A 72,089-nucleotide genomic window follows, 5' to 3' on the forward strand; every position below is an offset into this window, starting at 1 on the left:
CCTGGGAGTGAGAACTTCACCCTGCTGTGCATTTGAGGATGGGGTGAGAGTGAAACAAAGGAGCAGCGAGCGGGTTTTCTGTTCCAGCGTGTACCGAGGAGATGATCATAAACACAAACAGACAGGATGTGCAGCTGCATCAAAGGGTTAACTGTCTGGCTCTGAGTGCGTGTTGGGGGGTGTCAGTGAGTGCAGCTCCATAATGTCACTCAGTCTGTGAGTGTGAACATGTTTGAAGGAGGAGAGAGCGAAGGAGGGCAGAGCAGGAGAGGAGTGGAGGAGGGGAGTCTGCTAGACAGAAAAAGAGGGAGGGGGAGAGAAAGGGAGAGAGCGAGGGGGGAGGAGAGACGAGCCGAGTGTGCACAATCTTCATTCAAACTGACAGAGGCTGTGGGTGTCCTGGTTTGCACTTCGCTCTCTCTCTCCACCTCGCATCCCCCCTCCTCTCTCCCTCTCTCGCTCTCTCTCTCTTCTCTCCAGACAGTCTGCAGTTTCCAGCAGCAGGAAGAAGACACCGGAGCGCCACCGGAGAGGGAGAAAGACAGGGAAAGAGTGATAAACGGCGGAAGAAAAGGAGGAAGTGGGAAGGAGTGAGGGAGTAAAAGATGAGGAAAGATGAGAGAGAGTGTAAGGGAAAGAAAGAGGCAGAGGAATGCAGAGAAAGAGGCACAGAGACACTACTAATCCTGCAGAAGAGGATGCTGGGTAAGTGAGTTATTTGTTACATTTCTGCAGCTTGGTTGTTGTGCATGCAGCAGGCTCTGATCCTCACATTTACTTTCCATTGTCACGCCGTGGGAGAGGCGGCTGCTGGCTGGCAGACATGAATGCGATGTGACAGTGTGTCAGCGGATGTTTGCCCACACTGATGTGCATGCATGATGCAACGGCGGGGAGGAACGCCCAGGGAGGAGGCAGCCGGGGGGAGAGAGAGAGGAGCAGCATGGACGTGGATGTAGTAAAGGACGGGGAGGCTGCATGCTAAGAGAGCATATTCAGCACAATGAGCATTTTCATTCATGATTTCTCAAGTGATTGGATGTGAGAAAGAAGGATGTGCATGATTTTTAGTTTGTGCACTGGTCTGGCCTCGGGACCCACAACCTCCTAAATGACCCAAATATCTTCAAATTTCAACACTTATCTTTATTCAGTAGAAAATGTTGCAGGTTGGATGATAAATGGAACAAAACATGAGCGAACAAAGAGAAAGGATCAAATAAATACTTTGATATGCATGCACATGTTTTATTTGCAAAGCATGCAAAATTTTGCAATTTCTCAAGGAACTGCCTCATTATCATGGGGAAACTTGATCAATATGTCTAGAAAATGAGATGAGTCCAAATCTTGAGGAAATGACCTCAATTTGCTTGTTATCACTGTAAAATGGCACAGAATTAGATACATGCATGCATGTCCACTTAGGGCTTCCATACATCATATATTTCAGCAGGCACACATTCATGAACAATTAAAACCGGTCCATGACCCACTTTTGGGTCCTAACCTGCAAGTTGAGAACCAGTGTAGTGAGGAACAGGAAGGCTGCATGCTAATGGAGCAGTGAGGATTTTCATTCATGATTTCTCATGTGATCAGATGTGAAAAAGAAGGATGTGGATGATTTTATTTTTTGCATTTGCCCTTTAAGTTAGCAGCTTTTAACTGGTTGAGCCTAAGGAGCCACATCCTCCACCTTAATGGCTCAAATATCTTCAGGTTTCAAGATCTCGAACGTATTTAAATGATAATATTGCAGGTTGGATGACTGAACAAAGAAAAGACAAAAATTACATGTTTATAAAGCATGTCAGACATGTGTGCATCTATTTTTACTCCATTTCTTGAGAGTGCACGGTATATTAGATATTTCTTGAAGGAGCTACCTTATTGTCATGGGTCTTTGGCTTATCATGCCATGAGCAGAAGACTAAAAAGTCAAAACTGTGAGAAAGCGACGTCGCTTTTCTTGCTAGGATGAGACAATGTAATAAAATTAAGTAAAGCAAATATTTACATCCCACTGAAAGCAGCTCCATCACCCACTTTTAGGTCCCGTCCTACCACTTGAGAACCGGTGTAGTGAAGAACAGGAAGGCTGCAAATGAATGTATCAGTGAGGATTTTCAGTCATGATGTCTCATGTGAGAAATAAGGATGTGCATGATTTTCTTTGCAGCATTTGCCCTTTAAGCAGCCTGTGTGTGTGTGTTTGTGTGTGAAGATAAGCATGTTGCCTTTGTGTATGTGCAGTGCTGTGTGTGTTTGGTCTGTCCCAGTGGAAGTGAATGACAATTAGATTAAAGTATTGATCCAGTCTGGACCAGGTAGCTAGACCTAGACTTGGTCATACACCCGGTGGCTGGTGGGAGGGGGGATGGGTTTGGGGTGGGGGGTCATCACTATTCTTATTAACAGTGACATCCACACACAAGCAAGCCAAGCAGACATGAACACAAATACTAATGAGCATTCATAATGTTAGTGATAACTAGAAATCTTTTAAATCAGTACACCCTTTAAAAAAATCAGATCTTTAGGTTGTGTGCGCACATAAAAATCAAGTGCAAACAGACTTGAACTTGCTTTTCAAAAAGGTTTTGCATGCAGATGACATTTTGTAGTTTCCATGCCAGGCCAGTAGTTGGTGGTGTGACTTTGCGATGAAACAACACATGATGAAGTGTAACATGGCCTGACAGCATCGGGAATCATGTAATAACACTATTGCATCAGCAAGCTCCTCAGGCATGGAGAATGACTGGAACAGTAATGAGCATGTGCAACAAAGTCTGTTTTCATGTAACTATGTATATCCTGCCAGTTTGCATGACTAAGTAGACAGTGCCAGTTTGTAAATTTGGCCTGTTTTTGAATCTGCTTTCCAAACTTTACAGGCACGCTGTTGTCACTTCACATGCATGCTAAAGATCTGCAAACGTTGTGCAGACGTTGGTGCACAGCGGTACATGACAGTATCATCTGCATAAAACTGAAAGGTAGAAATTAAAACATTGAGTTGAAGGCTGACAATAAAAGACAGGAAACAGTACTGGGCCTAGGATCAGACCTTGAGGTACTCCCTTATGAATTGTTAACATGGCAAAGGTAAAACTGTCTTACTGAACAGCCGAAACGGCGCTGTCTTGCAAATGAACAGTCGACAAAAGGGACTGTTTTTGGGTGAAATCACTGTGGCGCAAACACGGCCTTAAATACTTATTTTCTGCACTGGTGTTAATTTTGACAGCTGTTTTAAATTCTACTTTTAAGATTAAATGTGTTAGTTTTAGCTAAAAGTTCTAGTGCCAACCCAGATACATTAAAGTCCAGTTCTAGTCCATAGAATGTGATCACATTTAAGATTTGGTACCAGTCATACTAGTGTGGGAAACCTGGAACCCCTCATTTCTACAGAAGAGAGCCAGAAGAGCTACAGATGAGTTGTGTTTTGGTAGATTTACCAACAGTTTAGAAATAACGTGGATTTTAAAAACCAAAAACTACATTCTATTCAAGTCTGGTGTTAGTCTCTGATGAAAGCTTAACTTTTTTCTCATCATCAAAGATCTGTTTTAGCTCATCTTTGTCTGGACTTTCAACATGGAAGCTAACATTTGTAAACACTGATCTGCAGGTATGAATATGGACTAAAACCCTAATAAGCATGTGCAAAAAGTCTGTATTAAAACTATGGACTTACAGTTTATCCAACAGTGACAATAAAGATTGGGTTTCAGAACTTTCCAGGAATGCCACTGTTGTGTAAGGCTGCGTGTCCATAGCTGGCCTTTTTTGCACCTATTGTTGCTACCTTACAAAAGTAAAGGCTGCTTTCCTTTGAAGCAAGTTTTTAAAATAGCTCTATGTGCTTCATATCTCCACATTTCAAGGAAAAATCACATAGAAGACATTCAGGCAATGTAAAGGAAACCTGTCCTGACAGCAGCTGCACACCTGAAAACCACCCTTGATAAAGGACGCAGATAGACCAGTCAGATCGGTTACTCTTCTGCTATTGTCAGAAGTCCTGTCCCTTCTCGCAGCACTTTAACCACAGTGCTGCGGGCGCTTTTCTGCCCAGAATTCAAACTAAGCGCTGCCAGAGCTAAAAAAGCTGGTTATGGACACTGAGCCTTAAACCTTCCTTTTGGCTGAGATTGTTATTGTGTAAGCACGGTCTAAATCAAACATGTGCCAAAGCAGTAACATCAGCATGAAAATGAGAAGAATTTAAAGACTAAAGGAATTCAGATCAGAGTAATAGTGGGCCCAGCATTGAGGCCTGGGGTACCCCCTTGTGAATCTATAGTATGAAAGAGAATAAACCTTCTGACTGACCAGCCTAGGTTCATCTTTAGGCATTAACATGGCACCGTCTTCTAAATGAAAGCTAACAAAAGTGAGTGTTTGTGGATGAAATCATTATGCTGATTTCTGCACACACTCACAAACACACTAGTGAACCAAGCACAGGTCACTTCAGAACACACTCATTTAATCACACACACATGAATATCTTTATAAGCTGCCTAATTGATGAGAGCATGCCTCTAATTCCTTTTAAAAATGTAAGAAATGCACTACTGCACGCGCTCAAAACCCCTGAACGCCTACTAACCTCACTCACCTCACTCTCACAGAAGCACACACATGAATATCAATGAGTGAAGTTATTGATGAAGAAAGGATCACTTCTCCAGGACTCCAGTCTAAAAAATGAACTTTATAAAGAAAAGACAACACAAAGCTGCACCAGCGAACTCGTCTCGGGTCATCCTGAAACACTCTCACTCACAGAACGGCAGAAATGGCGGTGCCTCCCTTGAACTCATTCACCGGGGGGTCACGGGTTCAAGTCCTAAGGTGGGGGAGGGGGAGAAAATCAGAGCGAGGGAGGAAGGGAGGACCACCACTCACTTATCCACCAAGCCTTTAACCACCCCCCACCCCCCATTGACCACCACCCCCTCTCAATCTGTCTCAGCCTCTGACACGCAAACACAGAAGAAGAAATGCAAACAGAATGCAGCCTCGACTCGACGCTGCACGCCGCGGTGTTGATGCAGACGTCAGTGGCATGTTTTACTCTGCATACCTCCGTTTGTCTGTGTGGCTCAGCTGTGTTAAATGTTTATTTTGGCTGCTGTTAGCTGAGCGCTGAGTTCAAACGTCTCTGTGTGTGGTCACAGTTAGGACGGATGCACTTGATGATTTTAGGATGACTGAGCCACAACTTTATCAGGGCGTGGGGCTTATTCAAGGCCTGTTGTAATGGATTATTCATCCAAATAATCTCTAAGTGTGTGATGTCAGTAAGATTTTGATCACTAATTTTCCAATGATCAAAAGTAGAGCAGCTTTTGGAGTTATGGCCACATCACATGTCTCATTAAGACATGCTACAATAGCGTGCCACAGGGATGTTGTATTTTTTTAAGCCAGCAAGTTAGGATCTGTTCTTTAAATGTCCAGGTTTGTCTTTGGGCATGTAAACATCATAGTTCTGATTTTAGAAACCGGGATAAGCCCTTATCCTGATTGGGAGACACCCGATTTTGCTCCTCTGAGAACTCGATGCTGATATATTTGGAAATTAGGATGCAGTGGAATGTTGACCTATCATCTGTGCCTTGTCAGTCTCAGTATGCATCGTTACAGCAAATCACATCACTTCCTTCCTGATGAAGCTGGTGTCTCACAGTGGTGAGGGCATGAGAGGGTGTCTGAGAGTGATGGTCTGCAGCCAGACCCCTCTAGTTTTTTCTACGAGACGTGTGCATCTCTAAGCCAAAACAGTAAGGAAAACAATCAAATCAGAGTCTTATTTACTTTGTTTTAGCAGGTATGCCAGCATCTGTAGAATATGTCACAGGGAAGATAAAGATGATATGGCAACACTTCTGGTTTGTGCTTTTCAACGTAAAAGCCCAGTCTGGCATTTCTGTGGAGAAACCCCCTTGTTTTTTGTTTTTTTTCCAGCTCAGTTGTGAATCTAGTCACTTGTAGAGAAGTTTGTTAAAACTGATGAAGACAGAGCTGAGAATGCAGGCAAACATGCAGCACACGTATGAAAGCATGCTGCAGACAAGTGCTGCAGCTGCCATGCTGCAAACTTACATCCAGTCTGACACAGAGGTTAATGCACACAACTAATTTAAATGTTTGAGTAGCTTTAGCTCAGACACATAGTGGGTAAAAAGCAGATTAGGAGATGCATCCGAGCTGATAGAACCTGCCTTTTAAAGATGTGTAAAAGCTTCAAAATGAACAGGGTGGAGATGTCCACGTGTATTTTGTCATGGAAAACAAAATAGCATTTAGCCTGTGTTTAACACAGACCTTATTCTAGTTATATTACCTGAAAATACATTAATAAATCCCACAGACTTCAGGATGGTGCAACAGGAAGTGCAGAAATTCTAATTGATTCTTAGATTTTTCAGGACTCCATCATGATGACATTAGTGATTTACACCTGTAGAGTCTGGTTGTTCTATTTTTGTGGCCTTAGCATTAAAACGGCTGATAGTGATTTTTTTTAGTTAGATAATGTGGTGTTGTCTTGAGGAGACCTTTTTTTTACAGCAGGATAAAATGACCTGGCAGAAACTTTCTTCTGAGTCATTTAGTCTGGATTCACATCAGGGACCCAGGCCTTGATCCGAGCATGACTGACCCCAAAATCCAGCCTATGAGACTTGGGCAAAGAGCACAAGTCCGCTTCAACAGATCCTCTATGGTATGATTTGAATGGACTAGAGCACTGGAGTGCAGTGTGATTATAGTTCAGTTTGAGGTTTAAGCCTGGTAGCAGGAGTTTTAACACTCCACAGGACCGATAGATGGCTGAGGACTAAAGTCACGTTTGATCATGCGTGTTTCTGTGAGATCTCTGGTGAGAAACTGTCACCACAGACAGCAGGTCTGACGCTCTGGCCGAATCGTCTGGTTTGTCTTTTCAGAGGATTAAAATGTTAAATATCAACTAAAAGCATCCTTCTGTCTGTGGTCCCATGTTTTTAGAATTGGTAAAATCATCTAAATGTTACTAACTGTAATACTAAGATCACCCCCAACCCCAATAAATTTAGATTTTCTTCCTTCTAGCCAACAAGAAGCCTTTCTTCTGATAGATTTATACATTTCTCTGATATCAGCCTTTTCCCTAACATTTCAGTCTTATTCCTGTTAGCATGCCAGCATCCATGTTGTCGTCCCGGTGTTAGAGCGGTGTATTTCTGTGTGCAGCCACTCTGGTTGGAGCTGAACACAAACAGACAGCAGAACAGTCGTGTGGGCAAATGTGTCAGATTTTATTTAAACAGCAGAGGAAGCTCCGACTATTTTTAGCCGTTTCCTCACGTGCCCTTAAGCAAGGCACCAACAACCTGTCTGCATGATCACAGCTGGGCGCTCTTACACTCTCCTGACCCTGCAAGATTTACCTCCCCGTCCTCCAATGTCTGTTTGAAACGTCCTCCTGACTCCTGCAGAAGCATCTTCATCTTTTTAGGTTAATGAGGGGTTTGACGGCGCCAACTAGAGGCAAGAATACAGCAGGAGACACTTTTACTAATGAGAGAAAAGTAAAGAAAAGAGAAATGGTAGTTTGTGTTGCAGAAATGTATTTCAGCTAGGGTGGACATTTCCACAGCGCCAAAAAGGAGGACACTTTGCAGCACTTAGTGAAGCAAGAGTAATCACAACAAATAGGACTGTATAGAGCAGCGTTACTCAACCCTCCTCAACCAAAGAGCCAAACTGTCGAAAAATACCTTTGTAAGAGCCACAAAGTGGGGAAAAGTGGCAAAACAGCTTGAAATATCAGTAAGTTAAAGGTGGCAAAAATGGTCAAAAAGGAACAAAATGGGTGAAAATGGGGAGGAAAAGGGTCAGAAAATAGCAAAAATGGGTGAGAAGTGACAAAAAATGAGTGCCATGTTTTTGCCAAAAGTGGCAAAAACATGGCAAAAATGAGTGAAAAGTGATTAAAATGGGCAAAAAGCAGTCCAGAGTGGCAGAAATGGGGAAAAGTGGTAAAAAGAAGTGGCCAAAATGGGCAAAAACTAGGAAAAAAATGTTATTTTGTGACTAAAGGTAAATTAAGGGGGTGAAAAAACTGAAAAAGGGCAAAAATGGGATAAAAGTGATAAAAAGAAGAGGCTAAAATGGGCAAAAACTAGGGAAAAAAAGGTATTTAATGACAAAAGGTAAATAGTGTGAAAAAACTGGAAAGGGCAAAAATGGGATAAAAGTGGTGAAAAAAACGGGTAAAAAGTTGCAAAAAAGTAGGAAAAAAGTTGTATTTAATGGCAAAAGGTAGCTTAAATGGGTGAAAAGTGGCAAAAAATGGTGAAAAAGGGCAAAACAGTTTTCCTTTTTTACAGGAATAATATTTAAAATTAAGACATAAAAGAGCCAAATGTGGCTCCGGGGCCGTTGACTATCACTGATATAGTGTATTCCTACAATACAGTTTTGTCCATGATACTGATCGTATCATGATAGTGGATCTGAGATGCTCTGTTCATTGAAGGACAATTTGATCCAGGACCGGCCCTGACCAAAGTCAGGCCCTAAGCAGACTCTGATATGAGGCCCCCCAACACTGTCGCCACTAACGCCCCAACATTCTCACTTAACAATACTACAATTATCTTAAAATAACTAAAATAACTAAAGGATATAGTACTACAATAATGATAAATACAAAATCTTTGCAATTTAGCCCGAGTTAGTCGCATGTAAAAGACACAGTTCTTAGTAAAATTATCATTGACTTTAATGATCATATTCCTTGTTATAATAATACGGATATTTTTAATTTCCATCCGTCTAAAAAAGTCACTGTGGGTTAATTATTTTCATCATAATAATAATTATTTTATTGGGGTCTTCTCCTCAAAATTAAACTAATATAAACCAGCTGATCTTGCCCCCTCAAACACACACCTGCACACCCCACTTCCCTCACACACCGCAGCTCATCCGTTTTGCTTTTTCTCTTCCTCTCTATGAGCTTTTGTAAGTTTCTGCTTCAGTGTAATCATCTTTTGTTAAATCACCTTAAAATATATGTTGTCTTTATTTGTTTTTACCCATGATCTGATTTTAAAACAGCTCATCTGCGCAAGGAAGTTTGACAACATCAAATTAATTCCTGATCAGAACCGGTGCAGGAACTTCACAGAGTTTTATCATAAATTCACAAACTAAACAACGGTAGAAGTTGACGATTGACAAGAGAGGTTGCAGAATAACGGTTGAATTTACGGGAAAGATGTGATAAACATTTCTGTGCAGCATCAGGAGAGAGAGGGACACTGCATGCACTTCATTCATCACAGATGGCACCGATCCTCCAAAATAGATATTCTTAGGGTTAATTTACTAATGTGTGACGGCCAGATAAAGTTTATGTTTGGTTAACGTTGTAAATACATTACCTGGATTATATTTAACATACTAACACTGGACTGGTATGCAGAGAAAGAGAGCAATGGACAATATGCTGTGTTACGTTCAGTTGCGACTCCAAAAGGAGGACAAATAAACGTCCGGCTTGAGGCTGCGCCAGATGCTGGACAAGGCATTTTAATTCTGGACTGTCTGGCTATGGCCACCCTAATTTCAGCTAGAGATGCTCTCATGCACAGATCAGACAGGTTTGATATTTATGAAACTAGATGGAGGAGGCTCTGACGTAAAATTATCACAGTGACACTAATTCACACTATCTAAACAAATAACTGGTTGTGAACACAATAATTACAGGGTTGGAGGATGGATCGGTCCTGAATTCAGGTTTAAAACGGTCCTGTGTGCTTTAGGGATGTTCCTAGGTAAATAGTTTCCTTTCTGGTTAAATGTAAATCATGATTTTAGTTACTTTGGTAACCAAAATCATGATTTCAAACCTCTTTGCAGGTTAATGTCCACATTCCTGAGCTGAATATGGTCTCTAAATACTTCGGTTGTATGTAAGTATAATCTGACACAGCCTCAAGACAAGCGGCTCTCAAATACTCAAGCCTCAGGACCCTCCATCAACTCCTCAGTGAGAAACTGCCACCAAAATTTCTTATGTTTTTGGACTAACCTGATTTATTTAATGTAAATCAAAGAGGCAGAAAACTAAAAAGAGTTTAATTGACCTTTTGGTGTGATCTCATTTCCAGGCACACAGTGAAAAGGACCTGCGACTCACCAGTTAGGAGAGAACCGCTGCTCTGGACAACTTTACCCCCATCTAACAGATCAGAATCGGGCTAAACCACGCAGCTCCTTCTAGGGATGCATGCAGTTAGTTGACTTAACGCAGTTTTACTCAACCCTGCTCAACAAAAGAGCCAAATTGTTGAAAAAAAAGATTGCAAGAGCCACAATCTAAGAAGTGAAAAGTGGCAAAAATGGCTGCAGAGGCAATAAAAATAAGTTAAAGGTGGCAAAGATGGTCAAAATGCAGCAAAAAATTGATGAAAATCAGGAGAAAATTGTCAGAAAGTAGCAAAAATGTGTGAGAAGTGACAAAAATGAGGTACAGGTGGCAAAAAATGGTCAAAAAGTGGCAAAAACATGTCAAAAACTGAGTGAAAAGTGACTAAAATGGACAAAAAGCAGTCAAGAGTGGCAGGATTGGGCAAAAAAAAGGAAACAAGTGGTATGTAAAGGAAAATGGTAGCTAAAATGGGCAAAATGTGAAAAAATGGTGAAAAAGGGCAAAAATGGGCAAAAAAGTGGCAAAAAAAAGAGGCAAAAATCTGGGAAAAGGAAACAAGTAGTATTTAATGGGAAAAGGTAGCTTAACTGGACAAAAAGTTGGAAAAAATGGTTAAAAAAGGACAAAAATGGGTAAAAAGAATCAAAAAGAGGTTGCAAAATGGCCAAAAAAATTGGGAAAAATGGGTGTTTAATGGCAAAAAACAGCTTAAATGGGTGGAAATCGGCAAAAATGGTGAAAATGGCAAAAAATTTCCCCTTTTTTGGGTTTTCTGGGGGAATAATATTTAAAATTAAGACATAAAAAAGCCACAAATAATCACAAAAGAGCCACATGTGGCTCCAGAGCCACACATTAAGTATCACTGACTTAACATTTTAGCCATTTTCAGTGGGATGCAGATTTGTGCTAGGTAAAAAAAAAACAATTGTGTCAAAAAAATCTTTAATTTTCTTTTATTTTGAAGGGCATTTCTCCATCTCTTAGTGTTTGTCTCATGTTTTGTTCCATCTCAAGCCCAAACTGATTCATTTTTCATTAGAAATGCCCTGTTATGATTGAAAACTGGAAGAAACCTGGGTCATGATTTATTGATATCGATTCATTGATCAGTGGAGGTGGATCCTGACTGTTGTCCAGTTGAGGATCACTATTCTAGAGATTTTTACAGGCGTGTATATTTACAAGAGCACTTATGATGCAGCCCCATGCAAATGTGAACACACAGGGAAACAGGAACTTTATCTGTGGCCTTCATGTTTGAGGATGTGCACAGGGGATGTGAGCTGCAGCCTTGTACATTACTGCAGTTAAAAGCAGGTACATCTCTGTGTGCTAAATATCGTCTTTAGTGAATATTGAATCCGTCTGTGAGGCGGGTCGCTGTGTGCGTGTGTGGTCATAACTGAAACGCTGCTGCAGCAGCTTGATTGTGTGATGAAGGAGGAGGAAGATGAGGGGGTTGAGAAGGCGGGGGGGGGGGAGTCAAGGGTGAGTGGAGAGAATAGGCCGGGGGGAGGGGGGGTCTGTCTGGGTGAGAGGAGTGTTGATCGATTCCAGGCTTCCAGACAGGCTGAATAGTAAAGGTCAAAGGTCAGCGGCTCTTGTTTCCTATGAAAGAGACGCTCTGTGTGTGTTGTCGTGCTCATGTGCAGACAAATATGCAGCATGCGTGTCAGCTCGACGTCGTGGTCAAACTGTGTTTTTTAAAATCTCTAGTCATGCAAACAAATGCATGTGAAGGGATCTGCGTGTGCGGACTAAAGTCTGCAGTTAGGTCGAGCTTAAATTCATTACTGTTTCAAAAACTGTTTTTATCCAACTTAAAGCTGGTTTAAGCTGCTCTGGTCATGCCTTTAAGGAACAGAGAGCCAAAAAGAGCCCTGAAAAATGTCTCATTTTGAATATTTTGACTCATACTGCAAATATATGAATTTTATTTAAGGGAACAATCATTTTAAGACCATTCTTATTTATGCCTAAGATTGCTCTTGAATGTATGAACGATGTAGATTAAACATCTTTGCTGCAAAAAAAGTATTTAAGTGAGATTTTCACGCATTTCAGGTGAAAGAGGAGCAGGAAGAAGGCCCATGGTAACTAGCTAAAGGGGATATATCAGCTATACTGCATGGGAGGTGGACATGCTCAAAATCAATTCTCTGTCAGAGTTTCCTGAGGACAGTAATCCAGTTAAATATCCTAACTGAGCTTTAACCGTAGCTCGACTTAGGCTGGCTGCACACTAGGGATGTGCATGAGCAAAACAGTTAGAGTCACATTCTTTGGTAGTTTGCACCAGAATTACTGGAAAAAATGCTGCAGCACAGCCACCTGCCAAGAGTAGTACAGAAACTGTTTATGACTGCACACTTATGGGCTCCAGTTGTACAATTTTTTTTTTTTAATTTTAATTTGCTTTATTGGCGTGAATAGATCAGTTACTACCAAAGCAGTGAAAAAAAAATTAAAATGCATTAAATATTTACACATAATATACATTTTTATATTAAATAATTCCACAAATAATCAATGTATAATGAAATAAATCTGAGAATAAAAAAAGAAAAAGAAAAAATAAATAAAATTCAGTGTGTTATCTCTAATACCTGCTTCGTGTGTCCTCTAACAAAAATTTTTAAGCACATTAAGTGTTCATTTTGGTGAATTAAAGTTAGCTAGCAGAAGTTTATTTATTCCAGAGGTAGCCCAACTATTTCTGCAGGGTCCCCTTTGGCAGATGAAAATATTTTCAGGCCCCCACCCTTTATAAACCTCTGTCACACAGATAGAATGAGACAGGTGAAACTGAGGGTCAGTTTCAGGAGTCATGGCTGTGGATTCATTCTCAGTCCTAAATTTACCTGGAAGTCGTCTCACAAAATTTGCCTTGCTTTACTCGCTGTGTAAAGCAGCACTGTTAGAATTTAACCCCCTGGCATCAGTTCAGGGCTCCCTCCCCCAGGAAACACAGCTTTGGACTAAAGGCATGGTAAAACATCTAAATTAAAAATGCCTTTCACTGGTTAGTCAAAAGAAGTAAAACATCACATTTACTACAATATTCTGGTTATTTGTTTTGGATGCAATGCTCTTTTCTTTACGGTGAACTTTGTGACCAAACTTCAGATTGACAAACTAGTTTAGGCGTGGGGTTTAGGGTGAACTTTACATCACGTGTTTGGTCCAAAAGGCCACTGCTGCCTTGTTTGAATTCAGCTTATACTGTGGCTATTTTTATTCTCATGATTTAAAAAACCTAAATGACCATATTTATCTGGAAGTTTATGTTTGCATGTTTTTTAAATCCTGCATGTTTTAAACATGCTGTAACGTTTCTATAAATGTGCCACCATGTTTGAGTGAATCACTTCCTGTTTTAAAGGGGACATATTATGCTAAAATAACTTTTTCAAGCTTTTCTAACAAAACTATGTGCCCCTGGACTGTCCACAATCCCCTCAAGTACCAGAAAAATTCCACTCCCCTTTAAGAAAATGTGTGCTAAAACAAGCCGTTCTCAGATTGTCCCCTCATGATGTCATGTGGGGAGTTAGCCCCGCCCTCAGCTTTGGTTGGCCCTCCCTGCTTAGAAAAAAGTTCCGTCCTCTCCTCTCCTCTTCTCAGCTGGCAGCTGAGAGGAAGAACAGGAGAGCAACATCTATTTCCTGAGAGGGGCGTGGTCAGGGGCAGAGTCAGACAGTTCAAAAATCTATTACTGGAGTGTTTTATCATCAACAAACTTCACAGGCGTGTTTGAGGACCTCTGAGACCAATAAAAACTTGTCTTGTTTAAATATGTCCCCTTTGAATGGCGTGTATTTGCAAGCACAGGTCACAGACAAAATTCTGCATTTGCATGAAAAATCATTGAAATCTTTTTTGTGTTTAGTCTAGTCTATAAAATAGGTGGTTTGAAGCATACAAATCAAAACGAAAAATTCATATATTTATCTTTGCATTGCAGCAAATATAAAGGACAAAATAAAATCAATGAAACGGTGTGGGGAGAAATGAATCAGATCTTTGATGCTGATGTTAAAGCCTATGTCTTTAATGAAGCCCGTAATTGTGTAAAATAAACCTTTTTTTCTGGTTATTATCCACAATAATCCTAATAACACTCATGCACTTTGTATTCCCTGTAGAAGGTTTAGCATGTGTTGATATAAGATAAAACTGATGATGCATATTTGATAAATTTCTAAATGTAGTGACCAATTTTCTCTCTTTTCTGCTCCTGTGTTTCAGCTGCAGGGATGTGAGGAGTCATGGCATCAGCAGTCAGTCCTGAAGATCTTCAAGGATAGTGTGATGTGTGAAACCGGTAATACAAAGATTTACGTGCATCTTTGCCTGCGCGTGATCACTAAAATAAATCAAGATGGCACTGGCCATGATGCCGTAGATCAAAATGAGCATTTTTAAAATGTCTTTATGATTAAATCAGGGTTGGGCACCTGGGGGCCCAGGGGTCACATTCAGCCATCTCTTTACTTAGTGCACCCCAATTTTGATTTGAAATAATGATACACTGAGAAAGCATGAAGGAAGTGTACATTAAAACAACAACAACAACAAAAAACTGTGACAAACAGGAATAAAACACAGCAATCTTCCTGATAATCTTTGATCTTTGGAACATGTTTGCAAGAAATTAGAGGATAACTGCAGCAAATTTAGAGGAAATGATAATAGAAAGGCGTTTGTCCCGTTTTAAAACTCCTATAAAGCACTGCTAAATGCATTTGGGAAAAATGCTCATGGTAAGTCCTTTGTTAATTTTAGAAAAAAAGGGGCCTTCATGCTTCCGTAACATGTTTATCCCATTAAGTTAAGGAATACTCCTTTCCTTTTGAATTTAGAAATATAAATTTGAATTTAATAAATTATGGTGAAAGCTACTTTTTTAAAATTTCTCTTTCTTGTTTTATTAGATTACAAATAGTAACAGTAATATCATTAGGACTTTTATATAATATTTGACAGTCTGGTCCTTTAACAGTTAAAAAAACCTACTGTGGCCCTCCCAGATTTGCCCATCCTCTGGTTTTATTGAGTTCAGTATTTGTTCTGAGGTCAGATTCCTCCATTTTTTTGATCAGCAGTCGTTATTAGATCTCATATCATGTAATGAATGTTAAATAAATCAGATAAAGCTTCCTACCACTGTACTGTTTGGTCAGTTTGCTGCCCTCTGATTGGTCGGTGAGAGTGCGTGCACCTGCAGAGCTGCTGTCTCCTCGTGTTTCCATCGTCCTCTGTCAGCGCTGTCATGGCTGTCCGCTCCTCTTGGCGCTGGAGGACAGGCTGTTTGTTCGCCCGCTGTCACAGCGAGTTTTTCAAATGTTCGGGAACATTCAACGCTGTCGGTGAGTTTGTGAGTCAGAGAAACCATCGAGTGTTGAGTGTACCCTTACACATGAGCTCACATCAGGCTGGAACACACATCGCTGCGGGTGGATGCTCCACAAACTGGACATGGACGGCACACAGCATCCATAGATTTAGGTTCAGTGCTCTAAGAAACACATGTACCAGTTACAGGACTGAATATTATGTTAGGAGTTTTATCTGACATGTCAAAAACATCTGCTGGAAAATCTAAGACAAGAAAAAGAACCAGCTAAGAAATATTTTACAAGCATTCAAAGTCACTCCTCTCGTGTCCAAATAGGGTCACTTCCTTTTACCAAATGAACCGCCATCACCTCAGAGCTTCTTCTCCTACATCTAGAACATTCATAATCAGTGCTGACAGCATTAGCACACTAACAAAGATGTGAATAAGCTCCTGAATTTACACATTATATTTCTAAAATTGCATCAAAATTGTGCTTTATGCCACTTTAGACTTTCCATAGTTGAGCTGCCTAAGCTTTGAAAAACTGTCAACATCCATCTGCACCCCTTGATATCAAACATTTACCTTTTTCAAACCTCACTTATTTGACTTTTACTCATATTAAGTTCTTTTCTGTGGTTAAGCAGTTGTCATTACCAAAAGTTCGTTATTTTCTTTCAAAGTAAAGCTAGTTTTTTGAATATAAACAATAAGAAAAGTAACCTGAGCTCCAAAGTAAAAGCATAACAAAGAAAAGTTTGTTCAGGAAACCGGGAGTCATTGGACGTCATTGAGTCATTTTGTACATACACTCCTATGTTATCATGTATTAAAGCCCAACCATACTCAGGCGGAACGGACTCCCTGAAAGTCTGCGCTGACTCAAAGCGGACGTCTGCGAGGCCTGTGTGCGCAAAGCTCAAATTTTACAACCATGTGGACTCCGCTCCGCGTACTGGTGTCACACAAAACACTGCTCGGCATGTATTTTTCACATTGACCAGCATTAAATGTGACACCGACCTGCATTTTGTTCCTCTGTGCAGCGTTGACGGGTGAGCGGTGACTCCCAGAGTGGAGAAGGAATGGGGCTAGGCATCCAACTAGATCATCAAAGTTTTCAGGTGTCATTTGGAAGTATTGAAAATGTTTTTCCATGTCAATACTTTGCATGTCCTTCACCAACATGGCATACTCCCCTTCCTCGTCTCTTGTGGCATTTAATGGCCGTACATACCGCCGTCTCTTAATTTTATTGCATTGCAAAGCCAGCAGGCTTCGTCAGTGTAGGACACCAAGACAGAAAAATGTAAACAACGGGCAAGGATTGTGGGAAATGTAGGATTTCACGGAAATTTCACAGGGAACTACTACGCGGCAGTGCGCTCGACTACATTATTATTAAAATAAACAGTAGATGTAACAGAAACCTGTTTGTCTGCCTGTGACTTTTTCTAAAGTCCAGTTACCTGTCTGTTAATCCATCTTTATCTACAGCCTCTCACATGAATCCCCCCACATACAGCCACCTACCTGTCCAGGTGTCCGGTTCACATTCATCGCTGTCGGTGGGTTTATGATTCTGTCAACTCGCTGATCGATGAATGACAACCGTGCCCGTGCCTGAGAACGTCTCCTGCATCCCCCGCCGTGATCCGTCACAAGTGTTTGCATGTTCACAGGTGAAGGCCGACTGTCAAACATTTTTCTTATGCATGACTGTAAAAAGAAATGTAAAAAAAAAAAGGTTTTAAGTAAAGATTCTTGAATGAAACTTAAAAATGTGGTCTTTGCCTTACTTGTGGGGTCCAAATTTTAGGAATTACTTCTTAAATAAAATGTGTTGTCCTCTAAAATATAATGGTTGATAAATCTTACCTAAAGCAAGAGAAATAAACATTTAAAGCACACAGGATTCTGTTAAAAGAAACTCTCAGTGTTTAGCCTCATGACTAAAAGACTTCTTTTAGTGTAGCTGAATGTCATTATTAGCTAAAAATACATGAGGTGAGAAACTACAAAATCAACCACTTATTTGGAAAAAGGCCCCTTCCTCACCTCTTCTACTACCCTCACCATTTCTAAGGCATATAAGCAAAAAAAGTCTTATTCAAAAAATAATTTTCCAAAGCATGGAAACACAGTTTAATGACAATAAAGTACACTAAAAACTCTAAAGATTAAACACAGATACGTTATGAATGTGCAAATATTTGCATTTTTGCATTAAAAGTTGAAGAAACACTAAAATTGTAATATTAAATATCAAAGAGAATATTCACTATTTGCTTTAAGACTTTTGATTCAAACAACAAAGCATTGCATGCTTTGAATTTCTGGTTCTATTCTTGTATTTCTTCTTTGTTCATGTGCAGCAAACAGAGAAAATTATAAATGCTCTAGAGAAAAATGAGAGCAAAACTAAGGGAAAACAGTCACGAAAAAACCCAAACGAAGAGATGTAAAGAGACAGGAGAGGAGGAGGAGGAGGGAAGGAGACGCACATTAGAAGAACATGAAGATCAGAGATGACATGCAGCAACATGACTGTGTGTTAGTGTGAGCGTGTCGCCTGGAGGCGCCGTAACAAGGTCACTCAGTGAGCCGTCTGCACCAACAGCGTGGTAAACCGCAAAAACATCAGAGAACGAAGCGAGGAGCAGACAGGTGAGGCATCACACCTGAGGAACTGGTGCTGAGGAGGAAGTCTTACTCAGTCAGTGATTATTTTGGATCAACAGAGAATCCAGGTAGTTTTACCATGAAGGCTCACCTCTGCTCCCCACACGTACGAAAACTCAACCGTCACTACCTACATACTCTTGCTCAGGAATAAGACAGCATATTAGGGCCACACTACAGAATATTAGGGTTAATATTTTGGGGCAGTTTTTTAAAGTTTAAAAAGTCAAACTGAAATGTGGAAATTTTGAGATTTTAAGGTCTAAAATCACTGACTGAGAGGAAGGAAATTATACAAGATGATTTTTTTCTTTTGCACAAGTACTGCCGGTAAGAGCCTCATGAACACTTGTAAGACTTCACCAAGCTGCCTGTGCTGTGTTCCTGGTGCACGGCGCTTTCCTCTGACCAGTGGCGAGCGACCTTGTACACTGCAAGTGTTTATGGAGCAATGCTGAACGTAGCACAGCCCTGAGCAGCCGGAAACTCGATATCAGTGGTGTAGTGGCGTGTGCAGAAGTGGAAATACTCTTAATTTTAAAGGAGGTATACTCCATGGTGGAGGCCATATAAGGCTTTAATACATATTAATATGGAGGCGAGTCAACCATTAATTCCTGTTGGAACGTCTGCGGTATCTAACAAGCCTGCTAAACTTCTCCCAGAATAATCCACCTGTGTGTTCAAACATCTGAACTTTGCAGTAAGTTCCAAGTGTTCCATGGAGCTAACAGGCTATGGGTCTAATCAGCTTCATATGAAATACAGAATGCTTCATGAGTCAGTATGACGGCTGTCAGGTTGTTTCTGAGGTTTGAAATACTCTGTATTTATACGTTAATTAGAAAAGAAACTGGTCTGTTAACATACCATCAAACATTTACATAGCCAAATGAGCTAGCTTAGCTTGTTTTGACATTCATACGTATTTTAAATGAAAGCTCTCATAAAAAATGGCATGCTCCTGGCACATTTACATGTAATATTAGTCCTATTTGGTCTCGGTAATTCTCCAAACACATTAGAATCTACTGAATGATGAAAAATGTCAAAATGATCGTCTCCCTAAGGCTACAGGTAGTTTCTATCAGTCTTCTGTTCATCTGTAAAGAAATGGGGTCAAATTTTTGATACCATGGACGAACATCTTGGTGTAGCTCATGGATAAACAGACATCTACATCTCAGAAAGTCTAAAGCAGTGATACTCAATGTGTGGCTCTTTCATGTCTTAATTTTAAATATTATTCCCCCAGAAAACCTTAAAAAGGGATTTTTTTTTGTCCTTTTTATTCATTTTTTTTTGCCACTTTTCACTCATTAAAGCTACCTTTTGCCATTAAATACTCCTTGTATCCTTTTTTTTTTTTCCATCTTTGCCTTTTTCACCTATTTAAGCTACTTTTTGCTGTTACCACTTTTTTCTTACTTTTTTTGCCTATTTTGTCACTTCTTCTTGCCACTTTTCCCTATTTTTGCCACTTTTTGCCCATTTAAGCTACCTTTTGCCATTAAATACCCCTTTTCCCCTATTTTTCTGCCCATTTTTTGCCCATTTAAGCCACCTTTTGCCATTATATACCACTTGTTTCCCATTTTTACCCTTTTTTGCCACTCTTGACTGCTTTTGCCTATTTGCATCACTTTTCACTCTTTTTTTTTGCCATGTTTTTGCCAATTTTGGGCCATTTTTTCCCACCTGCAACTCATTTCTGTCACCACTCACCCATTTTTTGCTAGTTTCTGACCCTTTTCCCCTTTTTTCTCCCTTTTTGCCCCTTTTTACCCATTTTTGCTGCTTTTTGACCATTTTTGCCACCTTTAACTTATTGTTATTGCTTCTTCAAGCTGTTTCGCCACTTTTCACCACTTATATTGTGGCTCTTGTAAATGTGTTTTTCAACAATTTGGCTCTTTTGTTGAGCAGGGTTGAGTAACACTGGTCTAAAGGAATAAAAATATAAAGTTCTTTATTTCCTATTGACCAATCAGAACTCAGCCTGCATATCGAACATCACCCCACGTGTAATCCTAAATCCTCTGCTGGACATCCATAAATCTAAAGAATATGAAAATAAGGATCTCTTCTCCTCTCATCAGGACGTTCAGGAGAAAAATCTATTGTTGGACTCCATCAGAGATACATGACACCTCGCTATTGCTCTGAGGTCAGCTTTAGGCCTGACTCACTTCCTGTCGGAGGCAGATGGACGCAGAGATCTCGACCTTTGCCCTCCTCGAGCTTTCAGATGTTTATCTGTAGGACGTCTCTCAGCGCTGACATCACAGGACAGGAAGTGACAGACAGAGAGTGAGATGGCGAGGAGCTCTGTGATGAAGATGAAGCCGTGAGGAGCCGAGAGAAATCCTGCAGGGAATGTCGGAACGTGTCCGAGCTCTCAGAGATGAGATGAAGTTTAAGGACGTCTGTTCAGGTGTCAGAGTGAAAGAGACAGACGGCAGGAGGGTTACACATGGACCGCGACACGTCTGTTAGTTTTAGGTTCATTTTTAACATGGATGTAAAATTAAGAATGATTACAAAAACCATTAACTTCTCATCAGCATTTTTTAACTCTCCTGGATGTGTTGGACATGTAGCCTGTTCAGGTGTGAGAGAAGACAGATCCAAATTCTGCTCTTACATGGATGTCAACAAATGCTTGCTTTCTTCCTTTTTATACAGAAAACTCACATTATTTTATTTATATCCTTTTATTTAAATGCCACAAGAAACGAGAGGACAGAGGTGGCTGCATAGAGGAACTCTTGCCCTTGCGTACGTGACTGAAAACTGGAGTCCACCATTTCTGGACACGTCACGGCTCCTGAACCAGAAGATTTTAGAAAAAAAAATTAATCATAACGTGCCACAAAAATAAAAATACATTTATTTGTATTGCACGTTTTAAAACCATGGGTTTACACAGTGGGTTGACACGTGCATAAGCAAACAGAAGAGCACAGACAAAGAACAACATCAACAGAACACCACAGAAGAAGAACCCAGACATAAACACAGACCAACATATTTAACCTGAACATTAAAACCCAGGAACCTGAACCACATAAGCTGAGACCAAGAGGACCAAAGATTTATGTTAGCGTTTTAAAGAGAAACAATGACAAATTTAAACAATAAAAATCAGTAAAAATACTATGAGGAATAATACCAGACACATTTTAAACACGTACGATTTTTAATAAACAGGAAGAAAGAACTAGAAACATGGAGCACCAGAAACAAAAAGGAAGGAATTCAATAAAAGAAATAAAAGCATTAGAAGAGAGACAGAGAAAAGGCAAGAGCATAAATAAACTTTAACCAGAGAAATGAAATAAGGAGATAAAAACTTTTGGTATAACTACCATCAGAGGAGGTTGGGTTTTTTTGGTCCTTTCCTGTGAGCATGACTACATTTGGAGCTACCGTTACTTACAGCAGTGGTTCTCCACATGGGGATTGCAAGACAATAAGAAGGGGTCGCCAGATGCCTCCCAAAAAATAAAAATATTCTTAAAGGTCCCATTTGCAAAATACACTTTATTCCAGGCTTTTCTAACAAAAGTATGTACCTCTTGCCTGTTCACAACCCCCCCCAAAAATCAATGTGTGCTGAAACAAGTAGTTCTCAGATTTACCCCTCATGATGTCATGTGGGGAGTTAGCCCCGCCCCCAGGTTCGGTTTGCCCTCTCTGCTTGGAAGAGAGTTCCGACCTCCTCTCCTGATCCCACATCCATTAAGCCACATCCATTTTCTCAGAGGGGCGGAGTCAGACAGCTCATTAACAATTAAAGCCACAGACACAGAAACAGCTCGTTCTGAGCAGGGCTGAAACAGGAGGGGTTTTTGGGACCTCTGAGACCATATAAACTTGTCTTAGAAGGGTAAAATTTGTGACCGCTAAATAATTTCAAACGGCATATTCTACCAATGTTTATAAAATATGTGCATAAAATTAGTTGGGTGTAAAATAAATACATGGTCATTTGGTGAGACTTATGCTGAAATCAAAGTTAAATAATCCGTAAAATGTTTGTCTGCACACGACTGTTCTAGAACGTGCACATCTGTGTTCTTCTACGCTTCAACCACCTTCAGGTACCATAGGGTGCTCCATCTCTGCCTCTTTATTTTAGGAGTTGTAATGTTTGAGAACCGCTGACTTACAGCCGTCAGTGAAAAGCAGCACTGAGGAGAAACTACGAACATCAATGAAAGAAAACATACTAAGCCGTGATTACTCTGCATGAACAGTTTATTGTTTCTGAGACAACAGGAAGTGAGTACATAAGTGCAGATTGCTAAAAAAAAAATGTAGTTCCATCTCCAACGAAGACTTAAGAGTAAATAACAAAAACCTTTGGACAAGTGAAAAGAGTGAGAGAAGTCATCAAAACACAAAAAGACTGCCACACACAGTCGTCTGCACACAGAACTCAAAGATTCACTGCTTTACTTCATGTTAGTACTAAAACTGTCCTGAGTGCGTTTACATGCACACTAATGAACCAATCCTCTGATGTTACCTCTTTACTCTAGCAGTCACTGTAAGAGCATAATCCAATATTCTTTCTTCAGATCAGATTATGGAAAGTCAGATTAATACACCTCACTTTTTACCCAGTAATCTGAACATTTAAGTGCATGTAAACAGTTTAATCTGGTTAATCTGATAAGGATTGGATTTTGTAGTAATTTCAGAACTCGCACAACCTTATGAATGAGTAATCGAGTACTTGATAATGAAATTCAATGTAAAAAAATAATAATAATAATCATAGACCTGCAGGTGGCTCACTGTTTTCTGTGATTTTTAACATCATGTATTTGTAGAAATAAATCTGGATATTGACAGTCACGTAAACAAGATTTTAACTGAAAACAGATTTTTAAAGTGCATGTAAATGCATCAAATCACATGATTATTATTACCAGATTATTCGCAGTTATTGGTTTATGAGCATCCATGTAAACAGGCTCACTGACTGCAGATAAATCTACATGCACCCCCCACCGCCACTTTCTCTTACTTCCTTTTGTGCAGAAATCAACAGTGCAGTACATTCAAAAGTGCAATATGTTTCCTACTTTGCAGTAGTTATTTTCTACCTGTATAATATATATAACTCTACCCAGGACACATATACGTGTAAATATCTATTTATTTTCTTTTTGACACTAATGAAAACACTAACTGAAAACAGGAGAGGAGCATTTTACGTCCAAAATATATGTATGAAAAACACCACAAACAAGTCATTAGGTGTGACTGTTGTTTTAACACTTTTTTTCACAATATAAAAATGTAAAAATGGATAAATTAGGTCACGTTTTGAGAAGTTTTGGTTGGTAAAATATTACAAAAAATGTATAAAGTGTTTTATTCTCTTGAGATTAAATTATCTTTTGTTATTGAAATAAATACAAAAATTATTCAAATTTTCTTATGTCATCCAAATGGACATTTTGATCTCTGCCAGGACTTTTCTATACAAAAAACTGCACCAAACAGTCATTTAAGGTTAGTTTTTCATCAAAGTACTCATATTTTTCTCTGATAAATAAGAGTTTGAAAAGGGGGAGAACAGTGGATGTAAGGGGCCCCGTTCCTATGTTTGCCTTGGGCCCCAAAATGTTTATATGCACCACTGTATATGATGGTTTATTAGGGCCCTTTATAATACATAAAATGATGAGGATCTCTTTATTTAGGAGAAAAATCGTGCATTTCCCAGAGCTCAAAGTGAGAATTTTTAAATTTTAAAGTCAAAAATCAATGATTGTGTGAAAGAAAATCACACATGGTGGAGCCGTTTGCTGTTGCGTGCACAAGTTCTTCAGATTAGAGTCTGATCAAATGATCAACTTTACTGGGACTGATCAATAAGAATTTTAACATTTCAGACTTTTTAAACCATAACAATATCAGGAGGTTTCTCTAAAAATGTGACTACTTCCTGAAACTAATGGATCCTCTTTATTCTTTGGAGCAGCAGTGATAACATTTACCTGCACTGAAACCTACTCAGCAATAAGATTATCTCCCTGCGTTTGTCCGTATTCGGCTAAATCAGACAAACACATGTAGTGATGCTGCGGTCAGCTGCTCCTGAACTTTACCAGTTATCTGGCACCTTTGGCTGAGATGTGGCACAACAGGCTGTATAAGGACCGGATCATAACCCCAGATGTTTTACCATGAATAAAACTGGAGGGAATTTATCTGAGACTTGTGTATTTGAATCACTGGGCCCAGGTTATAGCACTGACTACTGGGCCACGTTTGGTAGCTAACTTGTAGATGAAGCATGGAGAAACATATGAGGGCCAAATCATAACCAGTTAGAGAACAGGGACACTTCAGTCCATGTGAACTCCCAGCATACCTCTGTCTCATCTTTTAAGCCACATTGTTCCAGACGTGTTTGTACATTTTAAAATAAATCATTTCTAATTGTTTCACAATACTAATAATGACAATAGTTTTGATTCTACTCTGCTCTATCACTGCTGTAAGAATGAACGGTGAAAGAAGCCACACTACAATGGGCGAAGACCACCCTCTAGTGTGTGATTTGTGGTACTACACCCAAAGATCCAGAAGTCTGAATTCCAGCAGATGTCATTAATGCATTTTAAATAAAACATCCCCATGAGTGCGAGCTAAACTTCCCAGAGGTGTTGAATTTGATTATTTACACACAATTAACAGAAACTTGTAAACACATGTCTGATGGATCTTCTAGTGATTAAATGGCTTGAAGGTTTTGAAGTTGAGAGGACTGACGGTTGCATTTCTGTCAGAGGGGAAAAAAAAGAGAGGACTTTTACTGTAAAGATAGCATAAAGTTCACGTCATTTTATCTCCTAAGTGTTGACCACCTCCTGACCTCCTCATACGTCTGCGGAGAACGGCCTTGTTGATCTCCATCAGCAGCGCTTGTTTGTTGATCTTCACGTTCCGTCCTGCTGTCTCCAACAGGAAGTTCATTCTCTCCTGATTCAAGGGGGGCTGGAAGGTGGAGAACTCCTCCATCTTTGCCTTCACCTCTGCAGCATCTGGAGCAGAAAAAAGAGAGAAGATGACCAGAAGAATATTTGATGATGTAAGTGTGGTTTAATCAAATTGTTTCTCAGACCTTTGCAGTTGTCTCGGTTGAAGAACGGCAGGTAAACGATGGTGGGCGCCGTCCCTTTCCCGTCAAACACGTAGAGGCTCCTCGGAAATTCTTTGTCGTCCTCCAAAAGTTTATCATCGAGCTTTGGGAAAGGCTTCTTCACCTCGGCTGCATAGTCTCTGGCTAAAGTCAAAGACTGGGCAGAAAACAGGTGAAGAATATTTATCATTATTTAATCATCACTGATAGGAAATGTTTGTGTTCTTCTAAGTTTGAATTATTGAACTGCTGTCCAGATTTTCTTGAATTCTGGTCATGTATCATTGTAGCTGAAGCATTTGATTTTCCTACATTTGTGCACTTTTTTAATGATGTCTGAAGAAAACCTCCAGAGGAGTTCATAAAAACCTGATTATTATTATCATGACAAATTTCATGGGTTTTCATTTTAATTCTGATTTTTTTCTCCAGGTTTTCAGTTCAGTTTTTGCTGCTTCAACCCAATCTTTTTTTAGCAAGTAAACAGACTTTCTATATTAAAAATAGAAAAATAGGAGGCATTTTCTAATTACATAGACAGTTTCCAGTCTCATTGCCACATATGTCGATCTGTATTTAAAACACAATTGTTAAAGCCTCACCGTGAAGGGCACATCGGATCCATAGTCCACAACGACGAGGACGTCCATGTCTCTCTTTCCTCCAAGGAAGGGTGGGTACGCCACGTTCATGTAGATGCCTGCATCGATCAGCTGCAGGTGTTCCTTCTGACTGATGCACGGCGGCACGGCAGCTCCATTACAGCAAAGACAGCAGCTGTTAGTCATGTTTCTACACTAAACCTGAAACAGAACTCTGGGATTCACTTACCCATGCTGTCATAGAGGAAGTTTTCAGTCGTCCCCCACTCCCACCTCAAGATCAGAGGAATGACTTTACCAACCAGCAAGGTGACTGAAAAACAAACACACCCAGGTAAAGAGAGACTGATGACCAGGAGGGATTTACGGAGCTCCTTAGACCGGAGACCAAGGCCTCCCACTGGGTTCTGATGTTGGAATCATTCATTCATGCCTTTAACCCCTTTGCAACACAATAACTGTACATTTTTCTACTTCTTTATGCCACTTTAACCATTTATTAGATGTTTGTTGCTCTTTAATCCATTTTGTCATTTTTTGTCCATTTTTGCTATTGTTTCCCACTTTACGCCCATTTTTGACATGTCTGTTTAGCACTTACATCCCACTTTTTGATTTTTTTTTTCTATATTCTGTCCCTTTTTTGTCACTTTTGGCCATTTTTGGTATTGTTTAACCACTTTATTTTTCATATTTGACACATCTTTCTGGCATTTCTATCCCATTTTGTTTCTATCTTCAAATTTTTGTCTCTTTTTTTACCACATTCTCCCCATTTTCATCATTTTTTTTTCCACTTTAAACCAATTTTTTGCCATTTCTTGCACATTTTAATGCTCCTTTTTTGTCAATTTTTGCCATTGTTTGCCACTTTATTTCCATTGTGGACACGTCTTTTTGGTACCTCTATTTTTTGCTGATTTTTGACCATATTTTTTAACCACTTTTTTGCTGTTTTCTTCCCATTTTTACAATTTTCGGCCACTTTAAACTCATATTGCCATTGTTTGCCACTTTGTTATCATTTTGACATTTTTTTGTCATTTGCATCCATTTTTGCTGATTTTAACCCATTTTTTTAAAAGCTTCCTTTATTTTTTTTACCCTTTTTTATTTATTTTTTTGGTCCATTTTTGTTCTTGTTTACCAATTTTTGTGCATCTTTGACCATTATTCTAGGAACTTCTATCCCATTTTTGCTGATTTTTGCCCATTTGTGTCTCATTTTTGCCACTTTCTGCCCATTTTACCCACATTTTGTCTATTTTATGCCACTTTTTGTCCATTTTTGCGATTATTTGTCCATTTTTGTCTGTTTTTTTGACACTTTTAAACTATAGTCTAAAAACTACAGCTCAAGTAAAATGGGAACATTGTGATGCTTTGATAATAGTGATTATTATTCAGGTTAAATATTAAATATGGTTATCAAAGCTTAACTTTACAGTTGATCATAATTCTGCTGACCTCCATGGGTCCCCTATTTAGTCGGGCCTCAGAAAGCCTTCCCCTTGTGACCCCCCTTATGCCTTGCTTGCGACACAATAGAAAATTTTAAATCTTTTATATCCAAATAACCATCAAGGTTGTAGTGATTTAAATACTGTCCCTGTGCTGCAGGACTATCTTACAGGACACAGATTTAAAGTGTAAATTAATATTTCCATTTTGAAATATGAAAAAAAACATTTTGAATAGATGGTGAAATGCCCGGTGCTCCAGTGGTCAATGGTAGCTGCTATTGTCTTAAGCTATTTGCATGAAAACCTGAGTTCTGCAGATTTGACTCTATGAATATACTCGATTTTAATTATTTGAAAACCCACCAGTACATTTTGTCTCCTTACTGAAAACTAAATCTGCATTTCATTGGAGGTTTTATTTGTAGTTTTTCTATTTGTAGCCTGTTATCGGTTCCTCGTGGAAAGGTCATTGACCAACATTTTTCTTCATCTTTTGCACTGACAAATTTAACATCATTATAAAGCAGCTCAGATAAGTGGAGGTGAAAAAGCGTGTCACTGGTCATGAAGTTTCTCTAAACACAGAAGTACAGACGAAGATTAAACACAGCGACTCCAGTACTGACCGTAATCTTTGATCATTCCATCTTCCAGACAGTGGGTCAGCTTCAGTAAAGGCTCCACCATCATCTCAATCAGCTGCTGCCACATCTGCTCACGATGCTCTTCATTTGTTCCAAACCATGCCAGCGGGTTTAAGTTCAAGTGTTCTGGAGAACAATTCAAGAGTGACTGCTGAGAGAACATTCTTCTACAGAAGGTCTTTCCTTTGTGCTGTATTTTTAGGGTGAATGATCTCCATCACTGCTGCTCTTACCCTTCATAATCTTCTGCATCTTGTTCACCTCATACAGAACAGCAGGGTCATCTGAGTACCTTTTAATAACCTCCGTTATGGTAAACAGGCTGCTATATCCTCTCATGTAGTAGCCCATCGCCTGCCAGATGCTGTCAGTCTTCTGACCAACTGCAGCACAGAAATGTGAATAAAAACACCTCCACACACACAACAGGAAGCAACTGAGTATTCTCTAACACCATTACCTCCGGTCCAGAGCAAAGCCACATCCAGGAGGTTGTATTCATCAGTAATTGTTGCTCCAATCGAATCTGAACACAAAAACACATTTTTAAAGGTTCTCTACATTTGTAATGATTTCCAAGTTTGTCCATAGACAGATTTTTTTTTTACCACTCAGCCAGTCAGGTAAAAGCTTCAGAAGCTCCATTTCATCTGCTAGAACACTGCCTAGTATTCCTACAGATGGGATAAACAAGGAGAGATGTCTGATTTCTGCTGAACAGTGAAATTTATCTCAACCAAGAGGACTAATGAGAGCATATGAACATAGATTCAGGCTGTAAACATCCATCAAATGACTTAACATCCATCCATCCATCCATCCCTTAACATCCATCCATCCACCCATCCATCCATCCATCCATCCATCCATCATCTATCCATGCATCCATCAACTTAACATCCATCCATGCACCCATCCATCCATGCCTCCATCATCTTAACATCTATCCATGCATCCATCAACTTAACAACCATCCATGCATCCATCCATCAATGCAACCATCCATCCATGCATCCATCAACTTAACATCCATCCATGCACCCATCTATCCATGCATCCATCAACTTAACATCCATCCATGCATCCATCAACTTAACATCCATCCATGCATCCATCAACTTAACATCCATCCATGCATCCATTAATCCATCAACTCAGCATCAATCCATCCATCCATGCATCCACTTAACATCCATCATCCATGCATCAATCCATTCACTTAACATCCATCCATCCATCCATCCATCCATCATCCATGCATCCATTCATTAAGTTACATCCATCCAGCCAGCAATCCATGCATGCATCTGTTAACCCATCCATCAAGTATCCATCCATCTGTTTATCCATATAATAAATTTACATCCATCCATCCATCCATCCATCCAGGCATCCCTTAACTTAACATCCATCCATCCATCCATCCTTAAATAATCCTAATAAGTGATATTTCTCACCCTGTAGTCTGACCATGTCCATCCCTGTCCCCCGACCATCAGGTATTTCATGAATTCTGCTGCCCAGCATAGATGAATTAATGAACTGACCGAGGTCAGTGAAACCAGACTCATGAGGAGTCAGCTCGAACCATCTACCTGAGACGGAGAGAAGACGGAGATATAAAACCAATGAAAACACTTCACAGCTGATGCTTTTTAAGAATAAAGAGTCATAGCTGTACTGATGATGAGTTCAGAGCTCATCTCCAGCTCTGGTCTTTAGGACTTCATTGTGTGTGATGCTGTGTATTTTTTTCAGATTTGTGTGTTTGTTACCTTTTGTAGGTCCATGTAAAAGGCAGTTTTTGTCCACAGCACTGAAGATGGGATAAGGATTCAGGACGTTGGTGTCGAGCTCAGAGAGTTTCTGAGGGTCCAACTGCCCCCCCAAAAAACAACCAAAACGCCAAATCAGTCAAAGATCTGATTGAATCCCTGCTTTGGAGCATTATGTTCATCCTGACCAGGAGCCAGCGGTAGCTTTTACCCTCAGGAAGAAGACGTATGGTCCCTCAAAGTGAGCAGAATCTATTTAAACATTCATTTATGCCCAAGTCCATTTGATGTTTGCATAATAGGTCACGTTCTACTAATTTTGTTGTGCAGTATGTCAGTGTGTGACTGCTGCCCGATGGTGCAAACAGTTTGATGGCATTGCTGCTATTACAGGATGTATAGTTACGGGTTTTTTTAAGTGCTTTATTAATGCATTTTGATTGGGTCCGGGACAATATTCTCTACAGGATCATTAAAGTCTATCTTATCTTGTATAACAAAATGAAGGTGTTTTTCTGTACCTGTCTCATCAAGACAGTGGATGTGGCGAGTCCCCACATATCAGACAGAGAGAAGTGCTCCTCCTTCACTCGCTCCCTCAGCCATGCCAGAGCATCAAGCGGATTGACCAAGGGACCAGACAGCCTGGACACTTGTCTGTCCATGTCTTCACTCCACATTGGCTCAGCATACAGCATCGCCATGGACCTGACCGACAGAGGGGTTAACTGTGTCTGAATGGTGAATTGGCTTCAGCTTGTATGGTTCTTTTCTAGTCGTCTGAAAGTTCTCTCAAGACCACAGGTCAGTTTTTGCGTTTACCATGTAGATCCAGAGACTCCTCCCAGGTAGAGCATGGCATCCAGCAGACCGTCTCTGTCCAGCTGACGGAGAGTCCCCATCACACTCACGGCGGCTCTCTGACCTCCACCTGAAGGCAGCAGGGCGATGTGAGGAACCGTGGACTTTAGAGGAACAGAAACACAAGATAGTCCAGGGGAAAGTTTTAAAATTATACTGGCAGAAAAAAGATGCATCTACAAACTTAAATACGGTGGCCCTGAAGGTCAAACCCACAAATATTTCACTGTACACAAAAACACATCTTACTACAAGGTAAAAACATTTTAATTAACTTATTTTATTATTTTCACAAAATGCTTGACTCATTTCATGAAATGTTGGTTAAAATTCATGAATTTTTAAAATTGTATTTCATCAAATATTTTAGCATTTTGAAATGTGCCTCAAAATCTTTGTGTTATAGAATGTTTCTAATATATTTCTCATACACTTTTTTGTAATTTGGGAAGTTTTTTGGAGTTTGAATTATTTTTTTTAATGTTTTTTACAAAATGTTTTATTTTTTCTGAAATGTTTTTTGCATTTCACATTTTTTTTTGTCTCTTTTTAAAATTCCTAGATTCCCTTTTTCTTCCATTTTCACAGGATGTTTTTTCATTGTGTGCTTTCATTTGATCTTGTATTTCATAATAAATTTTACTTAAAATATTTTTGTCTTTCATGAATTGGTTTAAATGTTTCAGAAATATTTCACAATTTTTTTAATACATATATTGTTTATTCACATTTCATTAAATATTTTTGTATTATATGAGGTTTTTTCTTTTGCTTGTGGTTGTTGGTTTATGTATCTGGAAAGATGTTTTTGCAGTTTACCTTCAGGGCCACCGTACGAAAGCAAGCGCATGTAACCAGAAGCAAAAGTCTGCATTGCAAAACAGTGACAAAAAAACACAAGATGCTTCAAAACTTCTCAATAGTGTTAATGTTTATGGCCCATTTTTACCACAAACTCACTAAATTCCACTGAGAAACTGAACCTGTCAGTTATGCTGTATAGCCTAGCCTACAACCAGAGGCCAACACCACTACTACTGCTACGTACCTATATGGCCCAACTTCAAAAACAGTGAAATATCCCTTTAAGAGGAAGACAGATAAAGAAAGTTGTGACGTGTGTATTTCATACCAGTGAACATTTGACTCCCAGATTGTTGAGTGCCTTTAGAGCGACCTTCTTCCTGTTCTGGATGAACTCTTTCTCCTCAGCAGAGAGCGACTCAGACTGACGTACGTAAGCCTGAAACACACAAGAGAGAAATATTTACATTTAATATGTGAAACATATGTCAATATAGCCCTAACCCTTAACACAATATTTCCAAAAATGACTGAACTTCAGTAGTTAATTGTGATTAATCTTATTTAACTCGTATGTTTAGAATTCAGTTATTTTGAATGTTGATGCCCGCAGTGACTGTGGATCAGTAGTTCTCACGGTGCTGATTAGTGAGCTAAATGAAGCTAAAGAGATGGTCCTGATGATGTTTCATTGGTATTATTTCATTCAGACACTTTTTTCCCCCAAAGAGATGCACATCTGAGAGTTACTAAAACACAGAAGGATGTAGACAGGAACAAACCACCTTAGAAAGAGTCTCAAGGCTGATCAGACAGCTGCAGCCATGCACTTGCAAAATGTAGTGCTGCATGTCCAGAGACTGTAGACAGAACTGGACAAACCCAGTGTGATGTCAGCTGTCTGCTTACAATAGGCGGACTCACTCTGCTCCTCCATATTGAAATGGGCTCTATGCACGAACTGCTTCCGCATTTGGCATTAGACGGCTCCCACACTTCCAGTCGGGAGAAGAGAATGGTGTTTGATGGCAAATTCGTTGCAGTTTACTCGCTGTTTGCATGAGTTGCCTAAGCTGACTGTCAATGAGAGTTAAATTTAGCTGTAAATGTACATTGCAGCACGCAGCAACGATGCCCAGAAGTACTTTTAACCTGTTTTTGAAACGTCATTTTAGCATGTTTGGATTCCAAGTGATGATGGTAGAGTAGACACAAACAACAATCGAAACAAAAAAGAAAACGAAACGGACAAATTAAGGAAGTATAGGACAGTTTAGACTCCGTTTTGGCTTAGCACGTATCATTGGGCGGAAGTTTTGAAGCGGCTTTATTTTCCACTGGAAATACGCCACCCCCTGGCGTGCATAGAGCCTATTACGGTCTCAACCGAACTTTGAATCAACCTAATGGCCCACCCACAAAGCTCCACTTCCTGTCAGCTAGCTAGCTAGCATTCTGGTTGACAGGAACGTAGCTTCTGCCCGTTGAGCTATCAGTCAATCAAATGAGACGCACCAATCGGTGCACAGTTTTTCCTAAATTAAGGCTGTTTTCGAATTCTCCAACTATACTAGCAGCGTGTACTGATTTGCCCAAAATGTAGTATGCAGTATGCGAACAAATGCAAAAGTTGCAGTATGCCAAAAATACCCGGACGACGTACTGATTCGGGAAAATTTCACAGTATGCATCGAACCAGTCTACTTCGCCTACTGTAACCCATAATGCAAAGTGCCAGGTCAGAGTTCGTAATAGCGGAGAGGGGCGGAACTTTCACCGGAGTGGCTGACGGTTACAAAAAGTGCCATTACCTTTAACCTTTACCTCTTAAACATGTACTATAGCGAAATAAGTTGCAATAGGGTCACTGTTGTTTTTGTTTTGCCATTACGACTTGTAACGGCCGGAAAGGTGCTGTCAAGTGTGTCCTTTCACTGCACTATACATGCTGAAAACAACGGCTATAAAAATCCCGAAGAATCAAATAAAATATTGACCAGTGTATGACATACTTCTGTATACCAGAAACCAGCTAAACCAGGCCAAGCATACTACACAATAACGTCTGACTGGCAGTCATACTGCATACTACTGTTGAACGCAGTACGCAGTGTGCAATACATACTGCATACTGCATTTGGCAGGAGTACGCAGTAGGCCAATTCGAAAACAGCCATAATCTAAACCTAACCCAGCACACACACACCCATCTGGAAAACCACTCATAGACAGTGTTTGGGAAAGGGCAGAGCCTTGGAAAACAACTCAGAGGGTGACTGGATGAATGTTCTATCTGTCACATCTTTACAGGCCAATCAGTGCAACAAAACCCCTACCGAGGAGTTAACTCCATAGAGAACTGCATAACGTGAACAATGTCGACTGCAGACATGTCAGTACATGACTTTTGTCGTTTTTGAAAAGAAAACAACTCGCTGCTGTTCTTTGTTCTTCTTTTAACAAAAAAATGTCAAGTTCTGACAAAACAGGCATTTTAGCAGAATCCACGCTTATGTCTACCGCCATAATTGCACTGGCTTCTTCTCGCTGCTTGTTTACGTCACGACTCCGCCATACCCAAAAGTACTTTTTTTTTTTTGGCCACATTTTAACCTCTTTTCACCACGTTTCCTGCCAATTTTGTCCCTTTGTGCTCTCTTTTATTAATTTTTGCCACTTTTTAACCCATTTTCATTACTTTTTGCACCTTTTGCTACTTTTGACCCCTTTTGATACTTTTTGCCCCCTTTATCCTACCTTACCATTATTGTTTGCCACATTTTAACCTCTTTCACCACTTTTCCTGCCAATTTTTGGTCCCTTTGTGCCACTCCACAACCAATTTGCACACGTATCAGCCACTCTCTAACCCCTTTTCACCACTTAATCTGGCCATTTTTTCAACATTTCTGCCAGTCTTAACTAATTCAAAAGAAAATATTTACTAATTATGGCTGAAAAGTGGATTTCTGTAAATCAGATCAAATGTTAAGTCATTCTAAAACTATTTCAATATTAATTATATTTGGGGCGATTTAACAGCTGCACATTTAAAGCCAAAAGACACTCTTAAAACCACAACATCTTCTTTTCCTCTTTTTCTGAATTTAATGATCTTCTTGGGGCCAGACAGGAAGCTTTAGAGGGCCTGACATGGCCCTCGGGCTGCCAGTTGATTATCAGTGGTCTATGGTAAGGGTTTGCTCTGAAGCTGGACGGTGATTTTCTGATTTCCTGACAGCACCAGGCCTCCTAATAAAGATTACTGACATTTTTCAAAGCTTAACTTTAAACTTGACCTACCCCGCCACCCTGAAACATTACATTCATCTCTCACCTCCGTGGAAAATGCTGAATTATTCCTTCCCCTCTCGTCTCTCACTGCCTCTCGGCTCTGAAGAGTTTTGTTCTTTCTCTTGTCCACAGTTTGTCCCAGCGTTCCCAGCATCACCGAGCACGCACCGAGCAGAAGGTAAACCCCACACATGTCTCCACGCAGCATGGTTAAAGGCGTACGGTTCATTCTGGAGGCCTAATCTCTGCTCATGTCTGTTTTATATCCAGCTATCTGACTTAGTCGACTCACTCTGAGCTCTAACAGAAGATCGAACAGTCACGGAACAATGAAAACACGTCTCCCCTGAGTACAGCAGCTCAGTGTCCTCCATATCAGTGTGACGGCGCTGTAATCTGAACAGAGAAGAACAAGGGCTAAAAAAACATCCTGAAAAGAAGGGAGGAACCTTAGTCTCTATGGAGGAATCATGAGAGCACATATCACATAACGTCTCTACCTGCTGGTGTCCTTGTTTAATCTTCATATGAAGAATCAACAAGCAATGAGTCAACATGGGCAGGAACCGCAGGGAGGTTATCAGTAAACTCAAAGACATCTAGATGTCTCTGCTAGAGGACGCTACAGCTGGACAGAAGAAGAGCTGGAATGGTTTTTGACCTTTGACCTTGTACCTCTATCTGCTTATCCCAAGTAGCAACCTCCAGGTGAGGAGTGACCCTCACTCCTGGGATGACTACAAGCCAGCATGTTGTACCTGCAGAATTGTAAACCCAACCTTACTATTGCAAACTCATGCCAAACCTGGTCTGGAGAAGACCAGAAAAGATCATCCTTGAGTCTGGACTGACATCTGTGCAAAGTTTGAAGAAAACCCCTGAAAGCGTTCTTCAGTAATCCTGTCATAAGAACGGCCCAGTAGAACAGAACCAGCACAATGGTTTAATCCCAATCCCACCTTCGCCCTTCAACCATACCCTTATATTTTGTCCCAGGAATCCTGAATCAAATCAAATCAAATCAAATCAACTTTATCTGTATAGCACATTTCATCGGGCGTAAACTCAATGTGCTTTACAGAAGATTAAAAACAAACAAAAAAAGCAATCAGCAATTTAAGCAACAACCCCCCCCCACATACATATGTACAGTGCAAGTCATGTGTACACAGGCAAAATGCTGATATGTTGTACTTTATCTAACAGTCAAAGGCATAAGAAAAAAACAGTGTTTTTAGACCACTCTTAAAAGAACTTAAAGTGTCTACCGACCTCAGGTCAATTGGCAGCTTATTCCACAGAACAGCACCATAGTGGCTAAATGCACCTTCACCTGATTTGCATTTAACTTTAGGCACATTTAGAAGGCCCATACCCGAAGATCTGAGCGACCTGGTTGGGTGATAGTGAGTGAGCATGTCAGAAATGTACTGGGGTGCCAAACCATTCAGTGATTTATAAACAAGAAGTAGCACTTTAAAATCGATTCTATGTTGGACGGGAAACCAGTGAAGATTTTTCAGAATGGGTGTGATGTGTTCTATTTTCTTTGTTCTTGTTAGAATGCAGGCTGCAGCGTTTTGGATGAGCTGAAGGCGATGTATTGTCTTTTTTGGAAGTCCAGCATAGACAGAGTTACAGTAATCTAATCTGTTGGATTTGAATGCATGGACCAGTTTTTCTGAATCAGACTGAGACATGAATGACTGAAGTTTGGAAATGTTTTTTAAATGGTAGAAGGCTGTTTTGGTGATGGCAGTTATATGTTGTTGAAAGTTCAAGTCTGCATCAATGATAACTCCAAGATTCCTGACGTGCTCACTGCACTTACAAGGAAATGAAGATGAAACCGAAGTGAATTCTTGTCTCCGTTTTTGTGGACCAACTAGCAGGATTTCTGTTTTGTCTGTGTTAAGGTGGAGAAAATTCTGTGACATCCAGTGGTTTATTTCATCGATACATCTGACCAGGTGATTTATGGGATTGAGATTGCCCAGGGAGAGTGAAACATAAAGCTGTGTATCATTGGCCTATGAATGGTAGGAGACATTTTGTTTCTGAATGAGTGAACCAGGTGGGAGCATGTACAGGCTGAACAACATACAACTAGACATCATACAGATTGTTATGGGTGAGGTAATTGTGAAGTTGATTATAGACGACTTTTTCTATGATTTACTAACAAAGGGGAGGTTGGAGATGGGCCTGTAGTTGCTGATTATTGATGGGTCAAGCTTGTTATTTTTAAGTAAAGGAGTGATAATGGCATGCTGGAGAGAAATGGGGAAATCACCAGACTGAAGAGATGCATTGATAATATAGAGCAGATCCTGTAACATTACATGAGAGACACACTTAAATAATTTTGTAGGAATGGGGTTGAGAAAACAAGTAGAGGACTTGAGGTGTTTGATAACTTCTTCGAGGTCATTAATGTTCACAGGTTTAAAATTACACATGTTGGTGCGGGAATTATCTCATGTCTGGGAATTATGAATGTCATAATTCAATGTTTAGATCGTTATGGTCTTTTGGGTTTGAACAATCATTTTTGAACAATGGTAGAAATCTTTACTAGGCGACTTCAGTGACTATCGATGACGTATACAGAACCTTAAAATCATCCCTGTTCGTAGGGGAAGGTTTCGAGGAGCAAAGGTTGCAGATGTGATGGCAGGTCTTAGCTCAAGCCCACCATCAGGGTCACAGATCGAAAGAACATCACTCGCCACTTCGACTGAAGGAGAAGCTGGCAAATAAAATAACTGCAATAACAAGGTTTCTAAAGAGTGCTGTTTTTCACACCTAGAAAAATACGACCTCAACAGAACGATGAACTAAGAGACTTCAAAGACTTCCAGCGATCTGCACAGAGCTGGAACTAGCTCTGAAAATCAAACTAGACGCTGCTCTGTGAGGGCTTGTTAACTCACTGGCAAACCTTTCACATGTGAATCAGGTGGTTGTGCTCTCGCTACACTGCGGTGAGGGAGTGGTGCGATTACCTCTCACCTATAGCAGCGCGGTCACCTGTGCCAAGTTTATAAGTTGTGAATTTATGAGGAAAAAACAAAAAAAAAATAATGTTTTAAAAGTCTTAAATTTACATGGGTACATTAAGAATTTTTGACTTGGACAAATTGAAAATTTATGAGAAAAAATCTCTGCATTTCAGTTAAAATTTAGAATTTACTAGAAAAAACTCAAAGTTTTTCGATCATAAATGTTGTAAATTAATGAGAAAAAATTCCGGTAATTCAAGTTTATAAATGATGAATTTATGAGAAAAATTCTCTGAATTTCAGATTTTTAAAATTTTGGATTTACAAGAAAAAACTCAGTTTTCCCATCTTAAATGTTGTAAATTAGTGGGGGAAAAATTGTCAAAATTTCAAGTTTATAAATATTAAATTTATGAGAAAAATTCTCTGAATTTCAGAGTTTTTAAAGTTTTGAATTTACAAGATAAAACTGAAAGTTTTCCCATCTTAAATGTTGTAAATTAGTGGGAAAAAATATCAAAATTTCAAGTTTATAAAAATTTAATCTACTGTATGAGAAAAATTCTCTGAATTTCAGAGGTTTAAAAAATTTTGAATTTACAAGAAAAACCTTTTAAGTCTATAAATCATACATTTATGAGAAAGATTCTCTGAATTTTTTAGTTTTAAAAGTCTTTAACTGAAAAGGACAAAAACCTCTTGTTTTATGAGTTCATGATTTTCTAAAAATTAAAAGTTTTTTAAAAGTCTAGAATTTTGTTAATGTATGAACAAAATAGTCCAAAAATATGCTGATTTTTTAAATTTAAAAAATCAGAATTTTCACACGTAAAGAACTGTAAATTAACGGGAACTAGACCTTCAGCTTTTTTGGATCATAACTTTACAGAATATCCATTTCCGTGAGAGAAAATCCTCCCAGATGACGTGGTAGCAATAATTCATGAGGTACAAGACGAATGTTTTATTTACCTGGAGGCTGAGATTACAGAACTTTGACTCCTTTCACCCAGATTTCATATCATCAAAAACATTCCTAAGGACTGGAAACTCTGTAATTTAGAGCGCTGATTTTAAAACTTCTCCAGCACACCTAAAATAAGGCCAACTCCACATTTACACCCAGAAGGCCTCTTTCAGTCCTGTGTTACAGGACCTGTAGTCTTTATTGAGTAGAACTGAAGTTCCCACAGCGGGACAAAAACAACATTTTTTAAATGTCTGTCTCATTTTGGTCACTGAGAAAACTATAGCCTTTTTAAAAATCAGGATTTCTACGACTCACCACAAACAGAGAAGCCAGCAACATCAGAACAGGAGAAACATGAACCATTTTTGTAGAAAAGTTTTAGTATCCGTAAGAAAAAAAAAAGGAGCTAGTGACAAACGTAGAAATTGACAGACGAGCTTTCTGACAGAGCAGGAGAGCTGCACTCACACCCTGCAGGTGATGGGGCAGTGATTATCATCGATAGTTCTTCCTGCTTATACCTCTCATACTTCTGCCTCTGTAGACTAGAATAAGTCTTAGTCACTGCTGTCTCTCTGTTTCTCTTATTTTCATGTTGAATTATTATATTGAACTGCAGAAACGAGCAATATTTAACAGCTCTGCACTTTTATTACAAGTACAACACTTGTTATTCCCCTAGTTTATGGTTAAATCCAAAGACGGTGATGTGAAACTGATGTTTATGAAATGTACAAATAAGACTTACAGAACTTTGTTAATGTGTTTTACATTTTTATGAATAAATCTGTCAAAAGTAAGTATAAATGTCTGATTGAGTGCCTTTTGTTTGTGTTTCTTTGTTTTTCCTCCGCCTTCATCCTTTTAGGTCATTAATGATCTAAAACCTTTGTACATCATCTTAAAGATCCCCATCTCAGAAAACCAGTGCTTCCAGTCCGACAGGCTGAGGAGGACGCCACCGTCAGCTGTTCAATCAAGAAGCAGAATGAACAGCAAAGACAGCTGAGACTGCTCTGATCCTGCAGCCACAGGCTCACAGAGCTTCTGCACACCTAGTAGTCTACCTGTGACGACTGAGACAGCTGAGCCCTGACTGTGCTTGGCCAGATTTGTCTCCACGAACAAATAAAACAACAGAAACAAGATGGTAACAAGCCAGAAATCAAAACGTTCTTGTTCTTGGTAGCACTGAGAAAAGAGAAGAAACTAAACCACTGTAGCCATGCAGCTGACTGAAAACTAAAACCCCGGGTGGACGGAGGAAAAACTCACTTTTAGATAAGACACAAAGATGACTAGACTGGTGTTAACTTTAAAAAAACATCTGAGAGACAGAGAGCAGGGTGAATAAAAGGACCGCTGTTACAGCAGTGGAGCAAAATAAAAAGCTTTGGTTCTTATAAAGCACTATCATAAATGTGTGAACAACCCTGCGGACTGTAGTCTGACTGACGCTGGCCCTGCGAGGTGATCCACGCTTCATGGGAATAAAAGAAAGAGATGTTTTAACTGTAGGCAGGCTCGTTGATCCGGTTGTGTAAAGTGTGCGTCATTGTAGTCATAATTGCACTGATTCAAAAGTCTTACCAACACAAGGACAAGTAACCCCTCTTTACAGCCTCTCTTCAATCTTTTTATCCCTGACCAGTGACCGCCACCGGTCTGATTAATGACCTAATGACCTGGTTACCTGGTTATTCACAGGTGGGCAAGGTGTGGTGTTTATTCCACAGAATTCAGGAGTGTCTCTGAGTCATGGAGCTAAAGAGAGAACATCTTTGTGATGTAAGTTTCTGATTTGATTGTTGACTGCTGTCACTTTAAGCAGCCACGCCTAGTGTCTGAATTCACTTTAATGGTCCATTCACACCCTGCATTACAGATTACCACTAGATTTCTGATGTTCAGCATAGATGATATCACATGGTATAAATGGGGTCTAAGATTGGCCAGTGATTGAGCACAATAGAGCATGTGTTTTGTCTCATTCTGCAAATGTGGGATTTGTGCCCATTGTTCACCATTGCCCCCTCACAGCAACACAGTCTGTTTGGTTTCTCATGTTTTTATAAATTCATACAAATATTGGGCTTTCTTGGCTAGGTATTGTGTTGTAAATGACACCATTAATCTTTGTTTTGTCGGTCCCTTCATAATAATCAGCACTGCACAGAGCACTGGCTGGACCCTTGATAAACCCAGAGATAGACCCTGATAAACCCAGAGATAGACCTTAATAAACCCAGAGAATGGACCCTGATGAACCCAGAGATAGACCCTGATAAACCCAGAGAATGGACCCTGATAAACCCAGAGAATGGCCCCTGATAAACCCAGAGAATGGCCCCTGATAAACCCAGAGAATGGCCCCTGATAAATCCAGAGAATGGCCCCTGATAAACCCAGAGAATGGCCCCTGATAAACCCAGAGAATGGCCCCTGATAAACCCAGAGAATAGCCCCTGATAAACCCAGAGAATGGCCCCTGATAAACCCAGAGAATGGCCCCTGATAAATCCAGAGAATGGACCCTGATAAACCCAGAGAATGGCCCCTGATAAACCCAGAGAATGGCCCCTGATAAACCCAGAGAATGGCCCTGATAAACCCAGAGAATGGCCCCTGATAAACCCAGAGAATGGCCCTGATAAACCCAGAGAATGGCCCTGATAAACCCAGAGAATGGCCCTGATAAACCCAGAGAATGGCCCTGATAAACCCAGAGAATGGCCCTGATAAACCCAGAGAATGGCCCTGATAAACCCAGAGAATGGCCCTGATAAACCCAGAGAATGGACCCTGATTAAACCAGAGAATGGCCCCTGATAAACCCAGAGAATGGCCCCTGATAAACCCAGAGAATGGCCCCTGATAAACCCAGAGAATGGCCCCTGATAAACCCAGAGAATGGCCCCTGATAAACCCAGAGAATGGACCCTGATAACCCCAGAGAATGGACCCTGATAAACCCTGAGAATAGACCCTGATAAACCCAGAGAATGGACCCTGATAAACCCAGAGAATGGCCCCTGATAAACCCAGAGAATGGCCCCTGATAAACCCAGAGAATAGCCCCTGATAAACCCAGAGAATGGCCCCTGATAAATCCAGAGAATGGACCCTGATAAACCCAGAGAATGGACCCTGACAAATCCAGAGAATGGCCCCTGATAAATCCAGAGAATGGACCCTGATAAATCCAGAGAATGAACCCTGATAAACCCTGAGAATAGACCCTGATAAACCCTGAGAATAGACCCTGATAAACCCAGAGAATGGCCACTGATAAACCAAGAGAATGGACCCTGATAAACCCAGAGAATGGACCCTGACAAATCCAGAGAATGGCCCCTGATAAACCCAGAGGATGGACCCTGATAAATCCAGAGAATGGACCCTGATAAATCCAGAGAATAGCCCCTGATAAACCCAGAGAATGGCCACTGATAAACCAAGAGAATGGCCCCTGATAAACCCAGAGAATGGACCCTGATAAACCCAGAGAATGGACCCTGATAAACCCAGAGAATGGACCCTGATAAATCCAGAGAATGGACCCTGATAAACCCAGAGAATGGACCCTGATAAACCCAGAGAATGGACCCTGATAAACCCAGAGAATGGACCCTGATAAACCCAGAGAATGGACCCTGATAAACCCAGAGAATGGACCCTGACAAATCCAGAGAATGGCCCCTGATAAACCCAGAGAATGGCCCCTGATAAACCCAGAGGATGGACCCTGATAAATCCAGAGAATGGACCCTGATAAATCCAGAGAATAGCCCCTGATAAACCCAGAGAATAGCCCCTGATAAACCCAGAGAATGGCCCCTGATAAAGCCAGAGAATGGACCCTGATAAACCCAGAGAATGGCCCCTGATAAACCCAGAGGATGGACCCTGATAAATCCAGAGAATGGACCCTGATAAATCCAGAGAATAGCCCCTGATAAACCCAGAGAATAGCCCCTGATAAACCCAGAGAATGGCCCCTGATAAAGCCAGAGAATGGACCCTGATAAATCCAGAGAATGGACCCTGATAAATCCAGAGAATAGCCCCTGATAAACCCAGAGAATAGCCCCTGATAAACCCAGAGAATGGCCCCTGATAAAGCCAGAGAATGGACCCTGATAAACCCAGAGAATAGCCCCTGATAAACCCAGAGAATGGCCCCTGATAAAGCCAGAGAATGGACCCTGATAAACCCAGAGAATGGACCCTGATAAACCCAGAGAATGGACCCTGATAAATCCAGAGAATGGACCCTTGCTGTCTCCCGATCTATCAGACATGTTTTTCACCTAAAAAATGGGTCACTGATGACCTTACATTAACTTAGGGAGCCTTAGCTGTGATTTGGCATAGTCACAGGATGAAAACTGGTTCTACTGGAAACTTTAAACCTCTGTGAGCAGTAGGATATTTATTATTCACACACTACACAAACAGAACAGAAGGGCAGACAGCTGAACCATATCATGCATCTCATTTAACCTGCAGGGTTACATACTTCACAGATCATGCCAGCATAAAGAATCCAGCTAGTTACAAAACAGGAAGGCTGTAGAGTACAGTACACTGATGGCCTGCACATGGAACGTCTATATATATCCGTATTATTATTTTGCTCTCCTAAATGCTCTGATAGGTGGAACCTTGTCCATTTTTATCATTTCTTAGATTTATTTTTGGGTGTTTATGCCTTTTTTTTAAAAGAGAGACAGGACAGAGTTAAATAGAGTTGGAAACCAAGAAAGAAAAGGTCAGGACTGGCGTGCGAAAGAAGCAACAGGCCTGATTTGAACATAGCTCACTGCTTTGTTCCCTACAGGTACAAATAAAGGATCCTGATCCCTATCCCAGTGGTGCTAAACATTTCTGTCCCTCCCTGCTCTTAAGGGGTCAAATTTTAATCCAGCATTTTTAGGACTCAAACCGTGTTTGTCCAACGTTTAAGACAGAGTTGAAGACACGAATGGATGGATGTGTGCCACCTTGAATGTTGAGAAAGCTGCTACTGCACAAAAAGTTCCAACCCCTGCTCTTATATGGCAAATAACCAGCCATAGTTTGTGATCTGGAGTAGCGCTGTGGGGGCTAAACCTCTGAATGAGGTGTACACATGCATGAGAACACTGATATCTAACAGAACCATCTAGATCAGGGGTTTGCAAACATTTTGTGATAAAGGAAAACCATAACATGTTAGAGTGGCGTAAGTTGTTGTACACACTCCCATGGCACACCTAAACTTGCCCTGAGGCACATCGGCTTTGCCTTGCAATTAAAGAACCACAGATCTAGGTGTGTTAATGCATGTTGAGTTTTCTTTGTCCACATATTCCTGATTTATTTCAGTGGTTCTCAACCTTTTCAGCGTGTCATCCCCAAAGTAAAGGCGCCAGAGACCGGGGACCCCTGCTGTACCTGAAGGTGGTTGAACGCAGCCATGTACATTCAAAAATAGCCGTGTGCAGACAAGGCCATCCATAAGGAGGGATAAAGGGGGAGGTTTCTGGGTCCCAGCCAAACTGGGGGCCCCTGGAAGTTAGCAAAACCATGGTCCATTGTGAAGTTAAGCTGTGAAAACCGTATTTATATTTCACCTGAATAACCACCACTCTTATCAAAGAAACAAATAACTTTATTCATTCAGTTGTAAAGTAAATAGCCTTCTTTAAATGGAAATAACTTTGTTAAAAACACAATTAAAATGGGTTTAAAATTGCTAAAATTGGTTAATAATGGCAAAAACTGTTGGAAAAGGTGGTGAAATTGGATTTAAAAAAAAACATAAATGAGTTAAAAGTGACAAAAATTAATGTGGCAACAAAATAACCAAAAATAAGTTCAAGTGGCAAAAACAGGTACAAAAAATGGTAAAAGGGAATTAAAAAGTGGCTGAAATGGCTTTAAAATGCAAAAAATGGTGGAAATTAGGTGGAATGTGATGAAAAACTGATATAAACTAGCAAACATGGGTTAACTGTGGTAAAATGGCAAAAAGGGACTGTAAAAATTGGTTGATAGAGGCAATAATGGGTCAACAGAGGCAACAACAGGCAGGAAGTGGCAAGAATTGGTTTGGAAGTGGCAAAAACAGGCAAAAAAAAGTGGTGGAAAGGGTTTAAAATGGACAAAAATGGGTTTTAAGTGGCAAAAATGTGCTAAAATTGGAAACATTGCTGTTAAAAAAGGATGAAAAAGGGTTAACATTTGGTAAAATGGTGTCAAGTGGCAACAGCACAATTTAAAAAATATCCTGTTTTTTAAAGGCATCTGGTGACCCCTTTTCTGTGTCTCACAACCCCAAGGTTGAGAGGCACTGATTTATTTAATGTTTATGCTCAGTTTTATTTTGATATATGACTACCTGTCTTCATATTTTGATTTGCCACTCGCTCTAAATTGATCCTGTATAGCCTCTACTATCTAAAGGAACCCAACATTATAGAACATGCTGACCTCCGAAGACAAACAGAATTATTTTATTTGCCTACTGTACAAAGAAACACTCGATTTATGCATTTTGAGAAAATAAATCTATGTAGGCTGTCATTTTGTGCAATGCATTCTGGGAATAATGTCTGCATTTTTCTTCGTCCTGTGGAGGATCATCCATAAAACCCTTCCAAATTAAAACCAAGTGTGGTTTTTACGGAAGAGTATTAGGGCCACTGAAAAAAAAAAAATTGAGACAATTTTTTTTTTTTTCAATTGTGAGAAAAAAGTCAGAATTCTGAGATTAAAGTCAGAATTCTGAGATTAAAGTCGGAATTCTGAGAAAAAAGTCAGAATTCTGAGAAAAAAGTCAGAATTCTGAGATTAAAGTCAGAATTCTGAGATTAAAGTCAGTATTCTGAGATTAAAGTCAGAATTCTGACTTTTTTCTCACAATTGAAAAAAAAATTGTCTCCAAAATTTTTTTTTTCAGTGGCCCTAATACTCTTCCGTAGATTTTAGTAAGGAAAAAAGGAATAAATTTACTGTATTCTAGAGTGAAATGTCCTGTAGCTGTCACAGATGAAGAACATTAGCACCACCTCCTGGTAGCCCACAGCATTACAACTCTTGCATGATGAAGAGACTACCCTACATCTGCTTTTATACCTTTAACAGGTAGACATTTACAGAACAAACCAACCACTAAGATCATTTTCATCCCTAAAATATTAGACTTATAAAAAGCAACACTTTGCATGTGAGATTTCCAAAGAATTGTTGAATATTTTACAGCCACCTATGCTTATAAGTTTTAGAGGTTTATGCCTCTGCATCAGAGATAGCAAGGACAAGAGGTCAGCCCCCGGTGTTGTGATGATTTCTGCTGCTTTGTCGAAAGATGCTACTGCAGCTTAAAATGATAGAGCCTAGCCAAACCCTCAAACATTTACCCTTGCACACAAAAGTAGCACATTTCAGAAATCAACACAACACCTGTTCTACTGGCTCTAGACCCGGCTGGTCATGGGCTATGCCTCCAAATGCACCAATCAATTATACTGTCCAACTAAAAACTAAAAGAAAATTAACTGGGAATTATTATTTACCTTATCCACTTGAGCAGTCATGAACAAGACATTATAAACAACATTTTTCTGTAAAGACAAAAAGGCTGTAGACTCGTCTTTAGTTATCCCAACCATTTATTTTGGACAGATCTTTTCAACCAAAGTGAGGTTTTACATAAAACGTCTGAAAAACAAAAACAAGCGCAGGAACATAAAAATGTTGGATTGGAGGTTTTTAACCTCAGATGTTAACATTTTTTCCTCGATTATTTTCTGATGATTGGAATGGCCTAGCAGCTCATTCAAGAGTTCCCGTTGTGGAAACCCCCCTCCGGATGGGACAAAGGGAGGGAGAAAAGAGAGACTGGGGGGGAGAGTGAAGGGAGGTAAGGGTGTGTCTCCAGATTTACATGGCGAACAGGATGAGGAACGCCACCATCAGACAGAACAGACCCATAGCCTCAGACAGGGCGAAGCCAAGGATGGCGTAAGAGAAGAGCTGCTGCTTCAGGGAGGGGTTCCTGTGGAGGAGACAGAATGATCAATAAAGGGGATCAGAGGACAACTAAAGGACAGATAGAGGGTAAACACTGAGGTCAATGTCAGCATGACACGCCTGCTCAGTCAGACCAAGCAGCAAAACATTCAGAAACACAGACAAACAGACAAACAGACAAAACATCAACATCTGCTTAGAGATATTTGGACCTGACAGATCCATACTGTATAACGAAGACGTTGAACAGTAGACACTGATATGTGGTCATTATTCCAGTGTCCTGACATTTATTACACATTTACACCAAAGCCACGTTTCCATCAGGTGGTACGGTTTGATTGAGTACAGTTATGTATGCTAAACGCCAAAATAGTTAGCGTTTCCACGGACACCCGTACCCTCACTTAGTGGGCGGGCTGTAAAAGCATGAATGTGAAGTCACAGTCAGCGTGACTCTGCTGGTCCAGGTGCGGAGTTGTAGAAAGGATGAGTGACAGAAATCAGTATGGAATAAGCATTAAACAGCTTTAATTCAGTAGAAAGTGCTTTAAAAAAATAACTACATCCTAATCATGCTGACAGGGTCAGTCAAGATCCTCAGCTGATGGAATACGTGTACAGAAATGTTAAAGAGTCGTAACGGTACGTTAATATGTGAATATATCTAGTCTAGAACAGTTCATACCATGAGAATTTGTCAGCATTGTCATTTTACTACATTATGAATGCATTTTGACTGTAAATCCAGGCTGTTGGCCTCCAACACCTTGGAAATAATTTGCCTTGTGCTTTAGTCATCAAAGATGTATTCACAAATTGTCATGGTACTTAGAAATATATTTAAAAGTAAAAAAAAAAAAACAATGCTGTGTACACTAAACATTGAAAATGGTGTTGGTTGGAATAAGAACATTTGTAAGTTGTCTTGTGAAAATTTTGTGAGAATAACTGTGTATTCTGTGCCATAAAATCGATCTGATTTGTTGCTACTATGAGTTGGATTTTTAACTGTTGCCCTGACAAGAAGTAACTTTTAATGGCACTTTCTGAAGGGATATTTTGACATCAGTAATCTCCAGACTTTGTAGAATATGTACAGAATTAAACAACAGAAAAATACATTTGAAATATTTTGTCTTTTTTAACCCTAACCCTAACCCTGGGTGTGCTGATCTGATTTTAAAATAGGCTGCAGCCTGAAGTTTTACAAACATGTTCATCAACCACAGAGCGATCTGTTCACAAGTGATCCAAGTAAGAAGCAGATGAATAACAAGTTACAATACAGGGAATCAAATGATCTAAAGCTTTGTATTCAGAAAACTTCAGCATTAATTTAGTGTCACATCCATTGCAGATAGACCAGGCTGATGTGAGCCTTCAGACTTTGCTTTGTGTTCCTAAAATCAGGTCCCAATAAACGTCAGGAAACTTGATATGTGGCCAGATACCAACATCCACAGACTAAGAAACAGTTTGGATCTCTGAGTCAGAATATCCCTGATGTAAGCAGATATTTGTCCGTTTTTGCTGCTCCTCACAGATGTCCGTGTTTTGCAGCCCGGAGCCGAGCAGTCATGTTGGGCGCTGACCTCAGTGCCCCTATTGTGTGTGTGTGTGTGTGTGTGTGTAGCTCCACCTTTTTGGTACGGGTAGGTAAGATTGGTACCCCTATGGAAGGGTGCCAAAAAGTGGGATGGTATGGGTCGGCTTTTTGGGACTCTTTCCAACTTTTGCTCTATGCAAATGCAAAAAAATGTGTGCCGTGCCGTGCCGTACTGAACTGAACCAGACCGCTCGGTGACCTAAAAGTAGAGCCTGACAGCACAAGAAGCCCAGTTATCAGTGAAACTGAATGAATCTTTATAAGGGATTATTAAGCTTCAGACCCATTATGTTTTTCATATTTTAGGGGTCCATTTGCTCCATTTTACTTGAACTTTCCTGTATAGACATCTCTCTGTTGTTGTTAAATGTGTTTAGAAAAATTTAAGTGAGACCAACCTACCTAGACTCTTAAAATAGCCCTATTTTATCACCCTCCTGTTCTACATTTCTATAAACATATTCTATCAGAGGCTCAGCTCTACACAAGCTGATGTGATTGAAAACCAGCTTCCATTATTGCAAGCTTCACAGCTCAAAATGTGCTGTGATAGACTGACAAACCAGATCAGAGGGGATGATGGTACTTTTACCATCCTTTCTCCCTCATGAGGTCTTAATTCTGCATGTAAAGGAAACAAGGAATTTACTGTTAAGCCAGGTGTACACTGTGCAATTTCAAGCCGACTGTACGATGGTTGTGACAGAATGTCATCTCGCACTGTGTGACTGAATCGTTTATAACGCACGACCATCGCGCACAAGTTGTGCTCACACTGTACGGACTGTGACAGAAACCTGCGGAGTTTCCTTTTTACAAAGTTTCAGGGTCTGAGGGTGAAGTGTATACAGTCATATTCTCTCTCTCCCGCTACCTCTCTGTCTCACACACACAAACAGCACCATGTCTGTGTCAGCTGCAGGTCCGTGGATAGGAATATTTCCTGCTCGTTTATTTACTTTATCATAGCGCGGGTGGAGGGGCATCAGAAAGTCATTCTAGCTGTTGTCATGGTAATTCAGGACGCTGTCTGACAGTTTACAAAGGAAAATTATCCCCCAAAGTTGTTTATTCTGCTTGTGTTTCTGAGTCATATGACCAAATATCAAATATGCCAGAAATCCTCACGACTAGTCAGGAGCAGGTCATATGGTTGTACAGTTGTAGGACGGGCTGTGGTCGGCACGACTCCCTTTGGAATCGTGCGACTCCAACTTTGTGGCTGAATTACAGGAAAATCGCACAGTGTACACCTGGGTTTATGTAAATGAAGCTTGGGACTGTATGTCTGACAATGATCACCACAGGCTGACATCTACTGCCTTATATTGGTTAAATGAACAAACTCCACTCCTTTTGGCAAAGCCAACAATGTGCAGTTTCTGTGCAGCTGTGTCCCTCTTTTACTACTGTCTGTTTTTGTCAGTTTGTGCAGAAGTGGTTAAAAAGTGGTGCAAACTACTGCCAGTGTGGTCTGTGTTATGGAATCCAGCATGTTCTCAGTCAAATCAAAGTGCCGGCTTTCAGTACTCTCAGTCACCCCCATATATATAAGCTGCAGCCACCTCTTGATGAAAAAAATGGGGCTTAAAAGTGCAGGTTATGCACCAGATTTTACAGTAATTGCTCAGCACTAAGAAAAATGTTTTGACAGGCTGCACATTCAAGCATGAAAAAAAAAAATCAGCTCTATTCTGAGAGCTTTAAGGGAGCAAAAGAGTCCCATTATCATTTAGGCTGCCTAGATGACTGACGTGAACCTTTACTAAAGTATTTACGAGGCACTGCTGCTCAGATAAACGTCCTGATCCCCGACTTCCTTCATTTATGTTTTCAGAGTATTTTCTGATCCCTGTCTTAGCTGTGAAGACTTCAGGATCATTAAAACAGATTAAAAGAATTAACCTGGCATAGCCGATGATGAGGCTGCCGAACACTGTTCCAATTCCAGCTCCTGATCCGGCCACACCCACTGTGGCGGCACCAGCACCGATGAACTTGGCGGCAGTGTCAATGTCCCGGGAGACGGCGCTCGTCTGGAAGGAGCGGGTTAGGACTGGAGACTGGCTGACGGGCAACAGAGCCTGGAAGACAAGGGAGAGGGAAAAATATAGAACATCATTCTAATGCATTAACCTGGAGCTGGTTCATAATCCAGACCCTAAAGAAGTACACCATTTCACCGGTAGTGAACTGAGCCAATCAACTGACAGCATGGACTTTCAAAGACACTCTTCTTCTCATTGATTTTGCTCCAGTAGCTGTTCCGATGCACTGATGTTCAGTATATTTCTCCAATTTTAAAACTTGGCGTTATCTCCAGAAGGTTATGGTAGTCAAAATGTTCAATAACACGTCTTGAACACATGACAATCTCCATGGAGTAATTGGATGATAGTATGGCGAAGCAAAAACTGCTATTTTATAAGACACTTGCGTTTGGAAGGAATGAGTCAGTGAAAAAAAAATGTTAGTAAATTCCTGGACACATGCGGATGTTTGTTCAGATTTGTTCATGCAATCAAAATGGCAGGAATATAAAAAAGTTCAAAGGACTAGAAACATGAAAAATTCACTAACATGAATTTGTATGCATACGCATCTGTAGTGCAGTGACTACACCCTGAAAAAGGCTTGAGCTGTGTGTGTTTGTGTAGTTTTAATATTTCTAGTCGGTACACTTTAAGGCAGTTTATACTGTTCAGACAATCCTGGGTCATCTCCTGATGATTTTGGTCATAAGTTCCTCCACTTAAATCAACGTATTTCCTTCCATGAACACTGGTGCTCTGTAGGACACCAGAAACGTCTCTTTCATAGGTATAATTTTGTTTGATTTACACTGGAATCACTCTGAAGTTTATGATTGTGGTATGTTGACAGCTCTACTCTGCAGCGTGAGCGTAAGTTTGGGAGATTCTTCTTTCTCTGAAAGCTTAATGCTAACCAGGGAAGGATCTAACCAAGCCTATCAGTGATAAAAGCATTAATTTATTGATCAGATTTGTAGGTATAGGATAAAGGAAGCCGAAGGACTGACCTGCTGCTCCACTGTGACTTCAGGTCTGTTGAAGAGGGAGACGGAGACTGGCCGGGCGAGGACTCTGGACCCCCCACGCAGCTGCACAACAGCAGAAAGTTTAACTGTGTTAACACATTTTCACAGAAATCGCTGAAAACTAAAATTCAAATTTCTCCATCGGACTTTGAACACATCACAATAAATAAAACTTCAGTGAATAGACATAAATGTCACTGTGCTCATATTTAGGCCCATAGAAACTCAATGCATCCGTCTGGAATAACTTCCCTCACAGCGCCTCTACAACGGAGATGCCCGACATGCTACAGGTCAGCTGACCTGCAGCAAAAGGCATGGAGCAAACATGGCTGTCACTTTTATGCCCTTGAGGATAAAAATGGGACACCAAAAAGCTCAAACAGCCATGAAACCATAACTGCACTCTTCTTTCATGATATGTTACTGATATTGAACAAGCAGCTTCTACAGGTCATTTCATTTCTTTGTTTCACTGATTTAAAATAATAACTACATATCCCACAGTAATGAGACCTAAAAAGAAGTCAGACACTTGACATACCACAGCAGGAGAAGTGACAAACTTGGCGCAGGCATACATGGTTGGAGCTGCAAAGAAAGAAAGGACACAGTTAGTCATGTAAGTTTTGATTTGATCAAACTTGCCAGTTGTCAGCTTAACAGGAATCAAACCTGGAATTCTGTTGGGATTAGACAGTAATTACTACACAACTAACACCAGGAAGGCTGATGCTGATAGGCGGACAGTGATAACAATGGGCTCCAGAGACATTGGAAGTCTCAGATTCTGTGAAGCATGATAGTGTCAGTGATGACTGTTAGACACATGATTAAACTTTTATGGTTCTATTAAATGAACCAATTTCCAAAACTACATCAATAGAAGTTCCAGACATAATCCAGCTGTCTAGGACTAAAGACTGATTTTTCCTTCAATGATAAATCTGCATGGAAGAATATATTGTAGGCTGGCGTCAGGGGTCAATCAATATTGGCAATTCAGGGGTGAGACAGATTATAATAGTAAATGACACCAATATGGATTTATAATAAGAAAATTCATTTAAGGTGACAAAAGTAAAATGTCATGATTGGAAAAGTAAACTGTCTGGCAGTAACTCTGTTGACACGAAAAACTGCACGGAAACACTCTGTTGCAGCAGGAAAATGTGAGGTGATGCCATTCACTCACCTCACTGTGTCAGTGGCCAATTTTTAATTGGCTAGTACTCATGAGGCTTTAAGCCAATCAGACAGTGTTATGGGCATGTAAGGTGAGACCTTGGAGAGTGAAAAGGGAACCAGAAGGCAGGATACAACTCTCAGTGAAGCCAAAGTGATGCACTTTTTAACTGATGAATTTTAACAGCAAAAGATAAAATGCCAATTTTCAGCCAAATGTCTAATATTGGCCCTGACGATTGGCCAGGCTAATTTGGTCAACCCCCAGCTCTACAGTCCTTAAACCCGGCCTTTGTATGCAGCCTGGTGTACACCTCTTCAAATATGTAACTAAAAGTCAAAACAATGCAGATAGCAAGCAAAACAAGTCCTCCACACTGCCTCCACACTTTCCATCTCCTCCAATGACTCTTTTCTTTGCAATAACTGCAGTATAATCAGCTGATTGTTGTTATTAACCACTACCCTGGCTTCAGCTGCCATGGTTTTCTGCACACCAGCAAACAGAAGTGGTGGGACTACAAACTGTCAATATAACCAGCATAGCAATCCCACAACCACTTAGTGTTCTGGTGGGCTATTCCAGATTGAAGAGCTCACATTGGTGCAGGACACTTCAGAGATTTGATGCAGAAGTATAAACTTAGGCTTAGTTGGGCAATTTCTCATTTTTGATTTCCAAAAGTTACAAATAAACTCCTCCATGCTGTCGAAATTGTACAAAAAAATTGTCAATGTTTCAGTACTGAAATGCTGCCAATCTTTTTTTTTTTTTGTAAAGTTTGTAAGTGTCTTGCAATCTTTTATGCCTTCACTTTCTCTTATGCACCTCTCATGTGAAAATTTATCAAAGCTTTAGTGATTTTTATACAAGTGGTAATTAAAACATCAAATAATATTTTCAAATGCTACAGTACTAAATGTTTTAACAACCTTCAAAGAAATTTCCTGGTCACCGACTACGATCACGTCTGTGCAGAGATATGCCTGTCTGCTGCTCTTGGCAGCTTCAGCCAAGAGGCTAATCCACCTGCAGACACTATAGCAAGGATCAACTGCAGGTAGACCTCAAGATACTTAGACATGGCACCATGAATGGCTTTGAAACTCCCACTATTAGCTGAAGCTTTGAGGACATTAATGCTACATGATTTGCAATAGTGTGTTAGTATTATACCGGGCAATGTTGTAATTTGTGATGATACAATCCATAAATGGTATCGTGGGTCTGCTTGTTTGGTTGTCAAGGAAAATTGAGAATAATCTAAGTTTTGAAGTGTGCATTTCCTAACTCTTAACATACATAACTATAAAGCATTAAAACATAAAGGTGCATCTACAATGTGCAATAGTGGCACTATTGAATATGTAAGTCTTTCTGCAGACACTGTTGTAAACTTTCGACTACTACTCAGAACAAGGATAAGTGCAGCCTTTTGTGCAATGCTGCAGTTGCACAGCCTGACATCACGACTGCAATTAGATTAATTGTGCAGCATTTCTTACAGGACCCCACAGCGTCAAAATATCAGAATATCAAGATTCAACTTGACTACAACTTCATTTTCTTGCAAGGCAAAAAGGACTGTTAACTTGCATGATGGAATCACTGGTTTCACGTTGACTGTTCTGTAAGGTTGTCAAAATTTGGGATTTTTTTTTAATACTCTTTGAAATGCAATTACAATAAACAGTAACATTTCTTTCAGCAATAACAATCTAACTACAGGAGGGCCAAACAAATGCAGTGAATTAATGATGGCTTTAATGAGTGATTAATATTTGTATTTTATAGTTTTATTTGGGTTATTTTGTACTTTAAGTCTATTTTAATCTTTGGCCCACACTATCTAATTTAAGCTACAGCTGTTTGCAACATTCGTTCTTGCAGTTCAAAATATATGAAGCTTTTTCACCATTACATTTGCAACACTTAGCATGAGGGTAGCTGGTAACTATCTTGAGTTTCATCTTAGTGCACCAAATGTGGACAAGCTAGAAAAAAGGCACTGTTTGTATGATTTTTCTTATGATAAATTTAAGCAAGGGATGCAACAATACACTAACATCAGCACTGTTGGAAATAGAAAAACTCACCCAACAGCAAATTGGCATGTACAGATAAGAGATGCACGATACTGGATTACTGCCTATTCACAAAATAAATTTAGCCAATCCTGGTATCAATACTGATATTTAAATGTTGTTCAGACCTCAAAATTTAGCCCTTAAAACACACAATTTAAAGTTTAAGGATGACCAAATTTCAGTTTTAAAAATACACTTTAACTTTCAGGAACAATGAATAAAGGAGACTTCCGCTTGTGTAGGTCTGTTGGTCCAGTCTAAAACCCCATTAATTTGTTAATGCAGCCAATATTTACAGCTAATAAAGGCTGTTTTTATAACCAAAATATTGGTTGTAAATACTGGCAGAAATGTTTTAAATCTGCCAATACCTATAATTCACTTTTTAAGCTAATATCTGCTGATACTTATGATATGCCAATAATATTGTGCATTCCTAGAACACAGATCAATAACTGATGTTTATTGGCTGTGTGAAATTATTTTAATGCTGGAATTTAACCTAACCGCTGAATCAAAGAAGAGATTTTTACTGGGTGGAGGTAGTCGCCTATTGGACGCATTGATCTGATTACAGGGTCAAATGTGAGAAAACTTTGGCATAGTGGGAGTGTCACTCCAAAATAAGTGAAAACTCAAATTTGGTATATACAAGTGGTCTAAATGAGATTTTAAACACCAGTAATGGCCCATAGTTTTCACGAAATTAGTGCAGTTCTGCAGTTATATAGTAAAGACAATGGATCTATTTAGTAAGGCAGGTGCATTAAAGAGAAATTGAGCCATCAAACATTGCATGCAAACTTTTGCACAATGTCCTAATTGCACAGATAAGTTGCCAGTGTTTCTGAGCCCCAGTGTGGTCAATACATTTGTGCTTTTAAGACACTGTGCCTGTAATATTAGATAACTGAAATCACCCAGAATCAGATGTCTAGAAGTCTTATTTTGTTGCTGTGGGATTAAAACAAGTACTGATACAGTTTTATTTTCTATGGTATTATATGGAGGATTAAATTTGTGGTTTCGTGACACCCTGCTGTCCTCACTGAAGCTAAGTAGCTAGGCTAACCAGCCTGCAGCCTTGAAGGTCAAAAATGATCCGCAGACGGTCACCGTGGGCCCGGGGAGCGTGCACGGAGCTCGGCCTGCAGATATACACCTGCTGAGGTGAAAGAGCACGAGACTTTAGGACATCCCAGGTGTGTGACAGGTGTGTCCTTGTAGCTGGGGGTGATTCAGAGCTCGGTAGGCCCCACGCTGTCAGACATTTTACCGTGGAGGTCTGTCAGCAGCTCGGCCGCGCTGTGCCCGCTGGGTGATCCTCGGCTAACACGGACAGGACGACATCCACAGCGGGGGGTCGATAATCATATTGCTGCTGTTTAATCACCTGCCACACAGGTATTCCATGAGGACAGGTATCCGAAGGCTCAGAGGTCTTTACAGGGAACCAAGTCATTGAATGGCCGACCTAGCTTCATGCTAGCCACCGTTAGCGATGACAGCTAGCTCTATTAGCATTTCCAGCTAACACCCACAGCTATCTTAAAAAGTCAGACACGGGCGCGTTTAAAACACTAAATTACGTCAGTCCAGGTGCAGTGTGAGATATATAAAGTCATATATTACCGGTTTGTGAGGCTTTCGGAGGGTCCTGGATTAGCTGCTCTCGCGCACAGCGGCAGTCAATGAATGTAGGAGGAGGCAGACTGTCACCTTGTCATTTATAAGCGCACTGTCTACGTCCTCAACGCTCATTGGTCACACTTTATCTCATGGCAGCCATATTAGCCTATCAGAGAAGCTTTTATTGATCACTCTCTTTCCGATTGGCTGAGAGATTCAGAAGGGCGGGATTACGGGAACTTTCATTAATTTGATTGGTCCGTGTTGCCGGGAATTACGAGTTTACGAGGAACGACCTTTCAAAGTATATCCAGTGTCCTATGTTATAACTGGGCAGTTTACAGGAAGTCCCGCCTTCTCTTTTTTCCCGGTGTGGTCCTCACGTTCAGATATTTTTCGAAAAAAAAAAAAAAAAAAAAAAGGCGCTCCTAATATCTCTGTTCCTTTCTTTTCTTTTTCCCTATCATGAAACTATTTTTTCATTTTGATATTTATTATTCTTTAATTTTTCTCGGGATTAATACATTATCTATCTATTTATGTTTTTTTTTTTTTTATTTGGGTAATTTTAAAAATATTGTTTTTCCCACGTTATTTTTTGCCTATCCTTTTTCAAAAATTGAATGTTGTGAATGTTGGCCAAGGAACTGTTCCAGTGATTTGGTGACATGAACCTTTATTTCAAAGTCTCTGCTGGTTCTGACTGGTTGACAAATGGGATTGTCAACCAGTCAGAACCAAAAAAGTCAGACAAGACAAGTCAGACACATCTGTTGTTTTAAGTTGCAGAAAAAAATTCACTGCCGGCATTATTCTAATATTTTCCCTTTCTCTATTGCAGTGAGATCTGTTAAATCCAAACAAATGCTGCTTTAAAAAAAGAACTGAAAATAATTTATTATCTCCTTTTGCATGCAGACACAGAAACTTTTCTTTGCTTTTCTTTTTCTCAGGTTTAGAAGCATATTTGTATTTTTCAAAGCAGAAAAACCTCAATACACTGATTTAAACACATGCCACATTCACCAGACAAGTCCAGACCAGCATCTCATATTACATACTCCTGAGACCCTGCGTGCACATATGAGGACAGTGTAAATTTTGGCTTTCCTACAACATAGTTATAAATTCTGCCACTGGATTTTTATAAATGATAGAACAGAACTTCAGTAAAAGTTTTACTCATTTGATTGGGATGTCTTTTGGGAGTTTTGGGAATTTGATTGGAAATTTAGGAGGGGAATTCCCTCCAAAATTTTTCATGAAATTTCATGAAATTTTAGAGGTTTTGTGTGGATGTTTGGACTACTCTTTGGGGGAATTTTTCCATGGATTTAGGATGGAATTTATTAGTGTGTTTTTGGAGAGTTTGATTAGAAATGTTAAGTGATATTTGCTTTGAAATTTAGGGGAATTTGCCTGAAGTATTTTTAGGAATTAAATGGAATTTTTGTTGAAAATTTTATGTTTATCCTGAGGATTTTTCCAGAAAGATTACCTAAAACGCGGTGAATATTTGAGAAAATTTTGGGGTATTTTTTAAGGAATCTTTGTAGTTTTACAGGGAGCTTTTAAAGTTTTTGGAATTTGATTGGGTAGGAACTTTTCTTCAAAATGTTCCTGAATTTTAATGGAATTTTAGGGACTTTGAATGTGTTCATGGAATTTAGGTGCAATTTATGTGTAAATTTCGGGGAATTTGATCTGAGAATTTCAGTGAAATTTGCATTGAAATTCAGGGTAATTTGCTTGAAAGTTTACAGGAATTTTCATGAATTTTTTGTAATTTTACATGAATTTCTGGTAATGCCTTGAAAATATATATTCATATGAAATTTCGGTCAAAACTACATCCTGTTTAAAGATAGTACTTGGTTTGTTTTTCTTATCAGGTCCTGCTGATCCTAGATTAATGAGAAAAACTTCTCATTCATTGCAAATGAACGCTCAGGTCTCAGGAGGATATGTATAAAAAGACTATAGAAATAGCTGCAAATGTAGCAGTTAAAAGATTCACTTAAATGTTTTAAAATAGTCATGTTTCTATATGAATAATTCATTTTCTGGGTAATACATGGCATTCTTCAGAGATTTGACTGAACTCTCTATAACTACTCTTCTTTGCTCTGGCCAAAGAACAACACTAGTGTGGTTTTTATCCCTGATCCTGGTCTCCCTCTACATTCCCAGCTGCAGTAAACAATGGCAACTGAAAGCAGCTTTATCATGTTGTAGTTGGAGGTGATAAATATTGATCATCAGCTGATTATACTGCAGTTACTGCAAAGAGGAAAACAGGTGACATCAGAAGAGACGGAGAGATCGACTGCTGAATAATCTGAGACAGAGGAAAAGAGTTTTTTTTTTATACATTCAGGTACAGAGAGAAACACTGTAGAGGAAATACACATCAGACATTGTCAGATGCCATCAAGCAGATTTGATGATTGTTTCACTGTTACTGAGGTTAATCACAGGGCTTGGGTTCTGAATCTTTTTGGTATTTAGTTTCATTTTTGAGGAGGTGCATTTCAGTCTAGTATGGAAGGTTATGTGGAGGTTTAAGGCGACAGAAACCTCTGGCTCAGATTCTTCGCTGAGGCATTATTGAAGTTCTTTGTACGTAAATGCCAAACAGAAAAGGAAAAGTTGACTGAAGGTTGTTTAACTCTAACTGCTGGCATGTAATATTTTTTATCTATCCTTCCATCCGGGGTACACCCTGGACTGATCACCAATCAATCGCAGAGCTGACATAGCACGCTCACGCTCACACCTACGGACAATTTTAGAGTCACCAATCAACCTAACAAGGGTGTTTTTAGTAGTGGGAGGAGGAAGCCAGAGTACCCGGAGAGAACCCACACATGCACGGGTAGAAAATGCAAACTCTGCACAGAAAGACCCTGACCGGGGAGCAAACCAGGAACCTTCTTGCTGTGAGGAAACAGCACTAACCCCTGCGCCGCCACCTGTGTTATCTTTTAGATGATGCTAAATGATAATCTCCGACCCACAAATTACACATACTCCACTTGTGCTGTGCTCCAGGCATGCCTTCACCCACTTGATGCATACATTTTTCAGGATTTTTTGCTTCTACCATGGGGGAGTACATTAGGAGGAAAGGTTTCTGTTTTCTAGAGAAGATCTCAGCACCTAGCTAGTGCCATAGTTATAATGTTGATTTAATGAGGAGATACAGTCAGGGGGTCAGTGCACTGTGTTGTATTTTGTATCTGACTATCTGCTCTTCCATCTGTTCTACATGGACTGATCGTTTCAGCAGCAGCCAGCTTGGAAAATCAACCTGGAGCCCATCTGGGGTTGGAGCAGAGTGGTGCTTCTGGGACATGCCTGACACGGACTGGAGCATGCCGTGGACATGGGCGTAGCACGGGGGGGGAAGAAGCTACTGATTACACAGTAAGGAGAGGTGCTTGCACCTTTCTGCAATGAAAGGCTAGTTTTTATTTATTTTTTCTTCATAATTAGTGTCATTTTGAATCAAAAGAAACCAAATAAATTGGTCAACAGACTGAAATTTGTATCGAATAGAGTGAAATAAAATGCTGGGGGGCCCTGCTTAATCTGTGTATCATTCGTTTATTTAATATTTGATTGATAATTGAATAACAAATAAATGAAAAATGGCTGATTGTTCACTTCTCTGTTTGAAAACCAAATCAAACAATGAAAATAATGCTCATTTTCAGGTTTTCATTTCTGAAAGGAAATCAAATAAACAGGAAATGATGCATCTTTTTGACTTTTACTATTTATGTTGCGATCAAAGGATGTAATACGAAAAAACAGGCGTAAGCAGTCGGTATGATTTCAATATTAATTTGCATAACCTGTTGCAGGTGTTGTGCTCAGAAAAGCATCCTGAGAATCACATTCCCATCGCTGAGGAGTTCACTCATCCTGGAATGATATACAGGACCACAGACAGCGGCACCAAGTTAGTCACACTAGGCAGTCTGTACTGTGCCTGGGTACGTTTGAGCCTAAAAGTCCAGTACATTTGACCAGCATGAGTACATTCATCCGTGCTTGGACGCAGCATGCTTCCCTGGCTCCAGCACAGAAGGACAAGGTGGACCAAAGCATGGCACAGATGCAAATGAAGGAGCACAAGTGTGGGAACGTGACTTAACTTGGTTCAGAAATACATTTAAATGCAAATTGCATATGGTATTTGTAAAAATGATGCAACACCGTGGCTTGGCTAGCTTGTTAAGGGGGGAAGGGGGTAATAATCTGCACACACAGATTATGTTGAAATTGGGGGTAATGGGTTTTGAGTGCAGATGTTAAGTCAATACCAAAATACTTTAAATTTTGATTTTTGGGTTCTTGGGTTCATCTGGAATCATTCAGTCTGTTTTTGTTAATGCATATTATCATTTCAAACTTTCAGCACAACCTCAGAAATGTTTGTTTCATGATTTAAAAAAATCACAAATTTGGACCCTTGAATGATTTTAACTAATTTTTTGCAGCCACTGACCTCCATACTCTCTGTCCCTCCTCCAGCAGATTACCCCCCCAACCCCCTCACCTTCTACTGTACTCTATTTTCCTCCACAGTTTATTCCTCCACTGCACCCATTTTAGCTTCCTCCGGATGAAAACGTCAGCTAAATTTTAAAATATAAATAATTCAGAGCCATTTACTGCAAACACTGAACATGGGAGGCAAGCTGTCAGCTGATTTATGGTCACCACGCTGTCGCCTGATTGGCTGATCTCAGAAGAAGGCCTCGCTTATAAATATTCATTCTAACTTGTAAAAGAGTTATAGATTCCTCCATAGAGATGCAGAGAGGGAGAGAGGTGTAGAGCAGATTAGTTTGACACTCCACAGCAGCAGAGGGCGCCACGAGACAAGACCTAACAACGCTGACTCTGGCAGGGAGACTTCAGGCTTAGGATTTCTTTCTTTCAAAGTTTAGTCAGGGAGTCTTTTTAAATGATAAGTTACAGTTTCTTTCATTCTAATACAAAACTAAGACATGTAGTGTAGTATAGACTGAGCTTTTCAACCAAAAACCTGAACATATAAACTGAAAACATGCAGTAAACACAGTTTACATTTTACATTTATTATCAGGCTTTTAGCTTTTATTTTGATCAGACAACAGGTAGGAGGGTGTCAAGGGGAAATGAGGTGGGGGAAGGAGCCAGGCTGGACTGGATCCTATGCTGGATCCACTTGGAAAGCTACGGCCTCTGTACGTTGCCAACCAAACTGGTGAGCCATCCAGTAGCTTGCGCGCGCGGGGGGTCTGCTTACCCAGACCCACAATAGGGACGGGCCCTTGAGAAGCCTGCAATGAAAAGTGTAATCTTATTTATTTTATCTTAGTAATTATTGTCATTTTTTATTTAAAAGTGACTTGATGAATCAGTCAACAGACTGAAATAGAGTAAAATAAGCCGTGTTTCCGTCAGGGGGTCTGGTTTGATCCAGTACGGTTTGGGACACTAAACCCCAAAATAGTCAGCGTTTCCACAGACACCTGTGCTCCCACTTGGTGGGCGGGCTGTAAAAGCATGAATGTGAAGTCACAGACAGTGAGAGTCTGCTGGTCCAGACACAGAGTTATAGAAAGGACAGAAATCAGTAGGGAATAAGCATTAAACAGCTTTATTTCAGCTGAAAGTTCTTTAAAAAAAATAACTACATTTTAATGATGTTAACGGCGGTCAGTACAGCTCATCAGCTGATTGAATACGTGTACAGAGACGGTTTGTGTCGTAGCTGTACGTTAACGTGAATATATCTAGTCCATAACAATTTCTAAGACAAAATATGAAAGTTTAGAGCATAAAGTTTAGAGTTTAGAGTGAGAATTTGCCGCATTAAAAATGAAGTAAAAGTTCAGCTGGTGTTAAAATCAAACTGGATTAAGTCAGAAATCTGGGTTGCGCTGATCTTGTTTCAAAACAGGCTGCAGGCCGAAGTTTTACATGTTCGTTCAACAACCACAGAGCGATGTTTTCACAGGCCACCTAACGTAAGAAGTAGATTAATAACCTTTTTACAGAAGAGAATCAACTGCTCTAAGGCTTAGTACAGAATTTAAGCATTAATTGTGATGTGAGCCTTTGGGCTCTGCTTTGTGTTCTTTAAATCAGGTCCAGATAAACATCAGGAAACTTGATTTGTGTCCAGATAACAATATCCATAGACTGGGAAACAGTTTGGATCTCCGTTGAGTGCAAATATTTCCGATTTAAGGAGATATTAGTCAGTTTTTCTCACGTTTTTGTCCACTTCTCACAGAGCAGACTCCCGTGTTTTGAAGCCCAGAGGTGAGCAGCTGAGTCGTGCTGATGTGACGTCAGTGCCCCATTGTTGTGTGTGTAGCTCCACCTTCTTTGGTACGGATAGGTAAGATTGGCGTCCCTACAGAAGGGTGCCGAAAAGTGGGACGGTATGGGTTGGTTTGTTGGGACCCTTTCCAACTTTTGCTGTATGGAAATGCAAAAAAATGCGTGCCGTTCCGCACCAAACTGAGCCAGACCACTTGGTGGAAACAACCTAATACGGTACTGAGGGTCCCCCTCCTCCCTTAAAAATTTCCAAATGGAGTGGTTCAGTGCTGCAAAACAATGTAAGTAAATTTAATATAACCATAGTAAAAATATTGCTCATAAATGGGGAAAATATGGTTAATAATTTATTAAAATGCTTAGGTATTTGTACTCAACATTCGTTGCTTAAGGGGGCCCTGTGTAATGTTCTTTCTGGGAGCCCAGAATCCCTAGCTACACCCCTGCCAACACGCATGCACTGATGTCATAATGAATCACAGATGGGAAGGGTCCTGTCTCTGGGGTCTTCAGGGGCCTGCAGGTAGGAGCCTGACACCAAGCAAACATTTGATGCTGCTGTAATAAATGCTCGAACAATTACAAGCCTGAGGTGACTGAGTGTAATGCAGCTAATCTTAAATGGCTCATTTATAACTCAGTGGTTAGACACTGGGAGAAACTTGCAAGAAATGTGGGCGCAGCTAACCAACAGGATCTTTTTTTATCTTGTTTTTGTCCCTGGGAACTCAACTGTCTGAGTGATATGAAAGCTGTTCTGTAAATGCAATTCACAAAGATATTACAGCAACAACCCTCCTCTGTTTGTTCACAAAAATAATCATCTTACTGATAAATGTGTGAGCTGTCAGTGTGGAAAAGGCAAAAAATGCAACTTGAGCGACTGCTAACAAGCTAGAAAGCTCATTTTCACCAAAGCAGACGGATCGAAGTCTGCCTTCACCGTCCAGACGGATCCTGATAATACACACAAATACACACCTACACACACACACATTAGGAGAGACTACCATCTTCATTAGTGCTGAGTGCCAGTGTGGCCTCTGATTTATTGTCAGAGAGAGGGAGGCAGACATGAACTCACACAGCTACACATGCATTAAAACACACAAAACAACAAACATCCACACACACACACCTCCTCAGCATTTCACTCCACAGCAGCCGGGTAATAACCGACGACCACGGCGGGATCAATAGACACACTTTTACATCTTCATGCTGCAGCTCTGCTCTCTGATGGATCGCTGCGTCCACACTGAAATTAACCATGATGGAGGAGTGTGTGAGTGTGTGTTTGAGAGGATAATGGAAACATGGACTGATATTCCTCCCTCACATCCATCCATCAATTTTCTAAACTGCTTCTCCTCTTTATAGTGACAGTATTCTGGAGCGTATCCCAGCATGCAATGAGTAAGAAGCTGATTCCTCTCATGGACTGTATAAATAATAGAAGAACCCACTGTGACGTCAGCGTAGACTGTATATAAAGATGGACGGCATGATTCAAACTTCAAAATCCCCCAGAGACAGGCGCTGAAATCTGGAGTTTGTGTGGTAGCTGGAAGAGTCGTGGTGTTGCAGCTTCCACACAAATCCAGGCTAAAGCTTACTCATGTGGGTTTGATTCACAGCACAACAGATTCTACGGTCAGTCTGAGGCACACACTTGTGCTTTAAAAGGTTCAGTGACTCTTGTGTTAGCGGTCGTTATGTTTCCTCTTACCAGTCCTCTTCCAATCTGATCCTGATCCTATTTCAGAGCACATGATGCAAGAGAATTCAAGTACACTAATAAAAATAAAATTAACCAGAAGTTAAAGGTTTGTGATCACTGTATTTCAAATAAACATCCATGCTGAAAATGAATAACACTACTAACATTTGGAGGGTCTCGTCAGTGGGATGGGTGGGTGGGTGACCATTCCACTAAAAGCTGTGTGTACACTGTGTGATAGTCAGCTGATTCAGACAAATTTTCAGTTTCGCAGCTCTCTTAAAAGTCGGGATAGATTTCTGACATATTTGATATTTTATTCATATGACTGCATACACTCTTACAGTGAGAGCAGAATCCTCAACTTTGGGGCTTTTTCCCTGTAAACTGTCAGACAGGATGTCTGAAATCACCATGGTAACAGCAGGAACTAGATCAAAATTCCAATTTCAAATGAAATTGCATGGGGATGCTAAGAGCTGAATAGTGGAAGAACCGCTGAAAATAGCCAAAAGCACAAAAATAGCTGAACATAGCATAATAATAGCATAAAATAGCACAAAATGGCATAAAAGTAGCTGAAAATGGCATTCAATACATAAAAAAGGATAAAAATAGCTGAAAGTAGCCTAAAAAAGCTGAAAATAGCTTAGGAATAGTTGAAAGTAGCTTCAAAATAGCTGAAAATAGCCTAAAAACAGTGGAAAAAAGCCTAAAAGTAGCTGAAAATGGCATCCAATGGCTGAAAAAGCACTGAAATAGCTTAAAAAAGCATGAAACTAGCTATATTTTAAAAATTATAAATGATAGAAATGAGAAAAGTCATAGCAGTAGTATGACGAAGAAACTGAATTTTTTAAAGTTTAAACGGTGTCGATATGACAAAGTATGAAGGAGGGGATAGCGGAAAAATAATAATAAACAAAATGGCCTAAGCGAATATCAATAGTGTGGATGCTCAGCATCCCCACTAATGACTGATGAGCCTACCTGTGGACCTCCAGCTGACACAGAATATTTATCATTTAGCTGCTAGTGGTGTTTGCTGGTGATGCTGTTAATGTGTGAGAACAGATGATGGAAGTCATCGACTTCCTCTGAGCCTTTTCAAAGGAAACTTTATCAACGTTATCCACAGTCTGCCCTGACTTCACTCAGACTTTGTAAGAGCCCCGCTGTGGTCGACCATCATACTACATAGTAGAAGCACATAAGTCATGTATGATGGTTGTATGGTTAAAAGACAATCTTAGAGAACACCAGACTTAACTCTACGTCACTTTTGATACAGAAAAAAAATCCCTTAAACACACGCAGCCTCCACGACTGTTCTCGGCTTCATTTTTATCTTTGGTGATTTTTACAAATATGAAGACTACGACCTGTGTGTGTGTTTGTGTACATGAGTGTGTGTTCATGTGGTGCTCCTCTGTGTGTGTGGCTGTGTGGGAGTTTTATAAGCAATCTCTCTCCTGCTCTGTGTGGTGCACACCTTCTTTTACTAGCCGACCCCAGAGTAGAGACGAGCACAACACACACCAACACAAACCAACACGCACACACCAACACACACTGAACCAATAAGAACCATGTGAATGAAACCGGCTCCTCGGTTAGGTATTGAGTTCTCTCTCGGCTCGGTTTATGAGGACGCCGCCTCTCGTAGGGGTGGAGAGTGAGCCTGTTTGTGTGTTGGTGGGTGGGTGGGCGTGGGGTGTGTGTGTTTTGTGTGTGTGTGTGCGCGTGTGTGTGTGGGCGCGGGGGGGCAGACATTAGTTTAATTGTAGTCGGGTCTTAAGAAGAGATTCCAGGCTAAAGCAGTCACATCTCAGCCGCTCCTATTTACACAAACAGAGAATGTGCTTTGACCTTTCACCTTCATCAGAGCTAACTTTAATAAAATCACCTGCTTTAAAAACATGCATCCGACCAGTATGAATAAAGCTTCATTAAAGGGCTAGTTCACTGTAATTATTAAAGGGCTAGTTCACTGTTATCATTAAAGGGCTGGTTCACCGTAATTATTATTATTATTATTATTATTATTATTATTATTATTATTATTTTTGTAACTTTAATTTTTATTGATTATTTCAACATTTTATACAAATACTGCCCACTGATGAACATGTTGGCTTTAAATCAAATAAAAATAGTTAACACCAGTTCACTGTAATTATTAAAGTTCTTGTTCACTGTGATTATTAAAGGGCTAGTTCACTGTGAATATTGAAGACTTATTAATGCAGAAAGTCTGGTATTTTTGGAAAGGAAGTCGAGGGCTCATTTGTGAATTTATAAATATCAAAAAAAATCCCCATCATGTTGTCTATAACAACAACATGATGGGGATTTAGCAACAACATTTTGCCCATATGGATATAAAGTGGTTCCTGAATGCTGTGTGTGAACTGATTCATCAAAATTTACGTTAAATTGCAAATATCCTAATGCACTTTTTAAATTGCAGTATTTCTTTTACCTGAAATTGGTCAAAATACCAGTTTAATGCATTTTTAAGCTAAGACGTTATGCTCTGCACATCATGCAAACATTCAAGTGTCAACTTTATTTTAGATTAATTTGTAGAAATCCTGGGGTCCAGACCTCAGACCCCAGCCCATACAGATGCAAAGGGAAACCACCCTTAGACCTGGCTGTGTGATATTTGGCCCAGATTGGTACTGATGTTGGTTTTGTTCTTTTACCTTTACATAGAAAAAAATTAAATAAATAGGATGCATTCCCTATTTGTCAAAAATAAAGATATAAGATTTTTGTTCCATATCACCCGGCCCTAGGTGAGATGATTTAACTCTACTGGACTCAGGAGTCGATCATGGGCTTGTGTGTGGTGCAGCTGTGATGCAGTACTGTTTATCTAACCACAGGGGGCAGTATAGCTATGATGGAGCCTGCAGGCTGTGACAGGCGTTTGTGAGGGGATTCCTTATCAGTGGGTGGAAGGGTTTACTCTGCCGTTGGTTTATTTTTTGGCTTGAAAGAATGAGAAGAAGATCCCTCACTCAGGCTGTGTTGAACTGAAGGAAAAGAAATGTGTGCCTCATTGTGGTGTAAAAATAAAGACGTATTTCAACTTTGCTGACAAATGTTTTATGTTCTTGACTTCAGAAGCAGGCGTTTAAGAGCCTCCATAAACAAAACAGAGCCACTCTTCGTTCCTATTTTCTCTCTCATGAACTTAACCTCTTATTTCCTCTCACTGCTGCAGGTTGAAGATTTGGTGTGTAACTGAGTGTTGACTGCTCCATAAAACATGCTAAATGAAAGGTTAAAAAACTCATTAAAGAAGTATACCTGCTGATAACTTGTTTTATAGTAAAGTGCATGATGAAGCAGATAATTTTCCTGATACTTACATGGATAAATCTATATGCAGACTATTTCAGAGACTCTGGGCCTGACTGCAACCTCTCCAACAACAATCTGGAGGACACGGCCAGACTTAAGGCTCGTTGCAGCTTATTCATCCGTATTATTCCAGTTTGTGAGGATCTGCAGTTCTAGACTCTTCTTTAGCTCCTTTATTCAAAGACGTGACAAATACCTGCATAAATATGACATCGCATGGAGGAATGCTCTACATCTGACTCACATACGGAGCCTTCTGTCTGGATCCTGCATTTATTTAAAACAGTACTATTTCTATTATTGTAAGGATGGCCATGTGTAGGTGCCAACAGATTCAAAAACAACTTTTTTACTATAACATAAGGATGCTGAAAAGGAATAAATCATTCAGAAATGGTAGTAAATTTCTTGCACAATGTCTAAATTGCACAAAAACATTGACCATGCTTTAACTGTAAGCTGTCTTTTGTGAAAACATGATATTGAAAAAAATTCTGACAGCCTTAATAGGACATATATATCAATACAAATACCTGTTTTATAAATTCAAACCTCTGCAAACCGTCTGAACTGCATAAAAAGCTCCACTAGATTTTTTGTGGAAATGTTCCAGAGGTTTAACCAACAGTTGGCATCATTATATCATAGCAATACCAATACCACAGCATTGGTAATTACCAAAATCATTTTTGATGTTTCTGCAATGGTTAATACACCAATATGTAGAAGCTCTTTAACCCAAATGATATTTTTAATGCTGAAATACAATTATTATTGACATCCATGAATTTTCAAATTTACTGATTTACAAAAAAAACCCAGAAAAAAATAGTAAAGCACATTAATATTTCTTGATTAATATGTCAAATTATAGTTATTTACTTGCATTCTTGAACAGAAAAATGAGTTTTAGTGGTTGAATGTTTTGCTTGATTAGTTTCCGACTTCTCAGAGAAGCCCATTGAGTTGACTCAAATTTGGGTATGAAAAGGTGAACTCAGTTTGAAATTCCTCATTCCTGTTCAAAATGGTAAAACATGGAGAGCTGACTGAAAATGAAAGAGTCCGCATTAAAGCACTTCATGATGCTGGATGGTCTCTGAGACAAATATGACAGGTGGTCTGATAAATTTGTTAAGCACTGTATGTGAATGGGGGCCAGCATGTTAGTCCTGTCATTCTGAAACATTTGCATCCTCATGCTGCTGCTGTGAAACTCCTTTAGCACCCATAACAAAGTTTATTCTCCTGCCAGCAGAGATCTTAATGTGAAGTTTCTTTTTCAGATGAAATGATATGTTTAAAGGCATTTTCTTTTGCTTCACACCTGCAGGTAAAATGATACCAAAGCAAGAACAAGCAGCTTACTTTAAAAGCAGCTATAGATTGATCTAAATGTCTGCTGTGGATTGATATGAAGGTCTTTACATTATTTTACGGTCAGCTGCTGCAGGTTTCAGAGATGGGGCTTAAAGTTTTACTGCAGCCGTAGTCGGAGTATGAACAAATAATATCAGAATAATAAAAGTGTGTGTTCATTGTGAGGACGTTTACAAGTCAACGGTTATACTTCACTGACAAATCAATAAGAGCTTTACACCATCAGAACAAAGCTGTAACTGAGGAGACGGATCTCTGCAGAGGTTTAATACTGAGTCTAATGCTGATACACCTACAGTTCAGTTCATGTGCTCAAGAAGAGCAAAATGCATGCCTTGCTTTGAGTTTTTATTCATCCGTTACGGAGGAATAGGTCCTGATGGGTAGTTTGAATGCAATGATTGCAAACATGTCCCACTAAATCACAGGTGTCAAACTCAAGGGGCCAAATCCGGCCTGTGGAACAGTTAAATCCGGCCCGCAAGATGATCTCATATTTCTGTTCTAACTGGCCCATCAGTCTGAGGTCTGCAGATTTCCTCAAGTATAAATATGGGAACTTATCCTGATGTTTTAAGATATCCTTGTTAAGTCACAAAATCTGAAAAAGTAAGGAGTAAAAATATATAGATAAGTCAGGAATGTGGAAAAAGAACTTAATTTGTGTTTTAATTTCACATTTGCAATTCAGCATCTCACAATTAGGACTCAAACTTAGGATTTGACTTTAATTTCATACTATGAGCATTTCAGTCATAATTTTGACTTCTAATATAATATTTTGAGCTTTATGATTCAAACTTTGACATAATAATCCCATAGTTTGACATTTTACAATCACAATTTAAAAATTTGAATCATGTTTAACTTTTAATTTCATGATTAAAATTTTATTTCATATTTTGACCTTTTAAACTCATGATTTTGACTTTCTTTCTAATATATTTGCCATTAAAAACATAATTTTCAAATTTTAATCTTATATTATATTACTGGTGAAACAAGATTGACAGTTTCTGGTTAAATACTGACCCTGTTAGGCCCTCAGGTTAGTCCTGAATCCAGAATCCGGCCCCTGCTGTGATTGAGTTTGACACCCTTGTACTAAATGCATTAAAGGGGGCATATCGTGAAAAAAGAGCTGCATTTCTGCACATGTATTTGGGTATTTTGAGTGTCTACCAACCCCAAAAAATGTGAAATAAGCCAGCCTCGGCCTTTGTTAATCTGGAAACAGGAAATCTGTTCACTTTCTCTCCTTGTGATGTCACAGAGTGTGCTATAACCCTGCTGTCTGCACACGGTTTTCCAGCTAAAAGCTCTTGTTTGATGTTTTTCGGTGTAAAATGTGCAGCTATTTGTGCTGATATGTAAAAAAAGTTTTAAATGGTCTGAACAATCTGAGTCTGCAGTAAACAAACCCTACAGTAGCATTCTTCACTCTGTGAGATACAACAGCAGCATCGTCTCACTCCTCCGGCTGATCCCAGAGCAGCAGGTGTGCCTTTAAACCTCAGACACTGTGCACTGCCTCAAACTCACCTGGACAGGTGTTCACAGGCTGAAACCTGGAGCTGCTCTGCTCAGGCGGAGTGTAATAATGTAGGACAATAAACAGAGGGGTTAATTACAGCTGAGCATGTCTGAATGAAGCTTAGCGGCGGGACACAGAGAGGATAGCGCTCAGATAATGATGTGGTTTAATCATGGGGGGGATGTAAGTACAGGGGGGAGGCAGACTGGGCTGTCTGAGCGGCTCAGGTGGGACGGAGAGAGGTAAGGAGGGAATGAGGGGCTTTCATGTGACATAATTTACCGTCTGCTTGGACGAGCTCAGCTGGAAGAACTCAGGGTTTGCTTTCTGTCTCTCTTCAGTGGAGAAAGAGTCATGGGTTTGGCTGTTGCTTTCTTTATTTCTATTTCATTATTTCTGTCTTTCTTTATTTCTTTCTATTGCATTTTCACGCCTAGTGACAGGGTGTTCTGATTCTTGCTGAAGGAGGGGGAGGGGGAAGTGTGGGACCTTTAAATGGAGATTTTCAACAGACTCCAAACTGAGTGTCATGGGAAATCGTCCAGAGTGTCGTGCAAAACATAGGCAAGATTTGAAAATACAACAGCAACCTAACATCATACTTTAATGTTGTTTCAATGCGTTACAGTCCAAATCGACTGGAGTAGAAATGTCCAGTGCCGTTGTACCATCTTTTCTGTAAATGCTGTAAATGACTACTGATGAGGTATCAGGAACCAGAAGGGTTGTCTGAATTTATAAGGGAAGATTTCACTGCTTGGCCTTATAACTCTGTTTCTGCCCTTGAAATCATGGGTTAGGGGTAAAAGTTAGAAATGGGGCGGAGCTTTGAACCTGCTTCAACAACATCAGTTTCTGTGCACATAGACATAACAGATCACCATGGGGCCCCCAATTTCAGCGTGTGACCCCACAATAACAGTGGCAGAGACTGCTGCAGTGATTTACTGTAATACTATATATCAGGGGTCATCAGGTACATCTGCACAAGGGCCAGATTTAGTCTGGACATGAACTCTAGGGGCCGGACTTTCAAATACACAGAAATTAAATAAATAATTTGGTCTGACTGAAATATTATTGTAGTAGTATTTGTATTTTCTTTACGAATGCAGGACATTTTTAGTCATTACCGGTGAGATCTATCCCTATTATCTATAATGCAGCAGGACACAAGGAGACAGGCCTGGGCCCCTGAAAATCACAGAGAATGGGTCCTCCACAGTTGTGATTTAGCGCCAGTATTAACCCATTTTTGACACTTTATTCCCCTTTTTGCCTCTTTAAACCATTTTATGCAGGATTTGAACCCCTTTTGACTCACTTTC

At 39.9% G+C, this 72,089-nt stretch overlaps 2 protein-coding genes across 2 annotated transcripts; both read right to left on the bottom strand.

The window, feature by feature from the left end:
• Positions 1 to 24,998: 24,998 nt before the first annotated feature.
• Positions 24,999 to 35,064, bottom strand: LOC121503972 (cytosolic phospholipase A2 gamma-like). Its single transcript, XM_041778586.1, has 15 exons — positions 34,900 to 35,064; positions 31,891 to 32,010; positions 30,720 to 30,862; positions 30,419 to 30,605; positions 29,898 to 30,000; positions 29,580 to 29,717; positions 28,731 to 28,796; positions 28,583 to 28,648; positions 28,356 to 28,505; positions 28,105 to 28,248; positions 26,245 to 26,328; positions 26,016 to 26,167; positions 25,396 to 25,570; positions 25,147 to 25,315; positions 24,999 to 25,053 (listed from the first exon to the last, which is right to left on the bottom strand). The coding sequence occupies exons 1-15, from the start codon at positions 35,062 to 35,064 to the stop codon at positions 24,999 to 25,001; spliced, it is 1,917 nt and encodes a 638-aa protein (XP_041634520.1).
• Positions 35,065 to 46,465: 11,401 nt separating this feature from the next.
• On the bottom strand, positions 46,466 to 56,515 carry atp5mc1 (ATP synthase membrane subunit c locus 1). The gene is made up of 5 exons (XM_041817223.1): positions 56,417 to 56,515; positions 52,056 to 52,102; positions 51,494 to 51,574; positions 50,359 to 50,537; positions 46,466 to 46,869 (listed from the first exon to the last, which is right to left on the bottom strand). The coding sequence occupies exons 2-5, from the start codon at positions 52,092 to 52,094 to the stop codon at positions 46,755 to 46,757; spliced, it is 414 nt and encodes a 137-aa protein (XP_041673157.1). The 5' UTR covers positions 52,095 to 52,102; positions 56,417 to 56,515; the 3' UTR covers positions 46,466 to 46,754.
• Positions 56,516 to 72,089: the final 15,574 nt, after the last annotated feature.

The sequence above is a fragment of the Cheilinus undulatus genome, linkage group 21 (assembly GCF_018320785.1).
Source record: "Cheilinus undulatus linkage group 21, ASM1832078v1, whole genome shotgun sequence".
NCBI lineage: Eukaryota > Metazoa > Chordata > Actinopteri > Labriformes > Labridae > Cheilinus > Cheilinus undulatus.

Excerpts from the sequence above, each read along its gene's own strand:
- LOC121503972 (XM_041778586.1), bottom strand. The coding sequence starts at position 35,064 with ATGCTGCGTGGAGACATGTGTGGGGTTTACCTTCTGCTCGGTGCGTGC. Across the intron at positions 28,797-29,579 it reads GGACATGGTCAGACTACAGG|GAATACTAGGCAGTGTTCTA; the intron begins GTGAGAAATATC and ends TCCCATCTGTAG. Across the intron at positions 26,168-26,244 it reads CTTCCTCTATGACAGCATGG|CTGCCGTGCCGCCGTGCATC; the intron begins GTAAGTGAATCC and ends GCTGTAATGGAG.
- atp5mc1 (XM_041817223.1), bottom strand. The coding sequence starts at position 52,094 with ATGTATGCCTGCGCCAAGTTTGTCACTTCTCCTGCTGTG. Across the intron at positions 50,538-51,493 it reads AAGTCACAGTGGAGCAGCAG|GCTCTGTTGCCCGTCAGCCA; the intron begins GTCAGTCCTTCG and ends CTTGTCTTCCAG. Across the intron at positions 46,870-50,358 it reads CTCATCATCGGCTATGCCAG|GAACCCCTCCCTGAAGCAGC; the intron begins GTTAATTCTTTT and ends TCTCCTCCACAG.